Genomic DNA, 72,089 nt, shown 5'->3' on the forward strand with positions numbered 1-72,089 from the left:
ACGCCATCAGAAGTTCTTTGGTGCATTTCTCTCTACAAAATCACAACAGATAAAAATCAGCAAAGAGTGCCAAGAAGAACCAATAGCATTTTCAGAAAAGGCCCGTGTCAGTAAAGACCAGCCAAGACCAACAACAAGTGGAAAGGAGATCCAATACCACGCAGCATTATTCACTCTCTGCTAACATGGGGTTATATATAGACCCTTTCCAAACATCGTATGTCATCTCAAGTGTTGACTTCAGCAAAACATTGCATGGCCTTCTTTACAGGCAACTTCCAGAAAACACCACGTGTTCTCAGCAAAACATCTTCCCACATGTCTGACTCAGCAAAAAGTCCTCTCATAAGTCAGTTTCCAGAAAAAGAAAATCACATGACACACCTGTCTCCAAAGAAACCAGAAATTTACACTTGATATAGCCTCAAAAAAAAAAAAAGTGTCAGAACTAGCTGTGGGCTGTTCCCAGAATTCCCTCGTCTGGCTGCTGCTGTTAGCCTCCATCAGGCCTTCAGAACAAAGAACATCCAGGGTAGATCCCTTCCATTCCTCTGCCCCCTCCCCTGTGTGGCTTACCTACCTGCCCCAAGTTAGCTGCGAACAGCACCTCCCACCAGCTCCATTGTCTGGCCACCACTAGCCAGCCTCCATCAAGCCTACCAAGAAAGCAACATCCAGGCCTGCTACCCCATAAACATCCAGAGGTCTGCTGCTCAGTGTACTTTCAGATTAAGCCAGCCTTCCCAATACCTGCTAGACCAAGAACATCCAAGGAAAACCAGATTGCTAAAGGCCAGCATTAATAACACAAGCAACACAAGAGCCAGGCCAACGTGGCCCCTTCGAAACAAAGCTATTCCACTACAGCAAGCCCTGGATAAGCACAAGAAAATAACCTTAAATCCAACCTTATAAAGATGATTGATGATACTGAAGAGAAATTTAAAAAAATATCCCTCAAAGGAATTTAGGAAAATACAAACAGGCTTCCTTTAAAGAAAAAGCTAATAGATCCCTTAAGGAAATACAGGAAATGCAATTAAACAGGTAAAGGAAATAAATAAAAGTGTCCAAGACCTGAAAATGGAAATGGAAGCAATAAAGAAAACACAATCTGAGGGAATCCTGGAGATGGTTAACTGAGGGAAGAGAACAGGGACTACAGATGTAAGCATCACCAACAGAATACAAGAGAAGGAAGAGAGAATCTCAGGAGTAGAAGATACAATAGAAAAAAATTGATACATCAGCCAAAGAAAATCCTAAGTTGCATATTGTGTTTACTGTGGAACTTTCCACAGCACCTAAAGTTTGGGAGCAACCTAAGTGCCATGAGCAGCTAACTGGATAAATAAAATATTATATAGAGAGCTGATGAGATGATTCAGTGAGTAAAGGCACTAAGTGCTAAGGCCGATGACCTGAGTTGATCCCCAGAACCCACATGGTAGGAAAAAAGAAGCACATTCACACTCATACACAATAAATAAACACTTAGAGATTCTTAAAAAGAAATTACTATTTATGATACATTGAGGAAAATGAAATGTTATCATTTGCAACAAAAAATGATAGAAAGACATCATATTAAGTGAAAAAAATTCTGACACAGATGGATAATTATCACATCCTAAAACATATAAATAAATAAATAAATAAATAAATAAATAAATAAATAAATAACAGGTTCTGTTGATTGCCAAGCTGACAAATTTTAAAATGGAAATATATTTATTTATAATTCAAAAAAGAGACAAGGAACAGACTAAGTTTGGCCAAAAGGTGATAGAAACAGAACTCCAAGAGAACTCCAAGAGAAATAACAACATTTCCTCTTTAAATTCCAAAAGCAGGGAAGAGTTGAGACAGGCATGTAGTTGCACCAATTACTGTTTCAAATTTAGAATTCAAATCATGGAAGCAACTTTGCAAATATCTAATCATGAAGAGAATAGGGGAGAAAAACCAAAAATACAACAAAAATGCATCCAAAAATATGAAAAATTATCTCGGGAAAAGAGTATAGTTGAGCGATAAATTCTAGAACCACACAGAACTAGTTCCATCATTCTGAAAGAGGAAAAGTTACTAAAGAATTTTGAATTTAATCAAATTATCTTCTACATGTGAGAAAAAGAGAAATGTTCTGTGTGGTACACCAGTAGTGTTTAAATGTGTGGTTCTTCTTACATTGAAAAAAATTAAAAAAAAATGCCAACAATATCATTCTAGCTGCCAGAGACAGAAATCTAAATCCACACCCAAGAGAAAGTGGTTCAGGGAAGAAGAGAAACAATGAATACTTAAAGAAACCTCCGAAGCTTTCCTCTGCTCACAAGTGACTTGGATGCTTGTGTGTCGTCATGCATCAGTTTGGCTTCATCCCTCATGGGATTTCTGTATCTCTTGTTTCCAGAGATTTCTAGCACTATAGACAAGTGTTCACCCTAAGCGAGACATCTATTAAGTAATGATCCTTGTTGCTGTCAAGATTGAGAGCCAGGAGCACACATAAGACCTTCCTGGAAGCTCTTCCCACCCAACAGCTCTGAACACTGTAGTTTCATCGTCTACCTGTTCAACATGTACCAACATTTCCCTCAGAAAAAAAGCCAAGATCAATTTCTGTGAATCATTCTTCTTTAAGGTCAGGAGGTAGTTTCGTCTGCTGTTCATGCCTTCAGTGTTATATCTTCTCGACACAAAGAGCCACAAGAACTAGGCTGCCTATTATGTCTGATGTACCCTAGAAGAAATACCAAAGGATAACACACACAGTTAGAGTCACCTTAACCAAGCATGGCTGAAATCCAGATAAGTCTCAACATGAGACGACCCATTAGAAGACTCTAGCCTGACTCTCATTGTAGCCCAAATCTAATATGTTTATTCAATAAGCCAATGGCTTATAAAATATTTCTTTTGAAGGAATATTCTTTAAATGCATTTACAAATTATTTTTAAAAAGAGAAAGATCTGTTTTTCTTTGTATTTAAAAGTGCCAAATATGTTTAGAGTTTTTGGTTAATTGTGACTAATCCTCTGCTTGTAAAAATATGTAATTTCTATTAAATTGTTGTAATATTTCCTTAAAACAAGGCATACTCACACATTAAAGAAACCAGTTACAAAATAAAATATTTGGACTTAAAATGTCAGCATAGACATGGAGGCTAGAGTATCAGGAGTTCAAAGACAGCTTTTTCTACTGAGTGAAACTAAGTCAATTAAGGCTACAAAAACCTTGTCCCAAGTAAACCATCCAAACTAATGAAAACTGGAATGTAGGAATTAGAATACAACCACAATGCATAACAGATAGATTTTGCTTTGAAGACAAGAGCTCATCAACAGAAGGGGCATCTTGGGAGTGTCATGTAGATTGATGTTTAGGGATCATGACAAAGTAAAGACAAGAGTGTTTCTAAAACTACTTTAAATCTTCCTTTTTTATCTTAGAAGAGTTGTCACTTGGGTAAGATAAAGTAAATGCATTATGCGTAAACCATGCACATGTCCCCCTTTCCCAGTACTTGTGCGTATTTTCCACATTTGTTGGTATGGCAATTCATTGTGCTTAGAATATAGAATATACAAGAAAAGATTAGAATTTACCTATTTTGAGTATAAATATTTTATGACTTTTAATTTTATCCTCTGGGTGTCAATCCAATTATCTCATTTTTATGCAAACTGGAGGTATAGCCCATCCACAAAATCAAATCAACTTCTCTCAAGCACATGTGCTGATGGGCACGTTGGATCATTCATGGGGCTATATAACATGAGGAATTAAACAATGACTAATATGAATTAAGAGTGATCACTAATCAAGATCAGGGTAGAATGTTGTCGTGAATATCTATTTGTACCAAATCTTAAAGGACCTGCAGAGATGTAGAAAAACAGAATAAAAGAAATAATTTCATCGCTTTGTTATTAGGAAATATTAGAGTGTGTAGGAGAATTAGCAGACTACACTTGCATTTGCACATTGACACTATCTAGAGGTAGAACCAGAAATCCAATGGTGGCCTCAGCTACACTGATGATCACATGCCAGCCACCTTGGGACTGCATGTGACCATGCCTCAAAAGAAAACAAAGTCAAACCTTAAAGAAAGAAGGCAATAGGAATTAAGTCTGAAACAATCTACATGCCAAGAGACCCAAATATGGGATGAAAATGGAAATGAATAGATGTGGAAGGCTATAGAGGTGTAAAGAGTTCATGGGCACTAGGTTATTGGGATTGCTATAGAGACAGGATACATATTGTTTCCTTGCATCTTCTCTTAAAGTAGAACCCAACCCTAGTTTTAAGATTCTGTGGCTATGGATGTGATTAAAAAGACATGCTGAGGTAAAATGGGAGTGGGAGAGTGGGTGGAGGAGGAGCCTCATAAAGGCAAAGGGGAGGGGACAGAGGGGGGGTATAAACTGGAACACAGTGAGGACTTTACTATGTCAAAAGACAGATGGTGGCACCTGTTCAGTGTTCTCTACTTAGGAAGATTTGAGAACTTAAGGCAAAGATTTTCAACTTTTAGATAGAAAAGACAATGAAGAAAACAAAAGAGATAAGTCTGGGAAGAGGCTTAAGCTAAAACCAAATTGAATAGGTTTTAAAATGTCCCACAGTGCCCGCGTGATCTGCTCCTCTAGTTCACCTAGGATAATGGCGACAGCTGAAGTACTGAACATCGGGAGAAAGCTCTATGAGGGTAAAACAAAGGAAGTCTATGAATTGTTAGACAATCCAGGAAGAGTCCTCCTGCAGTCCTAGGACCAGATTACAGCAGGAAATGCAGCTAGAAAGAACCACCTGGACGGCAAAGCCGCCATCTCCAATAAGATCACCAGCTGCATATTTCAGTTGTTACAGGAAGATGGTATAAAAACTGCTTTCACCAAGAAATGTGGGGAGACTGCTTTCATTGCACCCCAGTGTGAAATGATTCCAATTGAGTGGGTATGCCGAAGAATCACCACTGGATCTTTTCTCAAAAGGAACCCTGGTGTGAAGGAGGGGTATAAGTTTTATCCACCAAAAGTAGAGATGTTCTTCAAGGATGATGCCAATAACGACCCACAGTGGTCTGAGGAGCAACTCATCGCTGCAAAATTTTGTTTTGCTGGACTCCTTAGAGGGCAAACTGAAGTGGATATCATGAGTCATGCCACATAAGCTATTTTTGAAATTCTGGAGAAATCCTGGCTGCCCCAAAACTGTACGCTGGTTGATATGAAGATTGAGTTTGGCGTTGATGTAACCACCAAAGAGATTGTTCTGGCTGATGTCATAGATAATGATTCCTGGAGACTATGGCCCTCGGGAGATCGGAGCCAGCAGAAAGACAAACAGTCTTATCGGGATCTCAAAGAAGTAACTCCGGAAGGACTCCAGATGGTAAAGGAAAAACTTTGAGTGGGTTGCAGACCGAGTGGGGTTGCTTTTCAAGTCAGTCAGTGCAGGGTGGTAGTGCTGATGGGTTCCACCTCTGACCTTGGTCACTGTGAAAAAATTAAGAAGGCTTGTGGAAATTTTGGGATTCCGTGTGAACTTAGAGTAACATCTGCACATAAAGGACCAGATGAAACTTTGAGGATTAAAGCAGAATATGAAGGGGATGGCATACCTACTGTATTTGTCGCAGTGGCGGGCAGGAGCAATGGACTAGGCCTAGTGATGTCTGGTAATACTGCATATCCGGTTGTCAGCTGTTCCCCAATCACACCAGACTGGGGTGCTTAGGATATGTGGTCATCTCTGCGACTGCCCAGTGGTATTAGCTGTTCAACTATACTTTCTCCAGAAGGATCAGCCCAGTTTGCTGCTCAGATATTTGGGTTAAACAACCATTTGGTGTGGGCCAAACTTCGAGCAAGCAAACTGAACACGTGGATATCCTTAAAGCAGGCTGATAAGAAAATCAGAGAGTACAATTCGTAATAAAGCAATTTAATTTGTAGGAGAAAAGTTACATATTCCTAATTTGGATTTTAAAAAAAATCAAGCAAAATGATTTCACATCAGAGAAAACAATTCAGTTTACTAAGGAGCAAATGGCCCTCAACGTTTATGAGTTGGTACGTTGTCAGTGGATATTATTAATATTTTCTAGCTCTATGTAGTGATATGTCCCTGTAACCTTAGCACTCTAGAGGATCACTAAATTCAAGGCCAGCCTGAATTGTGTATTGAGACCCTGTATTTGCTGGGGAGGGAATCTTGGCACGACACTGCTAAATTACATCTCGCTTTCTATATAGTCATTGTTTGGTAAATATGTAATTATGGAACTGGAGCAATGTGTCTGTGGTTCAAGAACAAGTATGGTTCTCCTGCAGATGCCCTGAGTTTGGCTCCCAGCATCCATGTAGACTACCTCACAATAAGTAACCTTTAACTCAGAAAAAAAATAAAAATAAATAAAATGTCCCACAGTAAAGTTTGTAGTTAGTTTACCTTCAGCTAGGTTTATGTATCGGGAAATGTTAGAGTATAAGGGGTGGGGAGGGAGGGAGGGAGGGAGGAAGAGAAGGAGAGAGAGAGAGAGAGAGAGAGAGAGAGAGAGAGATGCCCCTTGCCGACCCTGTTGATTTGAGTTGTGCCCTTGTTAATTTAATGATAGAAAGAAGAGGACTGAATCCATTCTCTGTTCTCCACGGCAACACCATGGCACATTTAGATGCACACATGCTCGCACACACACTAACTGTAACAAAAAGGTTTCGAGAGAAAAGCTGTGGACTGAGAGAAGAAGAGAGATATGAGCAAAGCATGTTACAAAACCAATTTCCGTATAACAAAATTCAGGACATTGAGTAAGAATGTCCTGCGTAAGTAATTAATAGGAACTAGATTAACCAGAGTAGAGAAATCAATCCTGGCAAGTCTACCATCAACCTGCAATCAAATCCAGGCCCAGGCAGGCATGCCTATGCAAGTGATATCTAATATCAGCAAGAAGAAAGGATCCCTACCTTTAAAATAAATTTGGCAGAGCTAAGTATCAGAAGAAACCTTCCACAAGCTAAGCAATGAGATATGGGAAAAGAGACCAGGGCCAGGAATATGGGCTTACCAGACTAAGACAGGAAAAGAGGCCAAGAGACAGGGCCAAGACAACAAGGCGGATCCTCTTCCTGTTAATTTCCAGGGGTAAGGGTGAGAGATGGCTGGAAGAAAAATATTTTGTAACTAAGATGTGTAGCCAGGTTGGCTTTTCAAGCCACAGAATTCTGGTGAGCAATTCTCCCTGTTTACCAATTCTTTTCTTAGACTGGAATTAGCTAAGGGTGTTTTCTATTCCTCACTGAAACACTATGAGAAATAGTCTCAATATCCAACTATCCTTAGGTCCTTGTGTGCCAAGGGGTGATGGGCACTAAGAATGCTTTGGAGCCCATTGTTGAGAGGTGAAAGAAGCAGAAGTAGGTTGATTTTTTTTTCAGGCCAAGGATGTAGCCCCAGGCTTAAAGTCTGACTTATCCCAACCCACACACAAAACTTTTGACCCAAAAGTTTTCTTGTCTAAAAGAAACGCAGGAACAAAGATGAAGCAGAGACTGAAGGAACGGCCAACCAATAACCAGCCCAACTTGAAACCCATCCCATGGGCAAACACCAATTTCTGACACTAGCAATGACACCCTGTTATGCTTGCAGACAGGAGTTTAGTATAACTGTTCTCTAAGAGGCTCTACCTAGCAGCTGACTGAAGCAGACACAGATATTCTCAGCCAAACATTGGACAGAGGTCAGGGAGTCTTATAGAAGAGTTGGGGGAAGGACTGAAAGCCCTGAAGGATGGGAACTCCACAGGACTACCACAGAATCAACTAACCTGGACCTCTGGGAATTCTCAGAGACTGAACCACCAGCCAAAGAACACACACAGGCTGGAATGAGGCCCATGGCACATAATGTAGCAGATGTGCAGCTCAGTCTCTATGTGGGTCCCCCATCAACTGGAGTGAAGGCTCTCCTTAAAACTGTAGCCTGACTGTGGAATCTGTCTCCCAACAGGGTGCCTTGTCTGGTTTCAGTAGGAGAGGATGTACCTACTCTGACTAAATGTGCCAGGGTAGGGGGATACTCAGAGGGGAGATGGGTACCCTCTCAGATGAGAAGGAGAGGAGGGATAGAGGAAGGTCTCTGTGAATGGAAGACTGAGAGGGACAGCATTTAGGTTGTAAATAAATAATAAATATAATTTTGTAAAAAGTCTTATTTATAATCACACAAACCTTCTCCTCATCTCTGTTCATTAACAGTGTGTACACCAAGCATGGGCACCATTGTATCACACAAACAGATGTCACCAGAAAGCCATTGTGTCCAGACATATTTTACTCAAGAACTTAAACCAAGGGAGGGGGGAGTTCTAAAGTATCTGACACTTCACTAAGAACACCCTTCCTGGTACCCACATAAATCAGACTCTCCACATGGCTTCTACCCTCTGCTGTAAACATGCTAGCCATGCTAGTCTCTGATCTAAAGTCATGTTCACACTTCTGTCCATTCCCATCTGCCAGGCAGCATCGTGGGGCTTTATGCATAGAGTGAATACTAGCACTTTGACCTTAACCACTCTAGTTAGGTCACATAAAATCCAGGGGAGAGTCACATTTAATCCCTCTGCTCAGTTCACATTCTCTTAGCCATATAGACCTATCCTATTCCACTACAGAGAGGACATTTTCCAGAGCATAGGGAAGCTACAGTATTTTCTAAGCAGAAAGAATCGTTGAAAAGATTTAATTTTGGTAAACAAACTTTTTTCTGCCAATAGAAGGATACTTTCACTGGAATGTATGAACAAAAGCCATGTTTTCATGCCCCAGGTTTTGCATCTCTGATTGGGTATTTGAACTGGAAACCATTCATAGGGATACTAAAAGGACCAAATGGTATAAGGCATAAAAAGCCTTAACAGTCTTCCTGTTATAACGATGTGTATTCAGTATTATCTACGAATATTGATTGATGTCCAATAAATTGGAACTGTTTTAAAAATCAGTTTTTCACTCTTCCTAGCTGTCATGCCTCAAGGATCTCATTAATGACATTTTCAGGAACTATAACATGAGTTACCTGTTTGTAATTCAATAATCTTGGGTCACAAAAGTGTAATGGCTATTCCTAGTTGTCAATTTGACTCTATCTGGAATGAACTACAATCCAGAATTGGAAGGCTCACTGGTGATCCAGATCTTCAGTCTGGGAGATACATGTTTCTGACTTGGATCTTGGCTTGGAGATCTTGAGGCATAGTGGTTATTAATCCCAGGAGACTAAGACAAGGAGAGATTTGAGTTCAAGGTCATCTGAGACAAAGCAAGTCCCAGATCCAGATGTGGGAGTACACACCTTTAACCTGGGACATACCTTCTGCTGGAGACCTACATAAGAATTCTGGAAGAAGGGAGATTCACTCTCTGCTTGCTTGCCTTGAAGGACTGAGCCACTGCTAGATCCTTCCTTGGACTTCCAGTCACAGCTGCTGCTGATCGTTGTTGGGGAGTTAGACTGTAGACTGTAAGTCATCATGACAAATCCCCTTACTATATAGAGACTACCCATACATTCTGTGACTCTAGAGAACCCTGACTATTATACAAGAGAAAAACTGCTTATGATCAGACTCACTCACAAAAAGGCCACGTCCTTCTCCTGTATTTTCAGAATCCTTGAATGAACTTCCAACCTTACAACTATCACTTCATATGACAAAGACCTGCAAATGATTCCTTGCTACATACCAATTCACCCAAAGGCAAGGTTTCTTTGAGCCACAATGTAATACAAGACTTGCCACATGGCATATCATCATCATCATCATCATCATCATCATCATCATCATCATGATGTCATCATCATCTATGAATTTTGCCAAATCTGTCTATCTCTGCAGTGCTCACATGTCCCTGTCAGGACACAGAATACTTCCACTCCTTGAGAAAAATCCCCTTAAGAATCTTCACATTGCATTACCACACATATACACATACCCAGTATCCTAAAATTACTTTTCTGATTCATTTTTCCCATGCTAGAACTTTCTACAAATGAAATTATCATTTTTATATCTACAATTCTTCCACATTGCAAAATGTTTTAGAACTACATCCACAGAGTTGTAGGCAGTGGGAATGCACTCCTTTATCTTGTAGAGTGGTTGTGTGTGAGTGTGGCATGAGTTTTAAGTTCACTTTTGTATTAATAGAATTTTTTGTTATGCATAAAACTGCAACAAAAGCTGCTATACACATTTTCATTGATCCTTTGTAAATGTCTAAGATGAGAATTTTTGTCATAGGATATAGGCATACTTAATTTCATAACAAAATATGTATTACTATATAGACCCTCTCTTCTCATCCACTGAAGTGTTGTCTCTATAGAGGTTCTCAGTTGAAGTATTAATTGTGGAATGGTAAAATTTCCCCCATACACTTGATCTCTATTACACATGTTTTAAGACCTTCTTTCACCACATATATTTAGAATCAAAATTTTTCTTGCAAAATTAATGCCTGAATTATTATGAAATAGTGTCTCCCTGCCTGATAAAATCCCTTCTCTCAAGTTCTGCTGATATCAATATAGACATTCCCTTTAATTATGATTAGTATTTGTGTGTTAAATCTTTTTATAACCTACCTTGGATCTGTACCTTTAAGGCATAACTCTTATAAACCAAATATCTAACAAGGTTTTGATTGTCTCCCAGTGTGACAATTTCTTTTTTTTGTCTTAAAATAGTATATTTTATATATAACTATATTTTCTTTTAAAATATTTTTATATATCTCTGAGCATTTCATACATGTGTACGATGTACATATCCACATACTATTTATGCACTATAACTCCCCAGGGTGCCCCAGTATATTCTCCTACTAAATTCATGATCTCTGCCTCATTTTAAATATACCATTGTGTCCAATTAGTGCTGCCTACGTGAGCCTGGGGAGCGTAGTCATCCAGTGCAGCATGAGCCTTATATAGGTAGCATTCCTTCATGACCATAAGCCATCAGCTGTCAATTGCCACTCCATAAGATTCAGGACAATGTGAGTGCTTCCCCATCATGGTAAGAATTGAAATAGCTTGATCCCATGCAGGTCTTCTGCAATTGTAAGAGCTGCTTACAATTGTAAGTGCAACAATTATCTTTTCTTATGATAATCAACCAGTACAGCTTATTTTCTTTCAAGTTATTTATCATTCCACTTTGTCATATATGACAAGTTCACCTTTTGTGGAGAAAAATCTCAAAATACATTGTTGTTCAGGTGGGTCAAAAGTGAGCAGAATTTGGACTATTTTAACGAAATAAAAGAACAAAATTCGACCACAGGTCAGAAAAGAAACAGCTTCACAACATAAGTGATTTTTGTGAAAGAGAGGGGGACAAGAATTCTAGGGAAGAAATGTTTCCAGAAGAGTCATATATATCCAGTTTTTGATGTCTAGTTGGCATGCCAAGGTTCATCATACCTATTCACATCTGACTAGGCTTTCTATATATCAGAAAATAACCTTGAATTTCTGATCCTTCTATTTCCATTGGTACTAGTACTCAGAATACTACTATCAGATTAATTGGTAATTAATTGGGACTTGCACTCACTTTTCATTGTGAGAAATGAGTTGAGTGGCTGCGTTTAGATTCAATATCCTAATATTTGTTTTTGTCTCATATTAGTGTCTGTTTCTTCTTTCTTAATTTTTTCTGTTTGATATTTAAGTAATATTTCATCTTTATCCTTTTTGACTCTTTAGCTGCAATTCTACTGACTTACTCCAGGAATTCATGCTTATCTTTAATATACCCTAGTTTGTATGCACATCATGATTCCACTTACCATGCATTCCTTCTTTGAGCTACTATTGTTATATATTTTACTTCTGAACATTCTGAAATTCCTGTATCACTTTGTTCTTCCACTCATCAACATTTCAAAAACTTAAAAAATAGAATTTCAAATGTCTTTTATATTTAGCCATATATTTCTATTCCTGACACTCTCCATTCTGTTGCCAGGACCTACTTTCTCTCTGGCATTATTTTCTTCATCCCAATGAATGCTTTTCAAATGCTGCAAGTATTTTTTGCTGTGTTTTTAAAAGATTCTTGTTTTATATTTGGTTTTTGGTAATTTGACCATGTTCTACTCATATTTAATTTTCCTTTCTTTTTATTTTTCCATTTGGTTGGTTGGGTGGCTGTTGTTATTTTTGTTGTTATTGTTGTTGTTGTTTTGGCTGGGGGTACTTTATTAAAACTTTATTGTGCTTTCAATCACACTATAACATAAAAGACAGTTTGGAATTACTGTTCAATTTCTTTCTTTCTTTCTTTTCTCATACAATGCATCCCAACTACAGTCTCCCCTCCTCCCTCCACACCTCCCAATTACCCACACCCCTCATTTTCACTATCTCCCATATCTACTCCTTCTTAGTTTTCCTTCAGAAAAGATCAGGTTTGCCCTGAACACCAACCAACCACACCATAACAAGTTACAATAAGACTAGACACAAACCCTTATATCAGGGCTGAGTGAATCAACCGAGTAGGATAAAAAGGGTCCTAAGGGCAGGTGAAAGAATCAGAGACACTCCCACTCCCACTATTAGGAGTCCCACAAAAACGCCAAGCTAACAACCACAACATTTTTACACAGGAGCCACCACAGACCCATGCAGGCTCCTTGACTGGTGCTTCTTTCTCTATGAGCACTGATTCTGTGGGCTGTGTTCTCCTGGTGTTCTCAACCCCTCTGGTTCCTACAATTCTTCCTTTGCTTCTTCCATGGGGTTCTCCAAGCTCTAAGGGGTTGAACCAGATGAAGATCTCGAATTTCTCTCCCTTTTCACCTAATGTTTGGATGTGGGTCTCAACATCCGCTACCATCATCTCTCTGACGATGATTGGCTAGGTGCTGATCTTTGAATGTAGCAGAATATCTTTTGGAATCTTTTTATTGATTTTATTTTTCTCTTCTATCTCTGGGCTATCCAGCCTCCAGTTCCTGGTCACTCAGGCAGAGTTGGGCATGAGATCTCTTTTGGAGAATGGCCAGTCATTGGTTAGCAATTCCCACAATTTCTGAGACTCCATTTCACCACACATCTTGCAAGCAGGATAGATTATAGGTTGAAGGTTTTGTGGCTGAGTTGATGTTTATGTCCTATCCTTGGAAGTTGCCTGGTTACAGAGGATGGCCAGTTCAGGCTCCATAACCTCCATTACTAAGAGTCCTACACCCTTACAGAATCCTGGGAGTCTCTACTGAACTGCTTCTACATTGCCCCCCACAACCTGCCCTCCAGTTTCAGTTGTCTCTTCTCAGTCTCACTCCCCACATCCCTCCCCCTCACTGGCTCACCCCTGTTCCCACTCCCACCCACCACCAGTCCACCCACGAAAGTCTTCTATTTCCCCTTCCCAGGGAGTCCCATGCTTCCTCTTTGTTACTTGGCCTTTCTGGGTCCATGGGTTGTACCATGATTATCATTTACTTAATAGCCAATAAGTGAGTACAAACTATGTTCATCTTTCTGGGTCTGGATTACTTCACTCAAGATAATTTTTTCTAGTTAAATCCATTTACTTGCAAATCAAATGATATTGTTTTCTTAATAGCTGAGTAATACTCCATTATGTAAGTACACCACACTTTCTTTATCCATTCTTCAGTTGAGGGACATCTAAGAAAGCATCTTCAACAAATGGTGCTGATCTAGCTGGAAGTCTGTATGTAGAAGAATGCAAATAGATTCACATTCATCACCCTGTACAAAACTCAAGTCCAATCCTCCTCCTCCTCCTTCTATGAGGATGCTCCCCCTCCTACACACCCACTCCCACCTCACAATCCTGGCATTCCCCTACACTGGGAAATCGAGCCTTCACAGGACCAAGGGCTTCTCCTCCTATTCATGCCAGACAATGCCATCCTCTGCTACATATGCAGCTGGAGCTATGGGTTCTTCATGTGTACTCTTTGGTTGGTGGTTTAGTCCCTGGGAGCTCTGGGGGTCTGGTTGATTAATATTGTTGTTCTTCCTATGGGGTTGCAAACCCCTTCAGCTCCTTCAGTCCTTTCTCTAACTCCTCCATTGGGGTCCCTGTGCTCAATCCAATGGTTAGCTGCAAGCATCCTCATCTGTATCAATAGGACCTCTGGCAGCACCTCTCAGGGGACAGCCATATCAGGCTCATGTCAGCAAGCACTTCTTGGCATCAGCAATAGTGACTGGGTTTGGTGGCTGCATATGGGATAGATTCCCAAGGTGAGGCAGTCTCTGGATGCTCTTTCCTTCAGGTTCTGCTCCACTCTTTGTCCCTGTATTTCCTTTCGACAGGAGTAATTCTGGGTTAAAATTTTGAGAAGTGTGGGTGGCTCCATCCCCAAATCGGGGGCCTTGCCTAATTTCTGGATATGGTCTCTATAGGTTCTCCCTCCCCTTTGTTGCATATTTCATTTAATCTCATCCCTGTCGGGTTCTGGGATCCTCTTGCTTTCCTGGCATTTTTTTTAACTAAATACACATATGTTTCCATGAAAATGTCTGTGTCTGTGTATCTATGTGTGAATGTATATAAATGTTATATTGTCAATAATACTGTTTGTCGGAGTTTCTGAAATGCTCAAAAAACGTACAGCACAGACTAAGTATATTACAAAATAAAACAAGCAGATTTTGTGGTTGTGTCTGTTTGAAAGTTGTCTGGCTTTCCATGGAACCATGTACCACAAGGCCAGAATTGTTAGAGTTGTCAGCAAAAAGAGGGTAAAACTCGGCTTTCTTAAGACACGAGGGGTTTAGTAAATGGGTACCCTCTGATTTTCCTGAGACCACTGGAGTTCATTTTTAGCTCATGGGTAATGGGACTTACCCTTAACCATAAACTTGATTCAGCAGTTTGCCACGCCTCAGATTCTCCTTCCTTCTTTGGCATTGTTCCTAATCCAACTCTATTTGTTTGTCCAACATATTCCTGCTCTTTGGAGGGAGGAGAAGTGTGGTAAGAGCTGTCAGTTATGTCTGTGAACTGTGTTTCACCCAGGACTGTGACTGGTAGCATCTAACTTCTCTCATTCCACAATCCTCCTCTCCAGAAAAGCCAAGAATGGCTTTATCTTCGGATTTCAGTCCTCTTCAGTCTGCATCTAGGTCTAGGAAGAAAGTATATTAGGGCCCCACACTAACACATTATTGGCCTGAGCTCTTGGCAAATGTTTTCAAGCCATTTGCTTTGTCTTCAGTCGTTCTTATTTAGATCACAGATCTCCCATTGAGAGTCTGCCCATTTGTCTCCTCCTAAGCACATCTACCCTTAGTGGCTATCTTATGATCTGCCCTTTCCTTCCACAAGCAAGCTGCCAATTCCAATGCAGAGTCATACACTTCCCTTGGCAATGACTCCTTTCATCCACTGATGCATCCTGCTGATAAACAACAATTGCAAATATTACTGACCTTACACAGCAAACACTCCTGCCAGCTTCGGCAGACTGCTCTAAGGCACCACATTGCCCTTAGCTCTTGTGCAGCTACAAAGCCCAGAACAACCTGACTCCTTTGATGCTTCATGAGAAAACCATAGGATTTGGTGGTTTGAATATGCTTGGTCCATGAGAAGTGGCATTATTGAGAGGTGTGGCCTTGTAAGAGTAGGTGTGGCCTTCTCGGTGGAAGTGTGTAGGCAGGCTTTCAGGGCTCCAAGAAGTCAGGCCCCACCCATTACCAAAGCTGCTGGAGGATGCCAATCTCTCCTGGTTGCCTTCAGATTAAGATGCGAAACTCTCAGTTCCTTTTCTAGCACCATGTCTGCATGCTGCCATGCTTCCTGCTATGATAATGGACTAAACCTCTGAACCTGTAAGCCAAACCCAATTAAATGTTTGCTTTTATAAGAGTTGCCTTGGTCATGGTGTTTCTTCGTAGCAATGGAAACACTACCTAAGACATGGGGTGTACAACAAGTCTGTTAGTTTTCAACTAAATCTTTAAAGTTATTACTGATAAAAACATGGACAAGTTATTTGAACCTCGTGTGCCTGGGCTTTCTAACCAGTAGAATAAGCACAGTGACTACCGATGTAATATGGTGGGTGTGAGACTTAAGTTGTATATATAACGTTCTTAGGATAGTGTTTGGCATGTGCAAGTGGTAGCTTGTAGACAGTATACAATAAAGCTCATAAATGCAGTTATGTGCCATAGAAAGTCTAAATAGCACACATCTCAATTTAATATCCCACTGTTGGTTGGAATAAAAGTATTACACTGGGAATTTATAGTTAAAGTGAACTTGGAGATCACATTAGCCCAAACTTTATACAAAAAAAAATCATCCAAAGAAAATAAAAATTCTCTAGAGTTGGAAAAAACAATATAATCTGTGGTAAGAGCTATTCTTTCAACCATTTTCAGTAGTTTATGAATAGTAAGAAAGTGTGAAGGATTTTTTTTGTTGTTGTTTGTATTTGTGGTGGTTTGAATAAAAATGGCCCCAATAGGGAGTAGGACTACTAGATGTGGCCCTGTTGGAGAGGGTGTGGCTTGGTGGAGGAAGTGTACCAGTAGATGGCAGTCAATCCCAGCTTCAGTAGCTCACTGTTTCTTCCTGCTGCCAGGGTCCAGATGTAGAACTCCTAGCAACTTCTTCAGCACCATGTCTGCCTGGACACCATTATCTGATGATGTACTAAGCCTTTGAAACTGTAAGCCAGCACTAATTAAATGTTTCACTTTATAAGAGTTGCCATGGTCATGGTGTCTCTTCATAACAATAAAACACAAACTAAGACAGTAGTTTTGTTTGTTTCTTAGTTTTGTTTTGTTTTGTTTTGTTTTGTTTTGTTTTGTTTTGTTTTATGAGATAACAGCTTACTCCATAGCTGGGACTTGCCTCAGATTTATGATCCTCTTGCTTCTGCCTCCTGGGTAGTTAGATTACAGGCATCACCACCATTCCAGGCTCCTGGGTTTGAACTTTTTAGTCTCTATTTGTTTATCATTTTACAGGCCTCAATAGAACTCTAGTCATTCCTGCCCAATAAAATTATCAACTACTACATACTTTCTAAGACTTAGGTAAGCTCGTAGGATTGTCATAAATTAAAATGATAGTTATTGTTATATTGGCATACTAACTATGCATTTGTGTGTATATATATACGTGTGTGTGTGTGTGTGTGTGTGTGTGTGTGTGTGTGTTCATGAATGTGTACATGCATGTGAAAGGTAAAGACCAATGCCAGGTTTTTCCTCATTTACTATCTACCTTAATTTTTGAGACGAGTTTTCTCACCAAACCTAGAGCTCGGTGATTTGACTAGAATGAATGGGCAGCAAGCCCCTGGGGTCCCCCTATTCCTTCCTCTTGAGAGCAGAGAATATGGGTGTGCACCACTGTGCTCACTGCTGTTTTACATGGGTCCCGGGGATCAAACTCAAATCATCATGTTTGCATTCCTGACACTGCCAAAATGTGCCACAAGAGTAACTGCAGAGACTCCTAATTGGTCAAAGTCTTCAGAGCATGTGATTGAGAACTCAGCCATGAATGGACCATCTATGGCTCCCACTCCAACTTTCAGGGAATATCACAGAAGAGGGGGAGAAATGTAAGAGCTGGAGTAAGCGGTAGGGCACTGTGGAATACAGACTTCTGGGTGCAATATGACCATTGAAGTATTTTTTTAAAAATTAGATTTTCCTCTCTTTATTGAGGGGAAGGGGGTATGTGTTGCATAGCATACATGTGGAGGGCAGAGGGCAAATTGTGGGCATAAATTTGTTCTTTCTACTTTATGGTTCCCAGGGATCAATCTCTGGTCATCAAGCCATGTGGCAGGCAGCCCTACACACCTAATCTCTTGTGAGAACATATCATACCACTCTTAAACTTACAGCAATGTGAGTACCTGCACAGTACATCCAAAATATTGGGCCTGTCAACATTCCATCACAGAGTAGGGAGGAGTACATGGATTTCCTCAGGATCTATAAGCAGTTAATACCTCTGGAAAGGGGGAGATATTTTCATCAATGATATAGTCACTGGTAAGGTGTCTATGATCCTGTAAACAACCTTCACACTGTGCTCTTATAAGTAACACTGTTGAGACTCATTGGGTCACCAAAACAAACAAGTCCAAAAAGGACATGATAGTAGTAGGGGGACTAGTTGAGAAGAGAATCAGAGGTAAATATGATTAAAATACATTATATATTTGTGTCAAACTAGGACAATGCAACCACTTAGTGTGCACAATTAATATATATGCACTAATAGAAATAGAAACAACTTTACAAAATATCCTCTTGTCCTCAGAAATGGCTATCTCTAATTAGAATTTTCTCTTTTTGGTCTGGCTAGAAGAGAAATCACAAATACTATTTCTTTTGATTTCCCCCAAAGAAGTGCACTTTTAATTTTATTCCACCCACCACCCAGTAATTATGTACTGTTCATTCTTATTATAAACTCAAATAAGCAAGAAACCATTCTTTTGATTTCCTCTTGGCTTTACCTCAGCCACAAAATCAGATCCTTGTCTGGCCTCTGTGCAGGCACACCCTCCAGAAAGAGGCTATTTAGCTGTGAGAGACGGGGCTCTTGCCCCTTTGACCACATGAACCTTGAGAAGAAAAGAAAAAGCCCTCTTGCATTAAAGGTCAAGAAATTGTAATCCTGTCTTTCTACGTATGGCTGCCATCAAAGCTTGTAGGCAGTTCGCACCCTTCAAAGGCCTGAAGCTGAACTCCATCTGCAGGTCAGTTCCAAAGTGAAGCAGGATTGAGAAAGGAAATCATGAGATTTTTGTCTCTAGGCTTGAGCCATGTTTACTACAGATATTAATAACTCTCCTGATCTGGCTCCCCCACTTTTTTTTTTGTTTAAAAACCTATAAAGATAGAGGAATGCAGTGAATTGGTTTTTTTCCCATAACCCTCCAGGCAGTTTCTAGGAAATAAAGATTCTAGAAAAGTAAGAAACAAGCTTTACCTTCAAGGAACTTAGAGTTGCATGGGCTTTCCACATACTCTACATCTACTTCTATGACGTTATTAAACTGTCAGGTTACAGCCTTTATTCAGTCCCCCCTGCTCTGTCTGTAGGCAGTGTCGTGCAGACATTGGATCTTGGTCTGTCATGTGGTCTCAGGTGCCAGCAAACCCACCGGTGCTAGTGCGTGTTCATATGCTCAGGTGAAGCAATGCACACAGAATGTTTACTCGTTCTGACTTCTGAACAGGACCCCATTTTGAAAGTCAACATTTATTATTTGCTTTTGGTTTCTAGCACAGAGTGTTCAGTTCTCATATTCTCAAGTCATTTTTCATGAGCTTCTAAAAAAAAATGTTTTCTTTCTGACTTGCCATTTTTAGTTTCTGGGTGGGGTGTTGAGGCCCTTCCTGTATCTGCTTAAAAAAGAACTTTCCAGATTATTCTCTCCTATAAATGTACTTTGCTTCCTACCACACTTGACTGAGAGTGGGGAGAGATGGGTTCAAACAGGCTAAATGGATTGTAGAATCCATGGAGTGCATCCAACACATTGGGGTCTTGATCAAATGGAGATTCCTGTTTAGGGTGTGAAGTTGTGATTTTACATTACTAACACACTCCCCCAAAGTTTCTATGTACCTGTCATAAAGTTCATCCTTCGAGTAAAAGGGAAGAGGATGGTTTACTTCACAAATAGTCGACATTTTTCATTATAAGACATGTCAAGCACTGGGTTAAGCATTGTGTTAATTGAGAATGTAACAATGTTAACCCTTAAAAGGCCCACAGTTGGGAATGGAGGAATGATTCAAGAATTCTGGATCTTCTACCAGAGGACTCAGGTTTGATTCCTAGCACCAACATAGCAGCTAACAACTGTCTGTAACTCCATCCATGAGGCAGCAGATGGTGCATATACAGGCAAGACATAGACAAGAAAGTAATTTTTTTAAATTCCCCAGTCTAATGTGGCAGCCAACATAACAAGTAAATTCTATGATTATTATGAATATAAGAAGATGAATTGTAGATTTGGATGAGAAATTTGAAAATATGTTCACCTCACCAAAGAAAATGCAGAGAAAGTAAATAAGCCTCTAAAAGATGGTGAGGACTCCATATCATAGTAGGATTTAAAGTGTAAATGACCATGAGACATTATCACTAAACATTAGCATGATGATATTGCAAAACATGACATCAAACGCTGGCTAGGAAGTTGGAGGGAATGCAAAATGGCACAGCCATCATAGCGCTTATTACAAAAGTAAACACACCTCCAGGCCAGCAGTCACCTCCCTTAACTTTTATCCAAAGAAAACGAGAGTTCATTTCTACACAAAGACTTATACACAAATGTTTATAGCACTTCATAATAACCAAAGCTTGGAAGCAACCGAGAATTCCTTCAGAAGGAAAAAAACGAATAAACTATAAGATGTCACAGCAATGAAATGTTATTCATCACTGAGGAGAAATAAACTAATAAGCTATGGAAAAGCATGGAGGGACATGTTGCTGCGTCAAAGAAGCCAGTATGAAAAGGATACATAAGATCTAACTCCAACTCTTCTGGAAAAGGCAAAGCAACAGATACCATACACAGACGACACACTTTCCAGGAGTTAGGAGAACAGAAAGGTTGATGAGGCAGAGCATGAGACAGTGTGTGGGAGGAGAAATAGTAAGGATATTCTTTATGTTGCCCTAACAATGTACACAAGTGGTTTTACAAGTGAAAATCCCGTAAATATGACAGCACCAAGAATATACCCGAAGACAAACTAGACACATGAGTAGGTAATGACAGCTCAGGTTTGGTTGTCATTCATCTAATATTCTCCTATCCTGAAGATTGTTGGGGGAGGCCATGCAGCTGTGAATATAACAGAAACATGAAAAATGTTTGTATTCTCTTCTTAATATTTTTCTGCTAAAAATTAATTTTATTTATATGTTTTAATGAATTTTTTAATATATTCTGATCATAGTTTCCCCTCCCCAAATTCCTCCTCCAAGATTCTCCTCACCTACCCAATTCTACACCCTTTCTTTATCTCTTGTTTTTTTAGAAAACAAATAGGGAAACAAAACGAAATAAAAAAATTTAGAAAAGGACCCCAAGAAACACACACACACACACACACACACACACACACACACACACACCACTAAAACATTAACTGTAATATACAAGCAAAAGACTAGTAAAGTTAAAAAGAAAACAAAGTCTACAAAAATGCCAGCATTTGTTCTGTGTTGTCCATGAAAAAAAGATACAGAGACCTACAGTCAGACACTATGTATAGTGTGAGAGACCATGGAACACTTGGTGCTAAATGAGATGTCTCATCAAACCCCTCCCCTCAGGGCTCAGGGGACCCTGGTTTACTTCCTTTTTTTAAAGTAATTTAATTACTTTACATCCGGATCTCACCAGCTTCACCTCCCTCCTCTTCTTCCAGTCCCTCCCTCTCCTCTCCCCTCCCCTCATCCTCCCATCTTCCCTTTCTCCTCAGAAAATGGGAGGCTCCCATGGATAACAACCCACTGTGATATATCAAGTTGAAGTAAGACTAGGTGCATCTTCTCCTATTGTGGCTAGGCAAGGCAAACTAAGGCCTTCTAGACACCGTAGGGCAGACACACGTATGATCTCACAGAGACTCAGGTAACATGCACAGGAGTTCTAGATCTGCACAAGATGAGGTTCTAAAGCTGAAAGCAGTAGACACAAGCCCCATCCTTAATCCTGAAGCTTTCTCCAATTAATTACCACTCACAAATAAAAAATTAATTTTATCAATGGAATCTCACTGGATCTACAAACTACTCTTAAGGGCAAGATCCCATTCCCAGCAGTATATGACGACCACAAAATGAACTCGATAACAACTTTGTTTTGTCAGGGCATTTTTAAAATAACTTACAGGCCCTTTGTATTTATTTGATGGCTTCCAGTTCTGGGTTTTCATGGGATTCCTATGTGTGTGTAAACATATGTGTTAATACAGCTATCTGTGTGCCTTGTGCTTTTTTTTTCTTCTGTTTGTTTTGTCCTATTCTGATTTCTTTTGTCTTATTATTATTCTTTAGAGGCCTATTTTTTTTCAAGCAGAGACAGGTGGGATGGGAGTGGGGAGGGTCTTGGGAGAGTTGAGAAAAGAAAAGAAATAATCTGTAATCAGAATATATTTTATAAAATATATTTTCAATAAAAGAAAAATTCAAAGAAAGAAAATGCTCAGTAAATTGTCACCTGGTCATGCAGATTCTGAAATACTTACCTTTATACCTTAGATCTGGACTTTCCTCAGCCTTGGTCAGAGATGCTTCTCACTGTGGTAGCTGTGGCCAGTGCAGAGACTTACAGCAGACCAAAGGTTCAAGAACAAGTGACCTTTGAGTGCTTAGCTATAGATGTGACATCTGTGCCCAATCCCTTCTAATGCTCAAGGAAGATGAGTGAAGAGGGAGGGGGGAAGAACCTGAGAGCTGGGACACAGGAAGGAGTGTCGTGAAATACTAGCTCTGGCTAGGATGTGAGTGTGGTCCTTAGTTGTACACGATCTATACCAGACTGGTGCCATTAACATCAATGTCCCTCGTGGATGGAGAAGGGTCTTATGATGGCTGCTCCTGCCTGGGGAGCTATCGACAGTTGTTTGCTGGGGAGAAGGTGGAGAAAGTGTCCTCTCCAGTGCTTCAGCTACTGGAAAGTTGGCATTCCCTCAATCTCAGGTAAATTTTAACAGTTTTACTGTCTTACTGGGAGCAATTGACAATCTTAAAGTTCAAGGAAATCATTAAATTATCGACCATCTGTGAGCTAAGTAACCAGGAAAACAATACTGGAACGTATTTATTTGAGGAGATACACATATGTACTAAGCAGGAATAAGAGCATAAATGATATGTGATTGACAAACAAGGTTCAAACAGAACTGATCATTCATGGAGGTGAAATCCCCGAGCAGTGTCTTTCATTGTAAAACATATTAAGAACATGCTTAGCAAGCGAGCATGCTTGTTGTGCAAGCATGAGGACCCGAGTTTGCGTTCTCCACATCCTTGTAAAAAGTTGAACATGAGCAAATAGATCCCTAGCAGTGGGGGAGTGGGGGACAGGGACAGGAGGATCCATCACTGGCTTGCTGCCCACTAGCCTAGCTCCAGGTTCAATGAGAGACCTTTTCTTAACAGAATAGAGTGGAGAGCAATAGAAAAGGGTGCCTGACTTTGGCTTCTGGCTCCTGTACATACATGTGCATACACCACACACATGCATACATGTATACCCAAATATACATGCACACACAAAGTTTTTAAAAGATTGTTTTAAGCTAGGTAGAAGTATTTTGTTTTTAAAATCAGAGAAAATCCTGAAAGAATTGTATAAGTTGCCTGTCAACAGAGTGCAGTACTCATCTCCCTCCCACACTTCCTGTTTCTATTTTGAGGATGAGCAGCTATTCTGAGGTCCTTTTTGCATAAATTCCCACAAGTGCACCTGCCTGAACAACCTTCACTAGAATTGGTTACAACAGTGTCTGAAAACACCGTTGTCTCAAATTTAGAGAACTGAAACCTGAGGTGAGCAGGAGGTGAAAAAAAAAGCTGTGTAGTTAGGCCTCTTTATTCCCTTTTTATGGACACATTCTCAACTCCCTCCCATTCTCACCTCCCTCCCATTCTCACCATTCCACATGTATTTTCTACAAATGACTAATTTCCCTCAGTGCTTTGCACCTTCTAAGCAGACTAAAAATAGAATGGCAATACAACTCGTTTCTCTTGTCTCATTTCCGGAAGTCACATCTTGCATTTGCATGCTAGCACACACACACACAGGCACACCCGCATATATGCATGCAATTACATAGACCACATTCACTCATTCAATAGTTCACGTGTTTGATCCAGTGGCTTCAAACTCATGCCACAATCGGCTGTATACTAAGACTACGACATATTTCGGGGTCTGAGAACTCAAGCCTCAAGCTGATGAATAAAAGTCTGAGCTATTTTTAAGTAATTAGACTCAATCTGAAAATTCAGAACACCTGAAAATTTTAATCATCTTCCTGAGCAGCTGCAATGTCAGAATTTAAACCTGAATGATCTCCATATGCCGTACCTCATTACAAATGCTTCATCCTGACTCACTTCATAAGAATCAAGAAACAGACGTTCATGATTGTATGCCAACCCCTACTGATCAACTCAATATTCCAGATGTTCCTTTCATAAATTGTCCTTTGAGTGTGTTCTCAGGTAAAACAAAAAGTGGGTTAAAAGTTCAGTCTCAATTGATAATATCTATGCTCATAGACTCTTGTTCATAGACCCATCTGTATTAGTTCAGCAGCATTGAATCACATTCATGTACATTCCTTGATTACAAATGCACTCATATATACTGATGAACCCTTTACTACCTTACTTTCTCAATCAAGCCGGGTGAAGATGAACATCTCATCGGTGGGGATAATAAAGCTTGACCCCACATCTATTTGACATATTCTATATCTGCATTGTACTAATTACCCTTTCTAATCTTTTACTGAATTGAGTCCAAGATAACTTTCTTTTCCATTAAAAAATTATAAAACACTATCTATAGATGGGCATGGGAAATTGTCTCCTTATGACAGACTGAGAACATACAATCATTTCTGTATTTATGATTAGTCAAATTGGACCATTCTTTTTCTAGACTGTGTAGTGAACAGATCCAAATAACACTCTTCTTTCTTCCCTGTAAGTCTCCGTGGTAGTTCCAAAGAAAATATTGAATTCACACATTGGGTAAGACATGATCAATTTTAACTATCCTATTATTTAGCTATTTGTAATATGAGTTTTCCCAAAGAAGAGTCTGTTGTTCAAGGCTCTTGTACAAAACTCTTCAGGTTTTCAGAGAAATTTTAACTAAATATTTCATGGACCTTTAAGACACAGCACCAGCACAAGGCATCTTAATTGAAAATTCCCAGGTTGAAGGTTATTTGACAGACTGAGGTATTGACATGCACTCGTGCAGTGCCCACCGACTGGGTCAGCGGCCGGTTTAACTTCTCACACAAATGGATGCATATTCTGTGGGTGCCTCCTGAATCTTGCTTGCCTGTCTTGGGGTCCTTCCAATAACACAATGGTTCAGAGAGGCATAAACAATGCCCTGTTTGTTTCCCTCCAATTGTGAGCTAATGGTTGATTCAGATTCTCCCAGCCTACTGGACCAGGGGTCATTGTCATAAATTCCAGTTTCTGATGTCAGTATTTGGGAGTTTGTCCTGGAACTCACTGGAATATCAACCTATAAGAGAAAAGAGATGTACCACATAAAGATGTGACAAAGCAGTCATTACTGGACCATGAGGGAAAGGCTACATTGTGTCATGCATATTGAGAGAGACAATCTATTGTCCCTCACATAAACCACTTCCTATCTACACTTAAACTTTGTATTATCAAAGGGTGAAAATGTTGGCTTTGGTTTGCTTGTTTATTTGTTTGTTTGGTTTTGTTTTTTTAAAATATTATATCCAGGTCCATATGAGTGTTAGGCAGGATTTGACCATTGAGCTCCAAAGGCCAAATAGCTGAGGTCTACTATGGCCATCCCAAACAATTGTTTTAGACTTTATCATGGGTTATTGGAGGTCACAGTACATACATGCAAAGCTCATTCAACGGACAAACCACAATCCAAGTTCACAGGAAAAGAAAAATAATCCTATGAGAACTTCAGGCAATTTATAACACATTTGGCATATGGGATATAAAATAACAAAAGGTGAAGAACCCGGCCAAAAGACCTGAGACCTTCCCAGGAGACCCAGAACAGGAGCATTGGTGGGTCACCCAAGACACGTTAATATGCTATGAGAACTAAAACTAAATTATAAAATGGATGGATACCAATTTTGAAAGACCAAAGTTTCGATGAGGTTCTAAATATTATCCTAGTTGTTATTTCGAATCATCATACTTTCAAATGGTGTCAGAGACCTAATTCTATGAGCAAGAAGGGAATTTGTGGAAACTAAAGTGAATCCCAATGTTTTCTTTTTCCTCTCTCTTTTCAGTTTTTTATTGCTATTCCTGGTTATAAACAGAGTGCAGATGGTAAAAATGCTGATGTTGTATTAATAATAAGATTTTCAACTTTCATGTGCGGATGTTGGGGGATGTGGAACTTGTATGTAGGTAGGTGCGTTCGTGTGTGTGTGTGTGTGTGTGTGTGTGTGTGTGTGTTGAAAATTTAAGGGTTCTTTGGAAAGTTGGTTGGATGGCATTTTGTTGAGAAAAACATGTGAAGGAACATTTAATTGAAGTGAACATAGGTAAAGGACTAAGGCAGACTGGTGAAGGAATGTTTAGCTAAAGCAGACACAAGATAACAGATGTTCTGCTAAAGTAAGCACATGAAAAGACACGTGATAAAATATTCTTTGCTAACAACATGTGTGTGTATGTATGTATGTATTGGTTTGCCTTATGTTGTGTAGTTGGGTTACATTTTTCAGGACTCCATAGAGAGAAACACGTCAAAAAATCTCCTGGTGGTGTGCTATAGTTCCTTGTTACTTCTGCAGACTTGGACTGACTTGACAGAGGGATGTCAGCTGAGATAAACTTACTCAGTGAGACAAGACACATGCTGAGGCAAGACATGTGCTAAGACAAGACCCATAGAAGACATAGGATGTTTAGAGGGTATAAATAGAACGTGATAGGCAGTGATGGAGGCTGAGTTTGGCTTACTTATAGAACGAACTATGTAATGCTGTGGGTCTGGTGTCTTTGCTCATCTTTGCTTCCCTAAGAGAGGCATAGCTGAGACCTGCTAGCATTCCTCCTGGTCTCTCCAGCTGACTCAAGCTGAGGCAGAGGCCTGGCTGTCTCTGTTAGGCAGTGTCATCTATGTTGCTAACCTGACTCTACCAAACTGGACTGCTAGTGTATCTGTGAAGTGCTTGTGAGTGTACTGAACTGCTACTGTTGACCTGTGAATTGAATTGTCAATTTCAGAACATAGACAGAATTGTTCTAAAAAAAACCTTTTTAAAACAAGTCTATTTCCCCCATACCTTTTCTTTTCCATTACCTCTGTTGAGTGATGGGCTAAAAAGGAGATTAAAGTATTTAAGAACAATCATTAAAAATGAGTTTTAAAAACTTAAAGATACATATTTGTGGGGGTAACTGTATTATGTCTGAGTGAACTTTACTATACAACTATTTTTATTCTGTTAGAATAACTGTTATCAACTTGTGGGTCAAGATCTCTTTGGCAAAACTCTACTTCCAAAATATTGATATTACGATTCATAACAGTAGAAAAATTACAGTTATGAAGTAGCAGTGAAAATAATTTTATTGAGGGTCATGTTGAGGATTACCCTGATATGAGTAACTGTATTAAATGGTCACAGCATTAGGAAGGTTGAGAACCACTCCCCTAAAGTGAGTATTTTGATATAAGATCAGAACTCTGAACTTTTTTGTTAATTTTTATGTTTCATTAGTATGTAGTAATTACACATAATAATGTTTTAATATGGCATACATGTATAGAACAGAATTTTTTGTGTTCACCCTCCAGTGCTCTCTCTTGTTCCCTTCCCAACCTTCCCCAACCCTTCCTCTTCCCAGCTAATTCCCTTTCTATTTTGATGGTTATTCCCCTAATGGATTTCATTTTGGTTGCTTACAATAGAGTAGGTGAGGGTTTATATACTGTGATTACACTGAAAATGGCCCTCAATCCCCATGAGTTATTAACTGTCCTGTTAGTTTCTCCCCACTCCGTAACAAGATGTTTATGACCCTATCTTACACAAGAATTATGCAGGCAATCACGGCTGATATGAAAAGGTGTGTGTGTGTGTGTGTGTGTGTGTGTGTGTGTGTGTGTGTGTGTGTATGTGTGTGTAATATTATATAAACTTACTGAAAAAGTACATATGGTATAATACAAAAGTGTGTTTGTCTTAACAGATATTTCAAACATACCAAGTTAGTTTCCCTTTCTCTTCCTGCTAAGTCAGAAGGCTTCTTTTCTTTCCCTGGAAGATTGAGGAGAGAAAGAGAGAAAAAAAAGGTAATCAAAGGGTGTTAAGAAAGCAAGGTGGACTATCTTCCTCACTGCCCACCACACTGCATGTTAGCAGTCATGCTCTTAGCTCTCCCTCGAGAACTGTCTTGGCTCGCATGTACCATGTGCATCTCACTGTGTGCACATACACATGCCCACTTCCCTCCCTCACTTCCTACTTCACCTCACAGTCTTCACATAAGAGGAAGAAGTAGGACCTAGAAAAATGGTTTCAAACGGTTTGTAGTCACTGCTTAAACCAATGCTAAAAGTGCTTCTGTTCACTCTGTGATATATGAGACATATATCATACTTCCTTCCCCCAAGACTCGGGTAATACTGAGGAAAGACTGTAGGAGCCAGAGGTTGGAGAAGACTGGAGGAGAAATTATATTTTGGGCATGACTACACTGTTGTACCTACTAACTCCTAACACCTGTTATTTCTTGCCCAGACCTGTGCAAGATTAAGCCAGCCAGTATCCCAGTAAATGAGCCCTGTAACCCTTAGCTTATAACTTGATGGCTGAAAGGGAACAGAGGTCAATTCTTTTAGGGTTGTCATCTGTGGTACTATAAATATAATCTCCCAATAAACCTCAACAGTCATATGCATATGAGCAATAGAAATTGGACTCAGCAGATTATAATATATTTTTAAAAGAACATGAAATTGGGGAGGGGCATAGGGGCTTCAGGAGGGATTACAGAAAATGAGTAGGGTGAATAATATCAAAAACACTGTATGCATGAATGAAAATTCTCAACAAATAAAAATATAAAAATTTCACATATGCATGCTCCCACTTTCCGTTAGGTATGATGGCCAATAAAGATTATCCCAGTTTCTTTCTTTTTTTTTTTTTTTTTGGGTTCTTTTTTTTCGGAGCTGGGGACCGAACCCAGGGCCTTGCGCTTCCTAGGTAAGCACTCTACCACTGAGCTAAATCCCCAGCCCCTCGATTATCCCAGTTTCTTGTTCGACATTTAGAGAGATGTTCTAGCAGCCCTAGGAAATATGAAGCTGCAAAAAGACCATGGAAAGAGCTTCATAGTTACAGATGCAGAAAAACTCCTTAGCTATAAGACAGCTCTGGGATCCAAAAACACTTACTTCAAAACACTAGGAGCACTTTGGCACAGACAGAGCATTTTCTTGTAGCAGCCAAATAAGGGATGCTTTGTCTGGCCCAATTTCTACAGCTACATTGTGGAAACTGATATTGTAGAAAGGGGAGGGGAAGACCAGAAGAACAGAGAAGTAGAGAATATAGATGGACCAGATCAACATGCCTCTCTTGCTGAGTTTAACTGCTCAGTGGTGACAAAGAAGACACAGCTTCAAAATGAAAAACAAGCTGTTTTCAAAATATTACATCTCTAACCGGAACTCTTGGAGGGTTACCAGGAAGTGGGCCAACATTTGGAGCATAAATAAATAAAACAATTAAAAAATATATCATATCTCTCATTACAGACAAGTCCCATTCTCAAATGCAGTGCCATTGAGTAAAAAACTGACTCAATCGTATGTTTTTGATAGCAACTGAAACCATATCCACATATGACTTCCTTCTGGGGACAGTGATTCTTTATTTAGACAGGGTGTGCAGCACTGAAATTATGTGGTATAGTGTGGAAAAGGTTCAAACCAAATAACTCAGATTAGACATGTTGATTCCAGAGATGACTGCAACCTGTCCTTTGACTTGGCTAAACTTTAGGAGAATGCCTTCTGTACACAGTTAAAATCGGTGTGTATAGAATGAGAAAGTTCCAGCCCGGAGTATGCTTAGCCACAACCCTAGTCTAGCACTGCGGTGTGGTAAGTATGCTTGACCATGTCTGGTGGGAGCCTAAATCAATCCACTCAGTTTTCTGTTGGAAACCAGTAGTTCCCCGGGCATTTCTAGCCAGAAAGAAAACAATAACCAGCTAAAAATGTATTGGACCTAGAAAAAGGAACTCCAATTGTGTGGCATAAAGGGCAAAGGGAAATTGCAACCCACCTTGGATCCTTCTCAGAAAGCAGAGCAGGCAGACACAGGCAAGGAGCAGAAGCGATGTCCCCAAGGGAAGCAAGGCGTAAAGCAGCCAGGTCCTGCCTGGCCTCTCTTCCATGGTAGATGGTCCTGAGGCATTGGTAGCATTTGGGATGTCAGATGCTGCTGAATACAGTTAAAAAAAGTCTGAGAAACGTTAGAGTTGGCAACATCCCTTGTATTGTTGTGATTCAAATGATGGAACTTACAGGCTAAGCCCTAATTTCTCCTTTGGTGGTCCTAGGACCTTCAACCTTCTATTGCTAGTCTTTTGTGATGATCTTACATTCTTCTTGGATGAATCATTTGCATAAAGATCTCCATGATGGTTCTAACAAACCACAATGCAAAGCCTGTTCGTTTATATATTTATTTCAGTACCTCAGGAAGCCATTTTCTTTATGTGGTTTTATAACTTGAGAGGAATGCTACTGCTCCAAAAATTGTCCAAAGTTAGATAGCTTATGGATGGTGGTGGGGACACACCTCAGACAGTTTTCTGATGCTGTACTTTTGCTTCCTCTCATAAGCTATTATCTCCAAACAACAAATACTTTCACTTCTGCCAAGGATGCTTTGCTTGACCTCTCGACAGTGCTCATTTCAGTGTCAACAATCACCAGGCTGCTGTATGATCAAGGTTGGCCGAAACTTAGAGGTTTTTATCCACACCTCAGTGAATCAAAGATAGTGGATTTTTTTTTAATGATACAAAAATAAACTGAATGAACTGGAGAGATGGCTCAGAGGTTAAGAGCACTGACTGCTCTTCCAGAGGTCCTGAGTTCAATTCCCAGCAACCACATAGTGGCTCACAACCATCTGTAAATAAGATCTGATGCCCTCTTCTGGTGTGCCCGAAGACAGCTACAGTGTACTCATATAAATAAATAAATAAATAAATAAATAAATAAATAAATAAATAAATCTTTTTTAAAAAGCTTATGCTTTACATTTTTTAAAAAGCTGGAGAATATCTGGATACAGGCTACTGAAATGGTTCTCATTCAGAAAATTCCTCATCCCCTAGAAACATGGTAGTTTCTGGAGACATTGCTGGTATCACAAGGTGGAAGATTTATCTACCTCTAGTGAGGAGAGCCCAGGGGCTTGATAAACTCCTTGAATCACACAGGATACCCCTCCATTACCATAGCACAGAATTCAAACAACCCAATTATCTGTGGATTTTGTGAAACTGCTTTTTATGTGCATTTATTCTGAGATATGATGTATTTTGCTTGGGGATTTCAGTTACCATAGTATCCAAAGCAGTGAAGTAAAGTGTTGGATTACATGAGTGATTTCCTCCTAGATCCTTTCTTTGAGGATGAGAACAATCAGGGGAAATGGGGCGAGGGATACAATGGGCATCTAGTGTAGTGATACAGCGTGGTGGTGAGTGCACTGCAGCTGCTCTTTAGCTTGGCAAGCAGCCAACGGCAAGCACAGCTGTCCTGGGGGAGGCAGTTGGATGGCAAACAATAATCTAATAATCTAATACAAACAAACTCATTTAAGAAGACCTTATTTCCACTATTTATCTTGCTAATTTTGATTGACTTGATACTTACTTATTAGAGGGTGTTCTGAACAGTTTTGAGTCCTTTCTGAAATAGAAAACAAGCTTGAGTATTAAAATGGCTTGAGAAAACCCACAGGTGGTACTCAAAGTTACCTCAAAGTCGGGGCAAATTAAAAAGGACTCTAGTATTGGCACAACAACAGAGAAGCCAACAATCAAGGCCAAGTTCAGTTTGCACAATTCACAGATCTTCACCTTGAGATCATGGTACACAAAGCAAATGAGTTCTTTTCAAGCCTAAGGAAGGACTACTATCAACAAAGTACAACCTTCATCTGAACCTTGGCCCTCTCATCCTCATCCCTTAAATATAAAGACACACAGAACATGTGTGATCTCTGCCACCTACAACATAACATAATATGCAACCAGCAAGTGCTCCAAGAGAATATGGATGGCCACAGGGAAAAGATGCTCTGAGTGGCATTCCAGGTACAGATTCTGAAACAAACATGGTGGCTCTCCTACTTCCTACCTACTCACTCAACGCTCATCTCTCTGCACCCACTGTCACTGATCAGAAACTGACCTGAGACAACTGAGAAGCATATGTATTTATATATTCTTATTTGCAAGAGTCATATGCAAAGATAGGGACATTCCCAATATCACCTCAAAAAGAAATTTCAAGGGGTGGGGGGCAAAACACACGTATCATATCTCCAAAATGTACTGATTACAAGCATGGGCATAGTTTCAGGACATATTACTTTCCTCATTTCATCAGCAGTTCCCTTAGCACTCTCAGGTTCAAAAACAAAGGAAATATTTTAACTCTTTCCTGGTAATCACTGTTTTCCTAAAAAGATTCTACATATCCAGCTAAAATTTAAACTAATTCTAAAAGGAAATTATTTGACTTCTACCAAAGAAAAACAACCTAAAAAGAAAGACATGATTTCTATGTTGTAAGGCACTATAATTTTTTTATGGAATTTGACTTATCTTTGTATAATGCAATGGGGAAAGGAAATGTGTGATAAATGACCTTAAACAGTAAGCAAATAAACAGGCTGTTTGTAGTCTAAGTGCATGAGGGTAATCCTGGAGGCTTCATAGAGAAGGTGGGCAATAAGCTGGGTTTGAAAGGAAAAGTATAGCTGTGACAGATAAAAATGGATATTCTGAAATGGATGACAGTGGTGTAAAGGGATGATGATAGAGATGTGACAAGGTTGGACCTGGGGAGATGGGTCACATGTGTGATCTTGAAGACCTGCATTGGTCTTCAGTATCCACATAAGAGACAAAACAGGACTATTCCTGTCTGTAATCCAGTACAGAAGAAGGAGTAACTGGAGCATCGTGGGGCAGTCACTAGCCAGCCTAACCATTCAGTTGAGTCCCAAGTTCACTGAGAGACTTTGTCTCCAAAAAGTCAGAGGAAGAACAAGTGAGAAAGACACCAGATGTCAACCTCTGGCCTTCATGTACACATGTGTACAGACACGTATATGTACACGTGAGTATAAATGTACATAGATGAGGCAATGGAAAGCAGGACTGAAGTTTAGCATAGTCTACACCCTCACTTTAGGCCAGCCAAGACTATACAGTGAAACCCTGTCTCAAAACACAAACAAAGCAAAACAAAAATAAACAAAAATGTGATTGAGGAGCTATAGAGATCAAGAGTGATCAAGAGCAGTGTCTGTTCATCCAGAGGACCCAGATTCAATTTCAAGAACTCACGTGAAGATCAAAAACATCTATAACTCCAGTCCCACCAGCACCAGGTATATACACGGTACATAGGCATATATGCAGACTAAAATACCCACACACAGAAAATAAAAATAATGTAAAAAATGTATTTATCATGTACAGAATTTTATCCTAGACTATGAATTCTACTATGTTGATCTCACCACAGTATTTAAATAGCTATATTTTAATAATAAGTCTTGAAATAGGTCTTCCAACTCTCTTCTTTATCAAGATTATTTTGACTACTCTGGTCTATTACAATATGATGTGAATTTCAGAATCAGCTCTTACATCTCTTTTAAAAGTTTTCAGAAGTATGGATTGATGGAGATGATATTGGATCTTGGGGACTGTCATCTCCATAATAGTAAGTCTTCCAAACTGATGACAATAGAGTATTTTTACATATTCTTTAATTTCTTTGTTTATCATGCTTTATTGGTTCTGTCTACTAGTCTGTTGCTTATTAGTACCTTGTAGGTTCTAATTTGTTATAAGTGGAATTGTTTACTTAACAACCTTTTCAGATTATCCATTGCTAGCACATAGAACCCGTTAATACTTATGTGTTGATAGATTTTTCTAAAACTTTGCTGAACTCAAATATTAATTAATGTTAGTAGTTTTATGCATTTTTCTAAATATAAGGTCATTTCACCCATGAAAAGAGATGCTTTTACTCTAATTCCATTTTCAGTACCTTTTATTTCTTATTCTTGACAATTTTTTTCTGGCTAGAGCTTCAGGCTCAATGATGAATGGAAGTTCCCACTCTTAGGGAACCAGTGTCTCAGCAGGGAGGATAGTATTATTGAAAGATGCCCATAAACTGATTGTCCTCTACCCTCTATTACTCCTGCCTTTCCATTTTTACTTGTCTGTCTTTTGTTCACCTTGAGTGTCCCTACCTTACTACCTGCCTGTCTTGCCTTCACTCCTAGAACAAATTGAAAGACTCAGGGAATGGGAGGTCCTGGAAAGTTCTATGGAACAAGGAATCAAAACATGCAAGTTGTCCTATGGGCAAAGTATGAATTAGTACTTTTAAAACGTGTGTGCCTGTCAGAGCATCCAAACATAACTTCTACAAATTCTAATCAATAAAAGTCAACAACAGAAAAATAAAATAAAAGCCAATACAAAACCGAAAATAATACTTGTGATCTATTTTTGAACTTGTCAAATAATCTCGGGGGCTGGAGAGATGACTCAGCACTTAAGAGCACTGACTGTTCTTCAAGACGTACTGAGTTCAATTCCCAGCAACTACATGGTAGCTCACAGCCATCTGTAATGGGATCCGATGCCTTATTCTGGTGCATCTGAAGACAGTGACAGTGTACTCATATACATAGAACAAATAAATAATTCTTTTAAAAAATGTTTTAATCTCTAAAGGCAAAATAGTCAATAACTTCACCTGGTTTGTTGATGCATGGTTTTAATCCAAGAACTCAGGAGGCAGAAGTAGACAGATCTCTAAGTTCAAGGCCAGCCCGGTCTACAAAGTGAGTTCCAGAACAGCCAGGGTTACACAGGTAAATCCTGTATCCCAAAAGACCAGCGACTTCTGTTATTTTTCTTCTACTGATCTTGACCTCATAGTCCTGTCTCCTACTTTATTTGCTCATGACTGTCCTAATCTGAGAGATGTGGTGGATTGCGGATGTGACACAAGTGAAGCACCTGAAAGTCTGAATTATCTCTTTCACAGAAACATGATTTTATACAAAGCTAGAGATGGTCTGGGGTAGATCACTTACCTGTCACATGGATGACTACTGAGTGGCTATTAATAACCTCAGAATTCAAGTTCGCAGAACAGGTATATACCCCGTCATCACTGAGATGTATTGGTTCAAAATAGAGAACAAAAGCTGAAGCCTGGTCATTTTCAACCCAACTAGTGTGCAGCTGGGGTCCAACCTCAAGGGGTACACATCTTGTTCCATTGTGCTTACACCAAGTCACATTAGGTCTGTGAACACAGTATGTCACAGGACATTCAATTTTAAATAACTCTCCTGTCCAGGCAGAGCGGCTAGAATTCCTCTTAATTTTAAGTTGCACTCTGCATTCTTCACCTAAAACACAAAAGCAAAACTGGAATCAGTGCTCTCTCTCAGAAGAACCATAAATACCACTGCAATAATTTCCACCAAAGTTTTTCTCGTGCATAATTCCATAATTTTCTTCTTTTTCTATACTTTACCTTCAGTATTCCTGTGTGGCGCACAGCTGGCACATAATAAATATTTGCCTTAAAAATAAATTATGTTACTGGGTGATGGTGGTGTATCCCTTTAATCCCAGTATTCTGGAGGCACAGACAGACAGATCTCTGAGTTCAAGGCCAGCCTGGTCTACAGAATAGTTCTAAAACAGGCAGGGATATATAGAGAAACACTGCTTCAAACAAACAAACAAGCAAGCAAGCAAAATAAATTTCCTTTCCAAAAATATAATATAAATTCTGTTTTACAGATGAGGTTGAATAAGAGAATGCCCATGATTATAGGCTAATAATTAGGAAAATTGAGAGTTTAAAGTCATAATGAGGCCTTCACTGTGTAATTTACTAGCATTGTTTTGTTACTTCTTAGCTTGTAATCACATTTTCTAATACCAGCATTTCAGTACACTAAGTACTGAAGTGTACTACAGTACACTAAGGAATTATTTTACTTCCCCATAGTACTTGGTTATTTTCTTTGTTTTTCTTTTCTTTCTTTCTTTTTTCTTTCTTCGCTTTGTTTTATTTGTAATTGAATTTTAAATTTGTTCTTTATTCTTCTCTCATATATCCTGACCACTGTTTCCCTTCCTCCGCTCCTTCTACCCCCATATGTCTCCCCTAGATTCACTCCTCTTCCCTTTCCCTTCAGAAAAGAACAGACCTCCCAGAGACATCCACCATATATGCATAGCAAGATACAATAAGACTGGGAACAAATCCTCATATCAAGGCTGAATGAGGCAACTCAGTAGGACAAAAGGGGCCCAAGAGCAGGTAAAAGGGTCAGAGACACCCTCACTTCTAGTGTTAGGAGCCCAACAAAAATCCCAAGCTAAACAATCATAACATATATGCAGAGGGCCTACCACAGACCCATTCATGTCAGGTGATTTCTTCTGCATTCTCTATGAGACCATATGAGCTTAGTTGATTCTGTAGGTTATTGTTCTCCTGAAATTCTATGTCATTGAATAAGCTATTCTATCATTAACTTACAAAATTACTTTTTATCATTAACTTATTATCCTTTACCTTGAAAACACATCAAGGTAAACCTAAAGCCAACACACATAAATAAAAAGGTTTTCTTTAAGCAGAAAAGATAGACAATGTAAGATGCCAAATTTACCTCACTTTACACATAGCTCTTACAATTTCATTACTATTTGACAATTAACCTATAATTGTGTTATATGAAAAACAAGAAATCATAAAACTTAAAATTACGCTTAATTACACCCCTTTCTTGAAACAAACAAGTATGCAATTTGGTCTACAAAAGATTCAACCAGCATTATTACTTCAAAACGGAGACTGGCTTCAAAGGTTCAAGGCTCAGTTGCTCAGGATACGGTCATTTGTAAGGGTTCATTCTCCTAACTGAAGGACTTCATTGCTCCTTTTGAGACCCACCCATGAAAGGACTAGAGGAAAAGGCATGTTCATGACCAACTTTAGAAGCTTCTGGGTATCAGTTACATCATATAACATATATCTTAAGCATCTAGAAATTACTGGATTGGATTCCCTTAGCTGGTGAAACAAAATAAGCAAGATAGGTGAAGATTCCTTTTTATTTAGTCTTTTGTGGCACAGTTGTCCTTCTCTTTTCATATTAAACATAAGGCTAAGCACAGGATCTTAAAGTAGCTCTGTTTTTTTCTTCCACCTTTATGATTCTTTCCTGGTTTCTTTTGTTGTTTTGGTTTGAATTTTTAAGACAGGGTCTCACTGTAGTCCTGACCATTCTGGAATTCACTATATAGACAAGGCTGACCTCAAACTCCCAGATCCAATTGCCTCCAATGCCTAGTGATGGAATCAGAGGTGTGCTCCACCATGCCTTTGATTGAACTATTCTTTTTACCTACTCTGCCTCCTCACTAACTTTCATCCTTGAGTATTTTTTCTGAAGAGATTTATGGAATCATGAGCTATAATGATGCCTAAATGAGATTAGAGTCAAAGCTTCCATTAAAAATGAAGAATGCTTGCGGCCTTATTTTAAATGCTTCCTAACACTTAATAAATCCTCACTGTAACTGTCCCCAGATCTCATCAACTCTTGCATAAAATAACTGAAATTTGATTGAATTTTCAGGAGTCAAGCGGTGACTAGAAGCATGCAGAGAACTTTTAGCATCTCTGATTACTGACTTATTTAAAACTATATTGAATTTGCAAACAACTTCCCTTTAGGACTTCATAGTTGAGTTGCCTCAAATTTTCTAGAATAAACCAGAAAGCAAATTAAAAGGTAAGTTATGAGGCTGGGATTTTCAAAAACTTGAAGAGAAATGGTAAGGCCTCTAACCAAAAGGAAGCACTGATTATACAATACTTGATGTGGTCAGATTTGTGACAAAAGGCAAGGAAGCCAAGGGTGGAAAGGCCAAGTGAAACCCTGCCTCCAAAGGCTGTTCCTCTCTCAGGCTGAGAGACCTTAGTCAGTTCACATCCTTTTTCATTTTCGTGAGTACATCTGAAAAACAAGTGGTTGTGGACAAATATCTACCATCCTCAATGAGGTTACTGCTCAATTCACGAAACGATTACATAATGATAAGTACTTTTTCTAAATAAATCTACTGTGTACTACTCTGTTTCCCTTCAAATGCATCTGAGCTCAAAAGCAGGGTAGAGAGGAGTCTTGTATACTCATTGTTAGAGGCTATAGGGATTGGGAATGTGCTCTGCCCTTGTTGAATTCGCCTTCATATGGAAAAGAAACATGCACATCAATACCACTGTCCCCGAGTACAAAGCAGTTGGCATGAGCTGCTGGGATGGGTTGCTGGAGGCTGGGCTGCCCTTTTGGTGAATGAACCACTCTTGACAGGTGTGGTTCCTGCTCAACCAGAGAACGGCTACCTCATGCTAACAGCACAGGTGAACCTACTGCTCGTGTTTAGTATTCTGTGACTATGCGATTGAGAGGAGCTCATGAATTACATGCAGGAAGAGGTAGTGACTGGCCCTGACTACCTCACTGACCAGGAATGGGATGATAGAAACATGGTGGCTTCTGAGTATTATTTCCCCCAGGATAAGGGTGATTGACGATCACATCAGCTGGAACAGAATTTCAAGATCAATCCCTCTGGGTGTAACTAAAGCTGGGTTCTTCTTATTATTATCCTCAAAGCCTATAACTGATGTTAGTGGGTCAAGAATGGTCCCCAGAGTCAGATGTCACAGTTCCAATTTTCTATCTGAGAAGCCCATTGACAATTCTTTTCTGCCTGCCTCAAAATACACCAGTCAACTGTGTGACACTCAAGATGCATTCAGCTACCCTTGACTGCAGTGTCTTTTCAAGCAAACATTTCTGAAGAGGGCAGAATCACAACTGGTTTTAGCTCTGGCTTATCTGGCAACGCCTACTCACTTTGTCCTTTATATTACTGTTCCTACTGTTTTTCTTAAACATTCATATCCCATAGGGAATTTTTGATGTTAAAAAAATGAAAATATGTATAGTAAGATCAAAAAAATAGCTGCCACCCCAGGCTTTCACTTGCCAGTATATTTCTTTGTGGGCCTTTAGAAATGGAGAAGTCTTTTTAAAGGGCTTCCAAAAGCTACTTGTGTGTTCTATTCCATATGAACTGTATACACAGATTCATAATCAGGATCAGTCAACATAGACATTGTTGAGAACTAATACTACATGGCAATCGTCAACAGTAGATAGGATGGATAGTGTACCTTCTTACTGCCCATACTCAAGATGGAGACATCTTACTGCCACATGATGGTTTCTACCAAAATTTTACCATTAGACTTTTTTTTAACCTTAGACATGAAGTAATCTCGTATCTTTCTGATCCTCAAAAAGGGGAAAACACCTCTGGATGAGTTGCTCAAGAAAGATTTCATGAAAAGAGGAGGAACCTGAGCCAAACCCCACTTCTAAAAAAATCTAGTCCTCTTGTTATCACAGTTAATACCATCTGCACTCCTTAAAAATACCTTAAATTATGCTATGATTGCTCCAACTATGTTGCCTTGATTACAGCTATTATAAAGCAAATTCCAACTGAAAGTTACCAACCCTCCGCTGAAAATTTCTTACAAGTAGAAACTTCAAAAATGGTTTCATTCATTGAGTGAAATCAATTAAAAAAGAATAAAGATTAATTTGAGTTACAATGCTAGAGATGAACATAAAAATGTAAACTGTTTTAGAAAAATAAAATTATTATCAATGGCATATTAATATTTGTATTATACTAGCCGAGAATCCCTTTAGCTTCTATCAGGAGATACTGTGATACATAAACAACAAAGGAATGCTTCAGAAAACATGCTGGAGAGGCTACAAGTGTAGAAAATAATCTTCATAATCAGGACAGAGGAGATGGTCTCTAGATAATATTCAATAATCTAGTCTGCTTATTTTCAAGGATAGGGATAGTGAAGTGCAGAAATTACACTCACTTGGGAACACAGCTGCATCTTCCCTAGAAAATTGGCATGTAGGAATCCTTTGAGGTAGCGGCCTACATGTAGGAATCCTTTGAGGTAGCGGCCTACATGTAGGAATCCTTTGAGGTAGCGGCCTACACCCAGCACAGACTAGTCCATGAACCAGTCTTGTAATTGCATATTAACAATCCCAAGACATAAGGGCATACACTTGAGAAAATTATAGGTGCTGTATCAAAAAAAATCAAAGAATCATCTTCCCATCATAAGCTAGCTGGCACAGTAACAAAATTAGAAACACAGTAACTTGAGACTATACTGGGGGACCTGCACTCCATTCAAAAGCCACTCAATGTTTTGCAGTTTTGGTTAAATGTATTACTTTATGGTAAATGAGCCTATTCCATAAGTCAGATATTCCCAGAAATTGTAGAAGTACCTAGAGAAGAAGTGCGTGCGTGCGTGCATGTGTGTGTGTGTGTGTGTGTGTGTGTGTGTGTGTGTGTGTAAATCAGAACTGTAATTGTGAAAGACTCACTGTTGAAAGCAGCCTTCTGCCTTGGTGTCAAGAATAAAGAATTCAGTGAAAGCTGAGGCCACTGTCAGATGGACCTTGAAAGCATTGATCCATGGGAAGTGCATGGTATGAATTCATACAACACCACTTAAAATACAGTAGAGACCACAAGTAAGACAATTGGAAGAACTGTCATAGTCACTTATTAGTTTTCCACTTAAAGCATATACGTCTTTATAGTCATATATGAAATATTTACATTTCTCTTGTTTTTTTTTTCTTTTTCAACATGGTTTCTTCTAAGTCCAGAATGTTTAATAGTTACTATGACATTTGGAGAAAGAATTTAGAGTATCTCTTAAATTTAGTTGTATATGATTATCAGAGACATTAAGCCAGACATCTCTTATTTTTATCAATAATTTTGAAACTTTTTGGGTTTAAAATACCATGGTATTTTTTTTCTTCTAGAGATACTTAAAGTGGAACAAGCAGAGATCTTGAGAGGTTATCAAGAGAGCAGATGTGCAAATTAAGCCATGTCTGGCAGATAATTCTAGAACTTCATCTTACTCATAACTAGTTACTTACAAGGGCACCAAATCTCCCTTATCAAAGTGCCATTACACACCTCCCAGTTCTAGCACAAAATCAGGCAAATGGAGGGGTGACAAATAATTCTTAAGTTCTTACTATGTGCTAAGCACTTTGGGGTATCATATATACAAGTGATCTTTGGCTTATGGTAAAATCATGTCTTGATAAATCCATCATAATTTAGAAAAATATTTTAAGTCAAATTGAATTTAGTAAACCTAGTCTATCAAGCATCATATATTAACCTATTCTGCCTTAAACTAATTCAAAATAAATTAGCCTACAGTTACTCAAAATAAACCAATATAAAGTCTGTTTCATAACTAAGTGATAACCTCATGTGATTTTAAAGTATAGCTAACCAAAAAAAAAAAGCTTGTGACATGGTGTATTGGACTGTATTGGTTGTTTATCTTAGCGATTACACAGTTAAGTAGGGCTACAGCATTGCAAAATACTATCATAACATGTATTGTTAGTCTGGAAAATAACAAAATTTTGAAGTGTATCTTCTACTGAATTCCTATCATTTTTTCACCATTATAAAATTTGACAGTTTATAAGTTGACTGATCCTGACTAAGAAATCAAACATATAGTGTTTCAATATATCACCATGGTGATTTTATAAGGTAGTTACTAGCACTGTCCTCTTATTTAAGTTGAGTAAACTGGATTAGAGAACAAATGAGCCACCTGTCGTAGGTCACCAAGTATTGAAAGAAAGACTTGGGCCCAGGTCCACTGCTTACTCCAAGGCACAGGCTGTGATCCAAAGACTTATTGTGAATGAGAATGTGTAGAAAAAGTTCTTATCACCACACTCAGATTATACTTAGCAACAATAAATACCAGGCATTTCTATTTTTATAATAATATAGATTTATAAAACTGGCACATACGTAATTGTCAAAAGCTATAAAGCCAGTGAGTGTCAGTGACAAAATAGAAATTCAAAGGTCTTCCCCAAGTACCTCTGTTCTGAAAAATTAATCCTAATTGCTTTCATGGGATTAACAGTGATATGGAATGAATGGGATCTGTGACAGGCAAACAAATAGAGACATGGAAAAGGAACATGCTGTATGAAGCTGTAATTCCTTTATATAAAAAATAACATTATGGAATTACACTGACCAACAAGGCTTGATGGACACAGCCAAAACTACAAACTAAAAGGCTTTGTCTTTGACTGTTTTAAAGTTGGCTCTCCATACTTCATTATGTGTCAACTATGGGGCAGCTGTCTTCTTATGCTTCTGTCCTATTGTTCACTGCCTTTGCCCCCCAGCTCAGAGGCTTCACATGCATTCCACTTCATGGAACTGCTCGTCCATTCTATATGTCAAGGGTGTGATTCTGGCTGTTAGTTTGGTAGAAAATATATAAACATCTCCAGTGAATGACAGAAAGTTTTGGACAGTTTAATGACTCCAAGGAATAATGGTTCATACTGATAAGCCACAGAACCCTTCTGGTCAGGGGAACACTGACTACCTGTTACAGGTGGATCTTGGACTTCCATAGATGCTAGGTCCTCTACCTTGATCACAAAGCTTTCAGGAAGGGAAGCCAACCTTAACAGTGTTGACAGTAGAGCTGCTCTCCCATTCTGTCAGAAACCAGCATGAGATTTTTCAAGTGTTGTCAAGGGAAAGTCATTCCTTGTGATGCTCAGTAAGAGTATGTTAAGTCAGAAAGGCGCAGGGAAGTCCACTTGCACTTCCCTTCAATAAATTTGCTAACATTCCCAATACAGTCTGCTACAGAGATGGCACTGCTACACTGAGCTTCACTGGATCTCGAGCGCCAGATATGGTTGACAGATATCTCTGTGATTAAAAAACTGCCACTTGTTCCCCAGTGTTCACTTTCCTTTTCTAGTGTCACAAACAAAAATGAAATGAGCCCCCACCATCCAGCTCAAAGCTGAATACCTGAGTTTCTCCTACTGATGACTTAGGAACCATGGACTATTTATGATGGATGTGAACTCCAGGTTGTTCATTAGATGAACACAGCAATTAGGGAAGAGGCAAAAAATGTTAACGAGTCCTACCAGCTCAACTTGATTTTTGTCTTTCAGGCGTCATGAGGAGCAGTGATTTGTACTCTATTTCCATCAGGAGAGAAATGACGTTCTTGAAACTTGGGGAGTTTTTCTCTGTATTTTCCCACTCTTGACAAACACAAACACACACCTTCTGGGCATTTCATATTACTATAACCGTGGGAAATATTTTCAAGCCATCCTTAAATAAGCTGAGTATATAGTGTTGTAAAGAACTCCATAGTTATTGAAAGTTATAGGAATTCTTCAGGCTATAAAGGCTGTTTATGTCATTAGTATAATTTTAAGGAATGTATTCACCATAGGTTTTGTCCAAAAGAATAAGTTTTTATAAAAGATTATCTATTATATTCTTCTTTTGAAGGGAGGGGACAGCAGGGTGCTGAGGATAGTGTCTAGGCACTCATGGATGTTAGGTGAGTGCCCTACCACTGAATTACCCTTCCAACACTCACCAAATGTTCCTTCTCAACCTGTATTGTTTTTAAACATATTCTATTACATTTATTTAGTGCATATATGCACATGTGTATGTGCATGTGCACTGGAGTGTGTGTGTGTGTGTGTGTGTGTGTGTGTGTGTGTGTGTGTGTGAGAGAGAGAGAGAGAGAGAGAGAGAGAGAGAGATTGGTTCTCTCCCTTTACCATGTCAGTCTTAGGGATTGAACACAAGTTATCAGATTTGACAGCAAGTACCTCTACCACTGAGCCAATCTATGTTAGTAGCTCAATATAAGTGACACTGCAACCCACCATAACAACTGCTGAATAAGGCACATGGCCTGTGCTTATCTAACTCTTTCCATTTCAAGATAGATAGATAGATAGATAGATAGATAGATAGATAGATAGATAGATAGATAGATAGATAGATTTATTACATTTGGGGATAAAAATTTCAAACAGGATACTAAGTATTTGAAGCAAGTATTAGTGAGACATTAATAACAAATCAAGAGATCAGAGCTAGACAGAACTAAAATGTTTTTAGTCACAACAGAGTGACTATAGCTAATTATTTTAAAATTAAGATCTGGGTAAATGTAATAATTAGTATGTGAGGTCATAGGCAATTTAGTTTAACTGATTTAAACATTCTACAATATATGACTGTATTATAACTTACTTCATATATATGTGTGTGTGTGTATGTGTGTGTGTGTGTGTATGCAGTATTTGACAATTTTGAAAAGATGAAATAAGTTAAAAACCAGAGCTACTTAAGGTATTAATATTAAACCTAAGTTCTCATTTAATTGAATTTTGCCAGAGGTACTGAGAGAAAAAAATCTATTAGCAAAGATCACCATTAACATTTATCAAGCTTTAATTACATGTACTTAGCATAGCTAGGCACTACAGGCATAACAAAAGACCAACTATTAGGTGTAATTATATATTTTTTAATGAAGAAAGGAAAGCTAAGACAGGAAAGAAAACTGAGTCCATAATGTAAGCGGCAGAAAGTAGATAATCCAATCCTGATAACCAAGTTTCTGTGCTTAAATACTGGATTATAGCGCACTGGGTAGAAGAACGTGATGCAGAGTACAGCCCCAGTTGGGATGCAAAACTAAAAATAGTTCCTTTGTTTCACAGAGTCTAGTCTACAGTAGATCCCTTAGAATTAAATAGATTCCATTTAATATTTGACTCTACCTGTCGCTCGGGGATGGGTAATAGTAAAGAAGGGCTTGGATGACTGAGGAGAGGGTCTACTCTGCCCCTGGCTAGGTGGTCTGGTGACATCAGAGCTGAATTCTAAACTTCACAGTTCTACATTTCAAGATAATATTCCACAGGACCTCAGTGGTCATATTTTCAGGTCAACATGAATGTGCCCAGTTGCTACATACGTAATAATGGAAGATACCATCTGAAAATGTGCTTGAGCCCAGAATTAACTGAGCAATGAGAGACTTCTGCTGATCATTCGCAGGCTTTCCCCCTCTACAGTGCTCGGTTCTTGTGCAGGCACAAAGTCGCAAGAGCCTTCAAGATACAGAAGGGATTACAAGTTTGGCTAACATAAAGGTTTTGTGGGGATGAGCCAGGAAGAGTTTCATCAATAACCCAAGAGTCCCCAGCATTACAGGCAGTGACTTCATGAACTATGGAGAATTATTTCCCATGTTCAGTCAGCAACCACTTATGAATCATCCGGTCCAGCAAAACTGAAACAACACTCACGCTCTGTTCTTCAGCCTCACAGCGTGAAGCCCACCCGGTATTCTCATAGCCCACCCCACAGCATCCTCGTAGGACACCACAGAAACAAGGAGGGATCCTATTTAGATTGAACATTATTTGAGAGTAACCATGGCAATATCCAACCACTTTCCCAGCCTATTAAGCACCACAGCATCCTGCTGACATCTGTCTAGAGAGACCATAACATATCTTTCCCACTAGCAAGGCAGCCACAGAGATTTTTGTAATAGTGACAAATCTGTACTTAAGTGTTTATAACATCTGCTCAAATCTCTTCACTTACCATCAGGACCTGGTTATAGGAGACTTAGCTCAAGTTGTGGATCAGTTTTGGCTCTGTGAGCAGGAGATTAGCAGGCCCTAGCTTCACTTACATCCTGTGGCATTTTCAAGAAGCAAATGTGACTCACCACTCTGAGCTACACCCTGGACATGAGCATCCCTCTCCACAGAGCAAGCTCAATAAGGAAAACTATCACTGACAGGAACCCTGAGGAAGAAAACCAGTTTTCTTAGTAGGTCCCTTACCGATCCTCTTAGTAGGTTCCTTACAAAGGATGCTCCAGAGGCCCAGAAGAAGGATGAAGAATTCCCTAAAGGACCGGGGAGTGACAAGCATGGCAGGCAGTGTTTTCATTCCCAGCCAATGTCAGGTAAGAGGAAACTCTTCAAGTAGAAGGCTTCCTCTTCCTCCCTGGAGATCTTCAGAGCTGGGTCATATTATTCACCCTAGCAGAATCTTAGGGGAAAAATTAATTAATTAAAATAAAATAAAATCAGGAGACCTGGTGGGAGAGGACAGTATGAGCAGCCTGAAGGATTTGTGAAAGCGAGAGGCCCGCTGTGGCTTTGTTTCTGATCCAATCTGCTGTTCTCTTTCAAGCCCTCTGATGTGCAGAGCAGCTGGCTCCTTGCTTCCGCTCTGCCACCGTTCTTGCATAACCTTGAGGTTTTTCTCAAAGTGAACAATTAAACTTAAAAAAAAAAATCTAAATTGTTACAGTCTTTAGGTTTAGATTTTGATCAAATCAGGGTCAAGGAATTTATACTAAAAGTACCTGTGGTGAGCATACATTTTCCATTTTCGTAGATTATGATTATTATTCTTCATCAGTGTAACGTATCTTACAACCCTCCCCCCATGGTCCCACCATGGCACAGTAAGATGAGAACATTTTTTGTCATGAAACCAATGAAGGCTTAGCTGACGTGATGGAGAAAATGACTGACAGGGTACATTTCATCCACAGAGGAGGGGAGGGCCTCCTCCTTCAGACTGTAGATGCCTATCAGCAGAACAGGCTCACCGTTAGTACTGGCTATGTGTTCTTCCTAAATATTAAAGTTCTAAGCAAAATGAGATCTTGAATACCAATTAAAGGAAACTTTCATTTTCCATATGTTTTATGTGGTTGTTGTCTAGATAAAGCAGTAAAGTAAGAAATGGGAAAAGTTCAGAATTGGATAGCTCAGGGTTGTGAGGGGCTGCGGCTCGCAGCTCACATTTAATCACTAGCTTATCACAACAGGAACTCGGTAACTCCTGATGAAGGGTTGGCACCTGTGCATTTTTACTCATTGCATGAAATTGAGAGTTTTTTTGTCCCTCAGAGGCTGATGATACGTCCATCAGTATCCTTCCAAGGCCAAACTCCAGTTAGTGTATGTTGTGTTTTATTAAAAAAAAAAAAGGAAAAGAAACCAGAGATGTGTTTGGTGGATGCACGGTATGGAAGGGGTGCCTCTGGGGGACCCATGCTGAGGCATCCCTTCCCCCTGAAGTACCAGCCACACTACTGCAGTATAGTATAGAATAGAGTTTATTTAGGGCATGGGGAGGGGAGTTGGGGGAGTAGAGACAGAGAAAGGCAGAGAGAGGGAGAAGGGGGAGGAGGAGGAGGAAAGGGAGGAGGAGAGGGAAAGGGAAGGGGAGGGAAAGGGAAAAGTTGAGGGAGGGGGAGAGGGAAAGGGAGGGGGAAGGGAGAGGGAGAGGAATAGGGGCCCACCAAGAACACATGGAGAGAGAGGGGGGAGGGGAATGGGGAGAGAAGAGACAGAGAAGGAAGAGGAGAGTGAGGAGGGAGCAAACATCCTCTTTTATAGGGAATCAGGCACACCTTGCTGTTGCCAGGTAACAGGGGCGGAGCCTAGAGGGAATGCCAACTGTGTAGTTATTCCTTCAAACAGATAAGCCATAGTGGCTGGAATACCAACATGAATAAACACTGCTCCTGAATTTAAGGAACTCAGCCAACCAGTGCAAATAGCAACGTACCCCTGGCACGCCAGGTGATACAGTCAGTCTGCTGAGCTTCTAGAATCTGCACTGCTGACCAAGGAGGCACCCTGCTCATGGTTCATTGTATACAACTCATTCCCCTTCCCTGATCAGTATGGTATGCAAAAGTCCTGTTGGCAGTTGAAGCAAGGCTCAATGTACCTCTAAAATGGCCTGAGGGGTTTCGAAGAAAAACCTTGAATCACCCTTCCTAAAGCTTGAGATACCATCCGAACCACAAGTAAACTCTGTCAGCTTCAGACCTTCACAGTTCTCTGGTGGTTGTTTTCCTCTCCCCTCCTCCCTCCTCCTCTTCCTCCTCCTTCACTCCTCTCCCCGTTCTTCTTTCTCCTCCTCTTCCTTCTTCTTTTGGTGCGTGTGGGTGTATGTAAATGTGTATGTCGGTAGATGAACATGCTGTGTGCCTTCTGCTGGGGCCAGACGTCTTTCTCAATGATTCTGCCCCTTATGTTTTTTACACAGTGTCTTTCACTGAACCAGAAGCTCATCCATTTGACAAGAGAAACTGGTCATGAGCTCCAGGAATCACTATCTGTCCTTCACCCCCAGCAGTGGAATTACAAATAGGTGCTACCATACCTGGCCTTTTATGTTCTGCAAGGGATCTAAACTCAGGCCCTCAGGCTCGCACAGGAAGGGTTTTACTGACCTTGACCAAGCCATCTTCCCAGTCTCATGATTTTCTTTTCATATAAAGGAATCCATACTAAGTAGATAACATTTGGAACAATCTTATAAAACATTTAATGAATTGTAAGTGATGTCCATGCTGGTATTTTACCAGTCTATGTGACTATTTATCCCCCCAAGTGCTGGGAGCGCCATTGGCCAAGACTTTGACCCAGATTCTTACTCTTGACTTTATTCTGGTAAAGAAGTGAAAGAAGTCGGATTCAAAAATGCATTGCTCAGTGGTAAATCTGTCTTGCTTTTGTGTTTATAACTTATTCAGTAGCTAGGTGTTTTTCTTTTTTAAATCTCCAACCATCCCATTATAGTCATTTACTGCTTGATCTAAAACTTGTACTTTCCATGTCAATGTGCAAATTTAATGAGTTTACTGCACTCTTAGAAATGCTTTCTTTGTATGCTAGGGACAGTTTTAAAAACACATGTCCATTGCCAGTTTTGTGTTGAATGACAAAAAGTAAAATAGAATTTGGAAAAAATGCAAATTACCTTTACAAAAAACCCAAGAGTTACTTGCATAGCAAATTATTTCACTCACTTGCTGACTCTGTCACTTTCTTGAATCATAAAGCAACTTTATTTCCTGTAATATTTTCTTCAGGTGATCAGAAGAGCAGCAGTCACAAACTTAGATACAACAATGTTAGACATAATCAAACACTCCTTAGTCCTGAATTTTTAATCCCTTGAGTACCAAATAATATTCCGTAGCTTCTTCCAGAAGTACCAATTCACATCTAAACCCACTGCTATGCTAATGCATGTGCTTTCCTCACTAATGTTACTGCTAGCCCTGTCACCTATACAACCAGCCAGAATACATGCTACAAAATGACTAAGAATCCTAGATCCTGCCCTCAGCCTACTGAATTCAGATTCCACAGAGATATGGCCAGAGGGTCCTATTTTGAAAAATATGCAAACACAGTTCTGATGAATTGGATTAAAAGGATAACTAGAAACTGATTGACTGGTAGAAGTGGTGAACCTTTGAGATGTGGCATCACATATATGATACTCGCTGGTTCTTATGGTTTTTTTTTAAACCCAAAGTAGACCCAGATATGCCCCTCACATTGCTCTCTACAGAGGTTTACTGCTAGCCTTGGGAGTAGCGGTTGACACAAGCCCCAGAGGTTAACTCCCTCGGCATGTTCTCCATTGAGAACCACCCTATCCTAAGGCCCTGCTGTTCCCGATATGCTGCCTGCAACAGTGGACCAAGGAAAGTTGTAAAGCATTTGCTCTTTTCACCCAACGTGGGATGCTGCTGGGAAGTTGTTGATCTGGAATCAAGAATGGGCCAAGGGTGTCAGGCCTGCAGCACACTTTCATTTCTCCCTGTCCCCAGTCCTGCTTCCCCTCTCTCTTTGCACAGGTATGGATCCCTATTCATCTTAATACCTGCTCTCTTACAACCTATGCATGTGTGTAAAGTGTATTTGTTATATGCTTTCCTTTTTTTTAATCAAATATCATCGAACATTGATTTTAAGAAAAACCAACTTTTTCATTGAAAATAGATCCTTTCCTCATACCATGCATCCCAACTATAGTTTCTCCTCCCTCATCTTCCAGTTCCTTCCTCCACCTCTCCTCTCCCCAGATTCACTCCCCCTCTGTTTCCTCTTCAGAAAAGAACAGGCCTCCCAAAGCTATCAGCCCAACATGGCATAACAAGATACCGTAAGACAGGGCAAAGGCCCTCATATCAAGGTGAACAACAGGAGGGAAAGAGCCCCAATAGCAGGCAAAGGAAACATTCCTGTTTCTATTGTTAAGAGTCCCGCAAAAACACTAAGCAGAGGATTTGGTTCAGATCCATACAGGCACCTTGCTTGCTGCTTCAGTCTCTGCGAGCCCTGCTTAACTGATTCAAAGGTCTACTTTGCTCTGATGTCCTCCATCCTCTCTAACGCCTATACATTTTCTTCCTACTCTGGCAAGAGATTCACCGATCTCCAAGGGGAGGGACTAATTTAGACTCTATCCTAATGTCTAGCTGTGGGTCTCTGCACCCACTACTGTCTGCTGCCGAAGGAAGCCTCTCTGATGTCTGATGACAGATTACCCATCTATGTACTGGACAGAGTACCCATCTATGAGTATAGCAGAGTATCGTTAGGAATCCTTTCATTGATTCTTTGTTGTTGTTGTTCTTGTTTTGTTTTTTGGTTTGTTTGTTTGTTTTTGCCAGTTCTATTTGGTTTTACCTTTGGTCTCTGGGCTCTCCAGTCCCTGGCTCTTGGATATCCAGGCAGTGTAAGACAAGGACTCCCTCTCATGGATCATGGCATGGGCTTCAAGTTAAACTGAACATTGGTTGGCCATTCCCATAAGTTCTATGCAGGACAGATTGTAGGTTGAAATTTTTGTGACTGAGTTGATTGATGTCCAAGTTTCTCTTTCTGTAACCTGTAGAGTACCTCTCCATACAAAGAGACTAGAACATAGAAATGAAAGGTCCATACAGGTACCAAATTGACCCTTTTATGTTTCTTCCTGTTTAATGAGTCCCGTAGAAGCTGTCCTCAGCAATGCTGCTTCTGTCAGTATTCAGGGAGCAACCTTTTATCTAACATCAGCCTAGGTTGTTTAGGGATCTCCATAGGTTCCTCTCAGCCAACATCTCAACTGAGTGCATCCCAGTGCCACTACTAGAAGCCTTGCCTTGCTACGAAAGATGACCATTTCAGATTTGGTATCCTCCATTTTTACTAGGCGTCCTCAATAAGGTAACTGTCATATTCTAAAAAGTTTCCACTGCACTATGTTTCCACCCCTCCCCCAAGAACTCCCCAATTCCAGCTGTCTCTCCTCATATTCTCTCCCTCCACCACACACACACACACACACACACACACACACACCTCATCGTTGTAAATCTTTATTTTATTGCTCCCCTTGAGAAACCAACATTAGGACTGATTTGCATACTTCTTCATCTCTTATGGATATACACATACTTTGACATGGCTTAACTTTAAGATCTCAGTAAAATACTAGGGTCTGAAGCTATGAAATTATTCTGTGAAGAAAACCTTGCAAAAGGAAGTTTTCACAGGACTGGTTTAAATATATTAAAGATTATACTTTTTTTGTTTGCAAAAATCCTTTTCAGTCAGTTTTGTAAACTTGTGTACCATACTTCACATTTCATAATCAGAGTTCTAGATTCAGCTACAACGTCACTTACTTTCTAAGGTAAAAGCATGTCTTACTGTTGGCATAAAATAAACTGAAGCCTGGATTGGTGGTAAAGACCTGTAATCCCAGGACTTGAGGTACTGAGGCAAGAGAATCTAAATTCAAGGGCTGCCTGGGCTGTCTCAGAAATAGGAGGAAGAGATGGAGGAGGAGGAAGAAGGAATAGGAGGAGGAAGAAGAGAGAAAGAAGAGGAAGAGGAAGGAGGAAGGAGGAAGGAGGAGGAGGAAGAAGAAAGAAGAGGGGTAGGGGAAGAGGAGGAGGTAGAGAAGAAAGAGGAGAAGGAGCGGGAGGAGGAGGGGGAGGAGGAGGAGGAGGAGGAGAAAAAGAAGAAATAGGGAGAAAATGTATCAATGATAAGGACGGTAATTGAGCAGGGGGTTTAAGTCTCTGGACCCTGACAACTCATCACAGCCTTTGTGCTAAGCACAACAAAGATGCTTTCATTGTGTTGTGCCGAGCACAACAAAGGTGACTTGACAAGGCTGTTTGCATGGTGGTCTTGCATCCCTATACTCACACTACTTCCTACTTTTCTTTGCCTCAAATTACCTTGCCCTGTGATTGGATAGTCTTGCTACTTCCCATTTCTTCCTCACAGAAATTTCCCTACCATGGAACCCTTGCATGCGTGACCCTGTCTTAGCATCTCTCAGTGCAGTGATATTGAGCTATTGTGCTAATATCCAGCATACAATATTTCATTCAATGTTCCTTCACTCTTTGTTCAACAGGTAACATTTTTCACAACAGGCATCTGTGTTTTAGGAGGTAGGAAGGTATTAAAGTTAGTTAAAAGCTATTAAATCAATTATTTAGGATAAACCAAATATTAGCCAATAAGTAAAACACACATTAAAACCAAATGTGCAGAGTTCATAATCTTTTTTAACTTTTTAAAAATAAGGTATCCAAGGGCATAGTGGGAATTAAACAAAATAAAGTGAAAATTTGCATTTCAGAAACACACTATCACATTTGTCTTGGCATGGGACTATCTATTTTTATTTTATTTTATTTTATTTTTATGCAGGGCCTCATATAGACCAGGCTGTCCCCAAACTCACTATGCTGCCAAGGATGACCTTGGATTTCTGATTCTCTCTGCTTCTGCTTCCAGAGTGCCAGAGTTGCAAGCATGGACCACCATGCCATATTTATAGGAATCAAACCCAGAGTTTCTGGAATGCTCTGGGAGCACTCTACCAATGGAGCCACATCTCCAACCACCACAGAGCTTAACACTAAGACAAGGAACGTGCAAATGACGGTAATTCAGTGCAAAATGAAATGCTTTTTGGTTGGTTGGTTCGTTGATGTGTTTTGATTTTGTAGTTGGGTGATGGCTTGTTTGTTTCTTTTTGTAGAACACAGGAAGATCGAGGAGCTTGATCATTCTCTCAGAAAGAGTATGGTGGTAGTGGTGATAAGTATACACTAATGTATACTAGAGCCCCTTGTGAGATCACGTGAAACCCAGAGCAGTGGAGCAGCTTCCTGGAAGCTGAAAGCAGGTCATTCTAGTTGCTCAACAAAGAGGATAATCACAATGAGGCTCCAAAGAAAGGGCCCAAGGACGCCAAGGAAGCAGGGACTGCACTAGGCCTCAGAGCAGCAACGGCTGCCATCAGGTGACTAGTTCAGATATGGCTCTGCTTATTTTAACACTTGGCAGAGTCCCAGCAGTGTTCCCTGGTTGAGCTTCAGCTCTGTTTAATCCCTTTGCTGTTATTTATGATCAGTGCCAACAAACACCAATAACCATCAACCATCTACCTATGTCACCAGCACAAATGCAATTTGCAAGGAGACTCAGAAAGCCTGGGTCTGGGTAGCATTCTCCTCCCCTCCTGGCAGATTTTACCTGCCCAGCTGCCTTGTCAGATGGCTCTCCTGCCCTTGTCATAGGCCTTTCTAAATGAAAACATGCTCTCTACTGGTACGGATGTGAATTGCTGGACATATTATGATCTTAACATTTATTTCTCTTTGTAAGACATTAAATTTTTCTAATGTTTGACATAAGCATTTTCTTCTACTGTATTTTAGGTGACTTCCCCTAAATAGAATCAATAGGTTGAAGATAAGAATCTTTTTTTTTCTTTTTTTCGGAGCTAGGACTGAACCCAGGGCTCTACCACTGAGCTAAATCCCCAACCGAAGATAAGAATCTTAAAAAAGATTATTGATACCCATTATGGTTTGCTTTTGCTGGAAAGCATTTTAATAGTAAGTTTGATATATAGGAGTTTTCTTTAAAGTAGATATATCTAAATTATAAAAACCCTTCTCTGGATGATCTGTAGTGAAGTCATATATATACATATATGTATGAGAGAGAGAGAGAATTTAGAGATGCAAATAACTTAAAGACCTGTGAAAACCACGATGGAGGTTTTTCAAGAACATTAAAAATAATAGAATTATCACAGCTATGGCTACGGGTATCTACCCCTAGGATTCTCTATCAAAGAGTTAATTGTATATTCTTGTTTATTGTAGTTGTATTCACAATGATAAGGAAATAAAATAGGTCTGCGTGTCTTCAAGTGATGAATAGATAGAGACAATACATATGTAATGGACCTTTTGTTAGCCATAAAGAATTGAATTTTCAAGAAAATGGATGGCTCTGGAAATTATTATATTAAGTGGGGCTACCAAAGACAAGTAGTACATGCCCTCACTTACATGTGGATCTTAGCTATTTATTTTTAATGTATGCATGTATATGTGGTATGATTGTGGGACACTGAATTGGAAGTGCTGGGGAATAAGAAGTGTGTAACAGGTCACACATACATGAGTGTAACAGCACACATGTGAGACGAAAGCAGAAAGGGAGCAGCTGGGGACAGAAGACCAAGAGAAAGAGGCCAGGAGGAAGAGCAACAAAACCAAACTATGTGTGAAAGCGAAAAAACAAACTATATATTTTACGCCAATTACTAGGTGAAAAATCAAAGAACATTGAGGTTAGGTTACCTTGAACTCCTCACGTAGGTCCAATGATCTTGTAAGGGTCTTTATAAGAAGGGCATAGATTCCTACACAGGAATCTGCTGGAGACACGGGTACTGTGGCAGCAGCAGCCATCTATCTAGGGCCACCAACACCCTCTCGAAATTGAAAGAGAAGAACATGAGTTTCCATGGAATATCCAGGGAATCAACTCTGGCATTTAATGCTATTTTTGTAAGATTCACTTGTTTTCTGATCTCTAGTTATCAGACTATATTTATGTCTTGAGAAACTAAATTTGTAGGTATTTGTTGCCATAACAACAAGTGTCACACAGTGAGTAGTTATTTTTATACTCCATGACCCGAATCACCAGGAAATGCCCAATTCTCAGTAAATGTTCCATGAGAAAATTTGTAGCCATACAAACCTTTTGTGGGATTTCATTTAATGTGTGTGTGGTGTATAATTTTAGGTAAATATAAAAATATTATTCTTGAGACTTTATTAAAGAACTTAGGTGTTACTTGTCCCTTCCCCATCTTGCTATTTATCTTCCACCCTCCCCCTTGGCTGGAGCCCTCTGTTACTCTGTTTCCTACTTCATATAATCTGTATCCTGTATCCCCCTCCAACTCACCCCACCACACACCTATGATCCCTCTACACTTTCTTGGTTTTACTCCACGTAGGAAAGAGTATTAGGAGTTGGGAACCACAGATGAGAGAAAACATATTGAGTTTGCCTTCTGGGACAATTTAGTATTTTCTAGGTCAATCCACTTACTTGCATGATTTCAGTTTTCTTTACTGCTCAATACTACTCCACAGAGTATACGTGCCACATCCTTCTCATCCATTCATCAGTTTAACGATCTTTAGATTGTTTCCATTCCTAGCTATTTTGAGTAGGCCAGCGATGAGCAGTGCTGAGCAATCATCAGTGGAATAGGATGCCACTTGGACAGACAATGTTCCCCACAAGAACTATAGAGGAACAAAAGTCCTGTACTAGATAAGAAAAGCATCCCTTAGAATGGTTGTCAGGGTAGTCAAGTGTCTTGCAAGGCAATTTATTATAGATGCAGCCCTGCTGCCTCTCAGAAATTGAGAGCAGCTCCCTATTGCTGTAGACACAATACACCTAGGACTTGGGTGACTACATCTGGATCTGACTTAATCTCTAACACACACACACACACACACACACACACACACACACACCTTTATTGCTATCTTCCTTACATGATTGTAGAAACTACTATGCAAGTAGCTTAGGGAAGGAAGCAATTAAATAATCTCAACCCAGCTGCTCTGAATCACAATAATTACCATCACAGCAAGATATGCATAAAGGTGAAAGAAATGCAACCATATATCAGTGGTAACCAACAACTGCCAAATTTGGAGCAGTTAAGGTCCACTCAACGGGAGGGAAACCATGCCGAGTACTAGAAACCTAGATAGCTTTTGGGGGGCTGTTAAGGTTATGGGCCTTAGAAAAGAATCGACCATCTTCACTTTGCTGGACTACCATAATTCCTTGCTACATTCTAAAACTCATCGTCACACCTACAGAGAAGTGAAGCTATGATCCTATACCAAAACAAGCATGTCTTTACAACAAATGAAGGCCATTGCAGAAAACCACAGCTCCACACATTGCAGAGATCACCAGATCCTGGGGACTCAGCCCCATGGTCACATCTGCATCACAGCTCTTACGTCTACTGCTTAAGGAATATCAACAAAGAGGGGGCAGAAGAATTGCAAGAGCCAGCATATCAGGAATTCTGCTGTGACGCAGTCTCTCCTAAAAATTGGCTGCACAAACCAGACCAGAACAATGGCAGCATCAACGAATATGCTGACATAGACGGGGAGAAATTCTTTAGGGCCCCACCCCTAGATAAGGAACCACAGGCAACTAGTGACTACTGGGAGAAGGAAAGTTAGCCTCCCAGCCATGAGTTTCCTTATTGGTTGCTCAAAGCAAATGGTCAGCCATGAAAAAAACTACTACCACCACCATAACCGCCAGCACCAGCACTACCACCAACACCACCACCACAAACAACAACACCACTACCAACAACAACAACAAAAATAGACTCAAAAGTGTATGTGTGTGTGTGTGTGTGTGTGTGTGTGTGTGTGTGTGTGTGTGTGTGCATATATGCAGCAATCATAAAAAAGGTTATCAACTTGAGGGGATTGGGACAGGTTAGCAGGGCAGTAGCTGGGAAGGACTGGAATGAGGAAAGGGAGGGGATGAAATGGTATAATTGTGTTTCAGTTAAAAAGTCATTTTTTTAAAATGAAGACAAAGAAGGAAGGAAGGAGGGAAGAAGGGAGGGTAGGAAAAAAGGAAAGAGAAGGAAGGAAGGAAGGAAGGAAGAAGGGAGGGTAGGAAAAAAGGAAAGAGAAGGAAGGAAGGAAGGAAGGAAGGAAGGAAGGAAGGAAGGAAGGAAGGAAGGAGAGAGCGAGAGAGAGAAGGGAGGGCAGGAGAAGGGGGAATGTGGTAATGCCATGGATGGTGTAAAATTCTAACACCTAATTAACCTTCTGCAAAGCTCAGGTACCTGACAGGTGCATGATTTATTTTCCAGCAGCAGACAGTTTCTGCAATTGTGTGACATTTGGAATCCTAGGGACTTGTTTTTGCTGTCCGTTTTATTTTTACTGGTTATTTTATTTGTTTACATTTCAAATGTTATCCACTTGCCAACTTCACCTCCACAAACCCTCTTATCCCCTTGCCCTCCTTCAGTCCTTCCCCTAATTTCTCCATTTGGGTCCCCACATTCAGTCTGTTGGCTGGCTGTCAGCATATGCATTCTCATTGGTCAGGTTCTGTCAGAGCCTCTCAGGGGATAGCTATACCAGGCTCCTGTCAGCAAGCGCTCCTTAGCATCAGCCATAGTGTCTGGGTTTGGTGTCTGCAGGTACGGTGGATCCCTAGGTGGGGCAGTCTCTGGATGGCCTTTCCTTCAGTCTCTGCTCCACTCTTTGTCCCTGCATTTCCTTTAGACAGGAGCAATTCTGAATTAATATTTTGGAGATGAGTGGGTGGCCCCATCCCTGAACCAGGGGCCGTGCCTATCCACTGGATATGGCCTCTACAGGTTCTATCTCCCCTTTGTTGGGTATTTTGGCTAATGTCATTCCCATTGGGTCCTGAGAGCCTCTTACTTTCCTGGCACCTGGGACTTTCTAGTGGCTACCCCGAGTTCCCCATCCCTTATGGCTACACACCTCTGTTCAATTCCCTAACCCTCTGTACATCTGCCATCTCATCCCAGACCTGATTCTGCCCCCCCTCTTTTTCCTCCCCCTCCTCTCTCCCTCCCAGGTCCCTACCTCCCTCTACATCCCATTATTATTTTGTACTTTCTAAGTAGGTAGGACTGAAGCATCCACACTTTGGTCTTCTTTCTTCTGGTCTTCATATGGTCTGTGAGTTTTATCGTGGGTATTCTGAGTTTTTGGCTAATATCCACTTATCGGTGAGTACATATCATGTGTGTTCCTATGTAGTTGCAAACCCCTTCAGCAAACCTCTTTTGTAACTATGTTACCTCACTCAGAATGTTATTTTCTAGCCCCATCCATTTGCTGAAGAATTTCATGAAGTCGTTGTTTTTAATAGCTAAGTTGTACTCCATTGTATAAATGTATCACACTTTCTGTATCCATTCCTCTGTTGAAAGACATCTGCGATCATTCCAGCTTCTGGCTATTATAATTGAGGCTGCTATGAACATAGTGGAACATGTGTCCTTGTTCTATGTTGGAACATCATTTGGGTATATGCCCAGGAGTGGTGTAGCTGGGTCCTCAGATAGTACTATATCCAATTTTCTGAGGAACCTCCAGACTGATTTCCAGAATGGTTGTGCCAGCTTGCAATCCCACCAACAATGGAGGAGTGTTCCTCTTTTCTCCACATCCTTGCCAGCATCTGCTGTCAACTGAGCTTTTGATCTTAGCCATTCTGACTGGTGTGAGGTGGAATCTCAGGGTCATTATGGCCCTGAGGGGCAGCGTGTGTTGCTGGTTGTAGGTTGGTTGCTGTTGGTCCTGGCTTGTTAAGCAGTTGTTCATGAAGAAGAAACGAGACAAAATCAGATATCCTCACAGTGAAGATCAACTTCCCCCAAGGACCTTAACATCCTAATCAGCAGGAAGTAGTCTAACAATGACATCGCTCTCTTTCTTCTCTATCCTTTTTCCTCCCCTATCTAGTATTAGAGGGTCGAAAGGGTGTGTGGAGAAGGTGGAAGAAAGAACCCTCGAAGTAGCCTAACTCAGGCCTCATAGAATTTTTTGCTATCTTGGATAAAGTCGATTGTATATACTGAAATAAATGCGAAGCAGTGACAATTAAAATAGGGTTGAAAGATGAGACTTACAAGTGAAATAGAGACTTAGAGATGAGCAGGACAGGGCTGCTCAGGGGGTGGGAGGGCTCCTTGTTGATAAGCCATATTGTCTCCTTATGTCTTTCTGATTCTACATCTGAACTCTGAGATTCATCCTACAGGGTGCTTCCTGGTCCAAAATGAATGGTCTCAACTCCAGGAACCTTGTAGGAGTTGTTAGGTCGAAGAGGCAAAAGAGAAAAATGGTGGCTCTCAGTGAGGCATAGCAGTCATTAAAGAAGGTTTCTGAAATCTGATCCCTAAAAGTCACTAAGCATGTCTGACTTAACTCTGTCACTTTGCTGCAAAGAATGGTTAGAAATGGATGTCTGACCAGCCAGAAGTACTATGGGACTATCTAGGTCCCATTTCAAATAAAGAACCAATAACTCCACCACAGCTCACCTCCTTAGACATCACACACACACACACACACACACACACACACACACACACACACACGCGCACACACACGACAGACATCCACACACAATTATCTTCCTGAAGAACTCACTCCCTTACACAAAAGAACGATACCAAAACCTCCCCTTGCCAGTTTAACAGAAGTATATTGCAAGGCATAGTCTCTTCCTATCAGATTGGTATGCGGTATCATACGGCTCCATAACCCATGAACTGTAGGATAAGTAACACACTCCATTACTTTAACACTTTCATCAGGATTTTAAATTTTTTCCTATTACCAGTGACGTGTTATCTGCAGTAATAAGATGTCATGTGAAGCAATTTCACCTTTAGAACAACTGATCTCCCAAAATTAACTTCCAATGCTTGAATAGCAGTTCTCGGTTCTAACTAGATACTATTTTTGTCTATTTTAATAAAAATAACTACTAGACTTTTAAATATTGGTGTCTTTAAAAGTATTACTACTTAAATCTTAAGGTGATGCTAATAGAAAGTAGGCCTGTGGGATAACTGGGATCAATCACTCTACACGTGAGGCCTCACAGATGAAGCCTGCCTCTCTCTGCCGCCACGTGAGGAGAGGACATGGCAAGAAGGCACCATTTAAAAGCAAGGTGTAGCCCTATCAGGCACTGAATTTGAAAGTACCTTATCTTGGACTTTCTAGAAATAAGAAAAACAAAATTCTAGCCTTCACAAATCTCCCCCTTCAATGTATATTATCACAGCATATCAAATAGAAGGAGAGAGATACATTCCTCTCCTCTTTTCACAATGATGCATCTATGCTGAACATTAAATAAAAAGCAACCTTTAGCTAAAAGAAAAATGTCAAAATGACATTTCCAGTTTTTAGGAAACACAAGCACACACATGAACATACATGCACACACACTTGTGTGCATGTGCGCATAGGCATGCACATGCATACGCTCACACAACTACCTAATTTGGAAAAGGCAACAGGGAAACAGAAACTCCATTGGTCAATCAATAATTAGCCTGTCATAAAACTACATGAAATTTTCTATTTCTCCCAAAATTGTCTAGGGCTTCTGCCTCTGGAATGTATTCCTTATCTTTAGCATATATTAATTTTAAAAATTAATGGGCTGCATTATAACATTTTATATATCGTGTTCTTTGATCATATCCAGTCCCTGTAATCCTTTCCCCTGCTCCCTCCTACGGTTGTCCTTTCCTCTTCTTAAATAATCCCTGTTCTGCTTTCATTTCATACGTATGGCTTTGCATATGAAACCAATCACATGGCTTTCTTGTTCCATCTGCTTTCCTACAAAGGACATAATTTCAATTTTTTTTATGGCTCAATAAATACTGTGTGTGTGTGTGTGTGTGTCGTGTGTGTGTGTGTGTGTGTGTGTGTGTGTGTGTGTGTAAGACATTTTATCTGTTCATCCACTGATTGACTCCTAGATTGATCTCATCCCTTGGTTGCTGTGTATAGTGTCAAAATAACCACAGATATAGTTATGTTTGATTCTTTGGGGCATGTACTTGGGGTGGTATAGCTAGATCTTATGGAACACACACACACACACACACACACACACACACATACACGTACATGCACTCATATACATGAACACATATAAATAAAGTATGAGTCTTACTCTTCAGCTTCACCAATTTAAGTTTCTACCAACAGTGTATACATACTTCTTCCACTCAGCAGCTTCTCCTGTGTTTGTTGTTTTCTTGATGATAAATCACTCTGATTGAGGTAACTGGCCATTGGTTACTTCCTTTAGGAACTGTCTAGTCCATTAATTTGCTCATTAACTTATTACACTATTCATTCTTGTGGTGCTTAATTTTTAAAATTCTTTATACATTCTGGAAATATATATTACCTTATTAAATTAATTACTATTAAGGCAATAGCTGGCAAAGATTTTTCTCCCACTCTGTGGGCAGTTTCCTCACTCTAGTATTGTTTCCTCGGTGGTTCAGAAGCTCTTCAGTTTGATGCAATCTCATTTGCTTACTCATGCTATTACTTCCTAAGCTATTAGGTTTGTATTCAGAATTCGATGGCCCATTTCCACCCCTTGAAGTGTTTTGTTTATCTTTTCCTCAAGGAGCTTTGAAGTTTTAAGACTTTCACTAAGGCCTTTATCTTGAGTTTACTTCTGTGCACAGTTCCATTCTTCTGCATGCAGCTATGCAGTTGTCTTACGCCATTTATTAAAGACACCATTTTTCACTCAAGACAATGCAACCACTTTAGCCACATTATTTCCGATGGTCTATGAACGTTCCAGCTATCGTCTATCTACTGGTGTCTTTTTCAGCTGCTTTCCTCAGTTTTCATTGTTTCCATGACAGAGGCTTTCCATCCCTCTGTTTAAATTCATTCCTGGGTGCTTTATTTTGAGACTATCTTGAATAGAATTTATTGTACTGATTTCTTTCTCAGTGTGTTTCTTACTGGTATATAGAAGACTACTGGTTTAGGAGCTGGAGAAATAACTCAGTTGTCATCACTATCAGCAAACCAGAGTTCTCATTTCAGCATCCACATCAAGCAGCTAAGAAATGCCTATTAACTTTGGTTCCACGGAATCTGACTCCCTTTCTGGTTTGCATGAGCCCCTACGTGTGTGTGTGTGTGTATATATATATATATATATATATATATATATATATATATATATATATATATCCATAAATAAATATCATTATCCTTAAAAAGAAAAGTACTTGGTTTTGTTCTGCTAACTTGTATCCCACTAAGTTGTCGTGATTATCAAATCTAAGAGTCTACTGATAGTGTCTTTATTGGATAAGATCAGTAAGAGTTGGCACTGCCTTGTTACTAATTTTAGAGGTAATGCTTTCAAGTTTCTCGCACTGATTGAATGCTATATGTGCTTATTGTATGTAAACATTATGTTGAAGGATGCTCCTTCAATTCCTACATTCTTCAGGGACTTTGTTATAAAGGTCTTTCCATGCATGTTTAAGCTGTGGTTTACTAAACACTGTGTTCAACTCAGCCTCTTATTTCCATTTTAGTAAGACCCAGCCAGCTGAGGTCAATCTGTAAGTAGGGAGGTAATTTTTTTTGACCTATTTATTATATGTAAGTACACTGTAGCTGTCTTCAGAAACCAGAAGAGGGCACCAGATCTCATTACAGATGGTTATGAGCCACCATGTGGTTGCTGGGATTTGAACACAGGACCTCTGGAAGAGCAGTTGGTGCTCTTAACCACTGAGCCATTCCTCCAGCCCTAGGGAGGTAATTCTTCAAATGGTCTTTTCTCCTAAGCTAGCTCCCATTGTTAGTCAAAGAACTTTGGAGGAATTCTTTTGAAACACATAACATCAGACTTTCTGTCCTTTTATGGCTATAGCTGTTCAATTTGAGAAAAGCAGTTGAGTTTTGAGTAGATCTTATTTACTAGAGCAGTTTTAGGGTTTGAAGGATCTGGAAGCTTCCAATGAGAACCTACATACTTGCCTTTGCAGTTTCTACTAGCCACCTACATTTCTGAGCAGCTACCTCCCCTGTCTATCCTAAAACCTAGCATTACAACGTTAATTACCATGTTTACCTTTGACTGTGATGACCTCATCTAATTACAAGGGCCCATTATAAAGACTGAGCCCGCATGGGTAGTGTAGACTGTCCATGTCAAAGGTCAGGATTCATTCACATCTACCAAGTATCTGTAGCCATTAAGTAAACATCTTCAGAGTTTGAAGGGTTAGGTTATGATCTACTTTGGGTAGGTCATTATTCTGTTATACGTACATCTACTCTCATTAGCTGGAGATTAATTCCAGAGAAGTATTATCATTTAAAACTGTGATTGGGGAGGCCAAGCAAGGCTGTGACCAGAGAAGATGTCAGCAAGTGGAATTTAAACATTTGTCAAGAAGATAATGGGAATGGGCATATAGGTGGGAGTAGGACGCAGTCTGTAATTCCTCTTAGAAGTAAGTCAGCACTTAGAAAGCACATTTGATTCTTATGTTAGTTTTTTAATTAAAACACAAAGGAATGTGGAAGGAGGGGCAAACAGATAAAAATACCAATCATATATAAAAATAACTCTTATATATAAAGATTCATATAAAGGTAGAAGAGGGACACTAAGTAGATAAGGTTGGCCATATTTTTAATATAGGAGAGGAGGGGAGAAAGAGGAATGCATAGGGAGACACAAGGGGACTCAAAACATGAATGGAATTTGATTCCCTTGAAAGAGATTTATCAGATGGAAGAGAATGTAGTATTCTTTTGGTAAACTTATGCTCACTATTTAATAGTTCACTATTTAAGGAAGATGGTGGTGGCAGTAACAATGTTTTTCATATGTTAGTGCAAAATTTAAGTATTTCAGTTTTTTTCTTAACCTGGCTAGTTCCCAAATAATTGAAATAGGATGATTATGTTTATTTAATAGCATTAAGGCACAACAGCAGAGCAGTATTAATCTATTTTAATGCTGTATACTAATCTGGCTACTTCCCAGCCAAAATCCTTAAGATATTTGCATTTTAGTACTGACCTGGCTCTCTCTGCTCCAGGCATTTTTTCATGGACCCTCTCCTCATTGGGAATACCCCACTTCCTCTCTGTCTTCCCACCTCCCCTGGGAAGTCTAGCTTTATTTTCTTCTTTGCTTAGCCATTGACTGATCAGCTCTTTAATGACCAATCAGGGAATAGGGGGAGCAACATTTACACAACTTGGAGACAGGAGAAAAGGATTGTAGACATGGGAACACAGAAATCAGCATTTGAATAATGCAAGGATAATCTCTACACAGTGCACAATAACATTATGCCTACCTTCATGTTATCAAATTCAAACATATAGAGCAACTGGTATAACAAAATTCAAAGCTTATAAACAGCATTTACAAAACTAAGCAGACCACAACATACCCCCAAAAGCCCAAACCAATGTGTCTCTGCCTCCTGACAAGAAGACATGCAGAGAGGGCTGCCAATGGGACATTGGACACAACAAAAAACAGGACAACCCTAAGGGGCCAAAAGAAACTCACTGCATATGTCAAACGTAAATAGAAGCTTAAACTGTGTAGTTTGTCCATTCCATTATCAAGTAATCACAAAGAATTCTGTAAGAATTGGAGAGGCTAAAAAGCAGTGCTCACTATATTCTTAAAAATTGAGCTACCATGGCTGCCTTCTAGGGCTGGAGTCTATCTACACTGATGTGAAATTAACCATAGCTGTCAAAGAGGAATAGGACATGGATAATAAAGATTAGTGGGGAATAGGGGGGTTAATTTAGAGGAAGAAGTGAGGAATCATTAAAAAAGCTAGTCATTTTAGGGAAGAAGTGAGGGAGGGAAGGATGGGTGAGATTGGGGTCGGGGGAGATGTCTGAAGTTGTAAGATACCTTGAGCCACCCTTCATTCTCAAAGTTTGGTAAGACCACCAGGCATATTAGTTCACATGTGCAGTCCCAGCACTTAGGAAGGAAAAATAGGATGATTTGCACTTTAAGGCCAGCCTGGACTATGAGACTCTACCTCATTACAAAAGTTTAGTCAAACTTTTAGAGGAAAGAAAGTACTGAGGTGAAGTCATATACAAAGTTATTATAAGAAAAGAAAATAAAGCCCAGAATAATTCATTTGTAAAAAATGAAAGCATGTACAAAATATATGTCTACAAATAGATTTTTTTTCAAAAAGACATGAACTCCCACAATAATTTAGCACCCCCCCCAAAAAAGCACTTCAAATAGGGTAGTAATTCAGAATAAAAACCAGAAAAATAATAGCTTAATTCAGAAGCAAAATCCAAATACGAACACAAGTGTGAAATGACATAAAGATTATGCTAGAACAGATGATAATGAAAGATAAGCAACTCTCTAAACCCCAAGAAGGAAACAATAGTAAGGATTCATTATTGTGATTATCCATCAGATAGTCCAATGCAGAAAAACAATGCAGAACAAATACTTCTTAAAAATTAGCTTTAAAACCATTTCCTAATAGAAGAGTTCTCCCTGTCAGTTAGATTACAGAGTACCCAAAGGTGTCGTGCAGCCTATTGGGAGAAAACTAAGACACCGATCATGTCATTCAACTGTGAACCTTAAGAAGTATGATCCCAACTTACTAGACAAGATGCACCCACGTGTGTAATTGTGGTACAACTACAATTGTGGTGACCAACCGCTCTCTGATTAAATTTGAAGCTTACTGTACAAGACTGAATCCATACCTAAATCCATACCATGCACACTCAAAAGTACAGTGCAGTGGGGTCATAGACCCTAGTAAGGGAACGTAGTTTTATAATTTAAAGTTTAAATGATTTATTTAATCTCGTCTTCTGTAGGTATTATACCCACAGCTAATTATCTACTCAGCTTTAATCAGAGAAGCCTCTCTTTTCAGTGCACTTCAGTAAACACAGAGACTCACGACTATAAAAGGTGTCAAGAATAAGTGACAATTGAGCGTTTCGCCCTAAAGAAAACATTTATGCCGTCATCTCTAAAGCTCAGGAAAGCAAACAGAAAGAATGTAAAAGTTGGAAAAGAGCTGGGAAATGCCATCTTCTGGGCAACACACAGACATTAGAATCATGAACTTTCAACTGCAGATGAATGCATTGGATGCACAAACAGAATGGGTCCATCAACAAGAGATGGATGGAATGGGGATTCAGTGAGCCCTTCCATTCACTGATAAACCATTTCCTACTACTGGGTTCAGGGAAAGAGAAAACTATTGCCTTTACTTGTATATCCATTGGTGATTCCATCAGATCTCAGTGGATAATCACAATGAAAACTCTATAGCTCAGTGAACTATCATTTCCATGGAACCAGGAGACAAGGAAGGAGAAGAGGGAAGAGACTTAACACTCTTCTGCTCATGCTAGAGTCTCCATGTGCTACGTCTAGAGATGCTACTAAGCCAGCCAGACCAGCGTAGACGTGCAACAAGGCACTCCCTCAGAGATTCCACTGCACATTCTTTCCAACCATGTGCAGAAAAGAATCATTTCTGTCTTCCCAATTTATTGTGTTCAATATTAGTGTAAAATAATGGTGTATAGAAAAATGACCAAGATTTTAGATTACTATAAAAATTTTCTGCAAACTCATTTATAATTGCTATGTTTTCATTTTAGTTCATAAAAATAAACACAAATACACTTCAGTGGCAGTGGATTGATGGTGGCTTGGTCATTTATTATGTCGATGATATTATCAACCCTTTGACGGTCTCTGGATTTAAGTTCCATTGCTCACAAATAAAAATTAGACATACCCTAAAACTTTCTGCATTGCAGGTGCTTCGAACTTTGTAAGCCTGACTAAATTACCATTCTGCTCATGTTCTCTTTCTTCTGCCGGAAAAGGGTTTCCTTCTTGGAGTTTTTATGGTCTTCAACTGAGGCCAGAAGTTTACTCAGGCTTTGAAGGGGCCATATTTTCTGGAAAAATGATCTAAGCTAACCTGTAATCACAGTGTCCTAAAAACCAGAGGAAAACAGCAACAAAGCATTTCCTTAAACCACAGACCCCAGTTTACATAACAGGATCTGTGACTCATTCCAGATGCCTAGGTGCCAGCATTGAACAAACCTGTTGGTGTCTCTACCATCCTCCACACACTCGAGGGGCCAGTGGTTATTTATAATACTGTTTTCCTTATACATACCTAATGTCAAGTGTATGCATACCTAATGTCAACTGTTTCTCAAATTAAGTGGATGAATGAATGAGACGATGAAATGATTCATTTCCTTCAAAAGCCTTTATGTCTAGCTTGACCTCACCAAGCTTTTCATTATCTTTTGTCTCTCTGGTTCCTAACTAAAACCACCCTGACTCCTGCACTTGTAGTAAAAGAGGAAAGATATTACAAAAAAGTGATAGGCTTCAGAGTTTTAAACTTTGAGTTCGAATTCTAGTTTTCTCTGTTTTAATCAGAATATGTTAGACTTTAATTCAGCTGCAACCTCCAAACCGCAGTGGCTTAGCATGTGTGTCCCTCACCTTTGTGCCATCTTGTAGAATTCCAAATGAATGGAAGGCAAGACTCACTCAGCAGGAACATGGGTCTTCAGGATTTCTCCCATCTGGACTCTCAGTAGCACACAGGAGAGCAGAGAGACGAATGACTTAGCCATGGCTTTTTTTTTTTTTTTTTTTTTTTTTTTTTTTTTTTTTTGTGGATCAAGGACCTCCACATCAAACCAGACACACTCAAACTAATAGAAGAAAAACTAGGGAAGCATCTGGAACACATGGGCACTGGAAAAAATTTCCTAAACAAAACACCAATGGCTTACGCTCTAAGATCAAGAATCGACAAATGGGATCTCATAAAACTGCAAAGCTTCTGTAAGGCAAAGGACACCGTGGTTAGGACAAAACGGCAACCAACAGATTGGGAAAAGATCTTTACCAATCCTACAACAGATAGAGGCCTTATATCCAAAATATACAAAGAACTCAAGAAGTTAGACCGCAGGGAAACAAATAACCCTATTAAAAAATGGGGTTCAGAGCTAAACAAAGAATTCACAGCTGAGGAATGCCGAATGGCTGAGAAACACCTAAAGAAATGTTCAACATCTTTAGTCATAAGAGAAATGCAAATCAAAACAACCCTGAGATTTCACCTCACACCAGTGAGAATGGCTAAGATCAAAAACTCAGGGGACAGCAGATGCTGGCGAGGATGTGGAGAAAGAGGAACACTCCTCCATTGTTGGTGGGATTGCATACTGGTACAACCATTCTGGAAATCAGTCTGGAGGATCCTCAGAAAATTGGACATTGAACTGCCTGAGGATCCAGCTATACCTCTCTTGGGCATATACCCAAAAGATGCCCCAACATATAAAAAAGACACGTGCTCCACTATGTTCATTGCAGCCTTATTTATAATAGCCAGAAGCTGGAAAGAACCCAGATGCCCTTCAACAAAGGAATGGATACAGAAAATGTGGTACATCTACACAATGGAATATTACTCAGCTATCAAAAACAACGACTTTATGAAATTCGTAGGCAAATGGTTAGAACTGGAAAATATCATCCTGAGTGAACTAACCCAATCACAGAAAGACATACATGGTATGCACTCATTGATAAGCGGCTATTAGCCCAAATGCTTGAATTAGCCATGGCTTTTTTTTTTTCCTTCTCTTTTTTTTCTTTTCATCTTTATTCAACTTGGGTATTTCTTATTTACATTTCAATTGTTATTCCCCTTCCCAGTTTCCGGGCCAACATCCCCCTAACCCCTCCCCCTCCCCATCTCTATGGGTGTTCCCCTCCCCATCCTCCCGTTACCTCCCTCCCCACAACAATCACGTTCACTGGGGGTTCAGTCTTGGCAGGACCAAGGGCTTCCCCTTCCACTGGTGCTCTCACTAGGCTATTCAAGGTGATTCCCTTGAATAAGTCAGTTGGATAGTTTTAGATTGTCAAAAGCGTGACACCAAATGTTCTCATTGCAAGAAGTATGTAACGTGAGGGGCGTGTCTGTAAGTTTGATGCGATCATTTCGTTATGAAGAAATATGTCAAAACCTAACTGTACAGTGTAAATACACACAATTATATTGTCAAAAATACCCAATTTAAGCCTTGGTGAAGAAACCATTATGAATTGAGTGAGAAGTAAAATATAGCATCTCAAAAATCTGTGAATGAGGCCACGGCAATGATAACATAAAGATTTATTTTATTTTTAATTATGTGTCTACGTCCACATGTTGGTATATGCACATCAGTGCAGCTGCCATGGAGGACCGAGGCATCGGCTCCCACAGAGCTGGAGTAACAGGAGGTCGTGAACCTCCTGAGATGGGTGCTCAGAATGGTCCTCTCTGCTAGGGCAGCGGACACTCTAGTCCACTGAAAACTCTCTCTAACCCTGAGGTTTATACATTAAATGCTCATTTTAGAAAAGAAGAAAAGTCGGAATTCAGAGGCGTGTTCAAAGTAAAAATTTAAGCAAAAAGAGAAAAGCCCATAGTAGTAGAAGAAAATGATAAAAGAAAAAACAAAAACTGAACAAACAAAAGAAAACCAAAGGTATAAAAACCAGAAGCTCAATCTGTTGCAAAGATTAGTAAAAGTGATTCATTCCAAGAGGATTGGAGAGTTCACCACAAGAAATGAAAAGGAATGTGTGCCAACAGCTCCCACCTATTAACATGATAATAAAATATAGCGAATAGCCTTATGCAAACATATTTGACATCTTTTGAATAAGCCTATAGAAAGAGATAACAAAAATCTTCCTGGAAAAAAATTCCCAGGAACACAGATGTAAAAGGCACTTTACAAAATATTTATTAGCAAAGCAAATATTGGATGAAAAAAACTGAGTCACACATTGCCAACAAATGGGTATATTCCAGAAACACCAAAGCGGTTCAGCACTCAAAGCTCAATTAGTAAAAGTATTTTTAAAGTAAAAAGTATCTTTTCAGTAGGTAAAAAAGCATGCAGCATAATCCATTAATTCAGGATAAAACCTCTCATGAAGTTGTAATTAAAAGGGACCTTTTTCAGTCTGAAGAAGGTTCAGAAGGCAAGAAGTAAGTCTGAAAATATGATATTTGTTCTGCTTCTAAGTTAGTAATTAGTCTATCACATCTCACAGATGCTGGCAGAAGACATAAGCCTCATGAGGCAACTGAGAGGACAGTTGTTTTGTAGGAAAAGCAGTGTTAATTATATAATCTTGTCAGAGTTCCAAAGCCCCGGTTATGAAAAGGTAACACAAGAGCCAGAGAGCATTTGCGTGCCAGGTGGTTTATATCACAGAATTTTGAACGAAGGGAACTAAATTTTCTTAAGATAAACAATAACTGAATATGCCCCACCCTGCCCAGAGGAAGAGATAATGTCTTTATTATTTGGGATAATAAGTAAAACATCCTTATTCTTCAGATGCTGTGTCTGCCACGACTTTTTACTCTTTAAGTGTCCTTGAAAGGATAGTCCACAGCAAAGAGTGATTCGTGCTGTGTGCACAGAAACAGTAACATGGAATCTCACAGAGAACTGTCTCCTGGCTAATAATGAAACAATGAATGCTTTCAACATAAAATCTGAAGAAAATTACACAATTATATAATCTTGACTCAACATTTGTCTTCCCAGATGTCCTAGAAAATCATTTACTTCTCTGGCTCTGTAATAAAACAGGTTGACCAAGGAAACTTACATAAGAATTTAACAACTATAATTTAAAATTTTGCAGCAATCAATTAAATAATCCTAAAAATATTTAGAGAGAGAAAACTAAAAATTATCAAAGTAAATAGAAGCCCTAAAAAAATTAAAATATACTGTTACCAGTCTTGAGGTCAAGAAGCCAAGTTTGCCATCCGTCCTCAATAAGTCAATTAGAACAGCAAAATTTAATAGTAAAAGCAGAAAAAGGAGATGCATTCAATGTCGCCACACTGGGAAAAGGAACAAGAGATACAGCGATACCCCCCAACACACACACACACACACACACACACACACACACACACACACACACACACACACGTCCATCTGCGGCATTCTGAAGTGAAAACCAAAGGTAAGAGTATCTAAGCAGTCCCGGTACAGCATGGTCCTGTCCCCCATTGACACATCTTTTGATCAGTGACTGTGTCATGTATAAGGTAGTGGTAAATCTTCCAAAAGAGATTTACCTTCCACAAGGCACTTTAGGCATTTTTTTCTCTTCCCAGCATGAGATCCCTGGAGAATTCTAATGTCTTGGGACCTATTGTTTTAACAGCTACAAGCCAAAATAAGGTACACAAGTGTTTCTTCAAAATATCTGTTTCCCTGCCAGGCCGATTTCAATACTACATTCATGTAACAAAGCATAAGCTCACTGTTTAAATGTTACTTTTCTACCAAATATATCTACAAATTCAAAACAATTGCAATTAACAATCTAAGGGGATACTTTTTATAGAAAATTATTTGTAAAATTAAAAAATATTTTATTTTAAATCACATATATGTATATGTGTATGTATATGTCTGTTTGGGTATGTGCACATGGGAGCAGGTGTCCTTAGAGGTCAGAAGAGGGTGTCAGATGCCCCTAGAAATGGTATTACAGGTGGTTGTGAGCCACCCAACATGGGCATTAGAAACTGAACTCCAGTCCTCTACAAGAGTAATATGTGCTTTTAACCACTCCAGCTCATATTTGAAATTTTTACATGAAATTGAAAGGACCCAAAACATCCAAAGTAATCTGAGGAAAAAGTACACATTTGAAGGGTAGGCTGTTTGCTGTCAAGTCTTCCGATAGAGACATATAATTAAGGCATTATGTGAGGATAGACAAACATATCAAGGGGACCAAAGAAAAAAATCTCAAAGGTTTGCTCACTTTTCATTCAAAGTAAGCCAGTAAAGAAAGTCTTCTAAACAAAAATGTGGGAAGATAGGCACGGACCATACCTTGTCCACACCAAACATAAACCTAACAGTTGAAACCAACAAGCTGTTGCATATAAACGCAACGTTCATTTTAT

General features: G+C 39.6%; 1 protein-coding gene and 1 pseudogene across 14 annotated transcripts; one reads left to right on the plus strand and one right to left on the minus strand.

Annotated features, from left to right (window-relative positions):
- Window positions 1-4,652: 4,652 nt before the first annotated feature.
- On the plus strand, window positions 4,653-5,972 carry Paics-ps6 (phosphoribosylaminoimidazole carboxylase and phosphoribosylaminoimidazolesuccinocarboxamide synthase, pseudogene 6; annotated as a pseudogene).
- Window positions 5,973-22,893: 16,921 nt separating this feature from the next.
- On the minus strand, window positions 22,894-55,702 carry Btla (B and T lymphocyte associated). Of its 14 annotated transcripts, XM_087576731.1 has the most exons (8): window positions 55,484-55,702; window positions 54,721-54,852; window positions 46,070-46,280; window positions 35,246-35,566; window positions 31,765-31,800; window positions 30,158-30,316; window positions 28,068-28,120; window positions 22,896-25,365 (listed from the first exon to the last, which is right to left on the minus strand). In XM_087576731.1, the coding sequence occupies exons 3-8, from the start codon at window positions 46,176-46,178 to the stop codon at window positions 25,117-25,119; spliced, it is 927 nt and encodes a 308-aa protein (XP_087432857.1). In that variant the 5' UTR covers window positions 46,179-46,280; window positions 54,721-54,852; window positions 55,484-55,702; the 3' UTR covers window positions 22,896-25,116. The 14 variants fall into 14 exon arrangements, 13 of the variants coding, with proteins under 13 accessions (NP_998795.2, XP_087432857.1, XP_087432861.1 ...); XR_015632847.1 differs by lacking the exons at window positions 54,721-54,852; window positions 55,484-55,702 and adding an exon at window positions 46,600-46,703 and having other exon boundaries at window positions 30,158-30,337; XM_087576735.1 differs by lacking the exon at window positions 55,484-55,702 and having other exon boundaries at window positions 30,158-30,313; window positions 54,721-54,863.
- Window positions 55,703-72,089: the final 16,387 nt, after the last annotated feature.

This window comes from Rattus norvegicus, chromosome 11 (assembly GCF_021556685.1).
Source record: "Rattus norvegicus strain SHRSP/BbbUtx chromosome 11, alternate assembly SHRSP_T2T, whole genome shotgun sequence".
Classification (NCBI taxonomy): domain Eukaryota; kingdom Metazoa; phylum Chordata; class Mammalia; order Rodentia; family Muridae; genus Rattus; species Rattus norvegicus.

What these genes read in the sequence shown, in the direction of transcription:
- Btla (NM_213630.2), bottom strand. Translation starts at nt 46,178, where the DNA reads ATGAAAACACTGCCTGCCATGCTTGTCACTCCCCGGTCCTTTAGGGAA. An exon ending in AGTAGTCATCCATGTGACAG is followed by an intron (nt 31,801 to 35,245) that starts GTAAGTGATCTA and finishes TTTCTATTTCAG; the next exon opens with AAAGGACTCAAAACTGTTCA. An exon ending in GAGAAAGGGAAACTAACTTG is followed by an intron (nt 25,366 to 28,067) that starts GTATGTTTGAAA and finishes TTTCTCTTATAG; the next exon opens with GTTGATATTCCAGTGAGTTC.